Source organism: Taudactylus pleione, unplaced genomic scaffold, assembly GCF_031769625.1.
Source record: "Taudactylus pleione unplaced genomic scaffold, aTauple2 ptg000120l, whole genome shotgun sequence".
Classification (NCBI taxonomy): Eukaryota; Metazoa; Chordata; class Amphibia; order Anura; family Myobatrachidae; genus Taudactylus; species Taudactylus pleione.
Genome location: NW_028284522.1, coordinates 6913194 through 6985282, shown reverse-complemented (window position 1 = coordinate 6985282; position 72089 = coordinate 6913194). Strand labels below are relative to the sequence as shown.

The window sequence follows — 72089 nt, the reverse complement described above, 5'->3', positions numbered from 1 at the left end:
ATGTTCAGGGATGATTGATGTGCCTACATTGAACGATCACTGTGGAGCTCATTCAGAGTCGGTTGTGAGAGCCGAGTGCTCACAACCAACTCGTTGTTGCCCCACAGCGCATGCGCACGACAGAGCCGTCTCTGTCATGCGCATGCACGAGACCTGGCTAATGACGGCCGCTCCGTCATTAGGGGTCTCGTAGCAGACGGGGCGAGCTGTCGATGTTGAGTGACAGCTTGCCCCGTTTGCTGGGTGGGCTGGGGGAGTGCCCTGCCAAACAGAGGCGTTCCAGTCAAACAGAGCAGGAAGCTCCCTGGGGCTTACGAGTGCCCATACCCTACCCTAGGGTCTGGTCCTAAGCCCCGAGGGTCGCAATGGTCTTGACCATCGTGACCATCACCCATGTCGGTCGTTAGAGCTGTGGGTGTTAACCCACAGCTTAACGATCGACAAGGAGGCAGCCATTCAGGATGCAAGCGGCCGCCCTGATTCAGAGCGACCGCTTGCATCTAACGACCGCCTCTGAATGAGGCCTTGTATACCTAGGGAGACGATGGCATGATTGCGATGTGGTAATCCTTTGCAGTGCCTCGTTTTTTGATTACCTGACTTCCATAGTCAATTAGATTAACAGACTACAGGTGAGCTCTGTTAGACCAAGGGTTTATCTTGTGCAGGAGTATTTTTGACATGACATTTCATTTGGCACCTGTGTCAATCTATACTTTGATGATGATGATGATGATGATACACTCACCTTTGAGGGTAATGAATATTTTACCCTTCTCTTTTCTCAGATCAAGCATTTCACAATCAAAGGTTCTGGCAGGTTCAGGTGCTATCCCAGTCTCCAGTTGATTAACCCTGTGTAGTTGTCTCATTCATTGCGACTCGTGTAATGGTTTAGAAACGCTCATAAGCTTGGATCTACAGACTTTAGTGAAATGGTTCCATTGCCACAAGTATTGCATCACCTATTTTTAACGGTCAGTAGGCTGGTAAGTACAGTCATTGTATTGGTTATTGCATACTCCAGCATCACTTTTGAATTCTTGTATACGGTTATCTGATTGTTGGCGCAACAAACATGTTAATGACTCTTTCTTACATAAGACCTATTTCTCACAACTGCAAGACATCTGACACTATGTAAATTACTGTACACTGCAAGGGGTATGCAGTCATTATGTTGCCAACACAATGTCGACTGTCATAATGTTGACATGGTTAAAATGTCAATAACCAAAATGTAGACAATCAGAATGTTGATACCACCAACATGTAAGCACATTCAAAATATAAACATTAGAAATTAATGTTAGTGTTTAGGGTTAGGTTGACAATTGGATGCAGTGGCGTAACTACAGTAGGTGCAGGGGGTGCGGCTGCTATGGGTCTTGGACCGACCTGGGGCCTGGCCCTCCGCCTGCACCTATGCAAGGCCTTGGTCTGCAGGTTTACCTGTTCTCTTTGTAGCGACCCCCCCTCCCCTCCTTAGTCACTTCCTCCTGCTCGGCTCCGCCTCTGGCTTCCCTTCATTGACTGAAACTGGGAGGAGGCACCATGACCACATGGAGCAGGTAAGTCGAGAAGAGTGGAGTGAGCAGGGGGAGGGGGTGGCGGGGACCTAGGGGCCTTGTGAAAATTTTGCTATAGAGCCCCCCTAGGTCTAGTAACGCCCCTGATTGGGTGTCAATATTATGTACCTTTTGTCCATATTTATGTTGACTTTTGAACATATTGACATTTTGTCTGTTGACATTGTGGTGTCTAGATAATGAATGTCAGCATTATGATTGTCAACAAAACATACTCATTCCCTGCAAGGAACTTTTATCACCACTGGAGCAATAAGAAACACATTTTATGCAGCCATCTACAACTGCCCAACTGCCACTTCCCATGTCAGTTGGATGGCAAAACATAATTCCTGCCAACTAATAGAACATATATTTACCACCTGGGGTCTGCGTTGTACAGAATGCCCCCCCCCCCGAGATTATGTTGCCTAATGTGGCGATTTTTCAGTGGTTTAGATTTTAGTAAATCCGACGCTTTAAACCCCACCAAGAAAATTGTTGAAACACTGATGGTTTCTCAAAACCACACTTTATTCATTTATACTGTGGCCTATATGAAAAAGCGGTGTAGTCTAGTGGATTTAATTCATCCCTATTTTTTAACCATAGAAAATTGGCAGGTCTGGTTATGGTATGCATTCTGCATGTCTCAATAAACCTAAGGTACTGTACTTGTGAGAAGACACAAAAATGCAAATTGTAATATTGACAAAGCTTTAGAAATTGCATGAAGTCTCTCCAGTGAGCGATGTACAAGCAATTGTCTGCTGTAACCCTCCATCCATAGGGTCTTTGGGCCCGATTCAGACCCGCTCGCTAAGCTGCATTCGCTCGCAGCTAGACGATTTTCACTGTCTGCGCATGCGTATTATTGTCGGAAACCTTACCCCGATGGACAGCAGCCTTTCCTTACAATAAACTTATATCCCATTTAACCCTAAACTGACTGAGATATGCACAATGCTATGTGTTTTAAAGGTATACAGTGAATGTTACATGTTAAATAGCAGTTATATGATATCTGGGATTAGGAATAAGATAAATGGGTCATGAGTAGTATCTACCGATTTCCCTCTGTCTCAACAGGAATATGAAACCAACAGAATGAATATGGAAGGGATCACTATCGAGTTATGAAGACCTGCCAAGAATTATACTCTATACTGTATAAATCACTGTACACCTCCCCTGTAGATTTGCATGCCAAATGTTAGTACAAAGGGATTTTTTTAACAAGTTCAACCTCCAGTGACGTCAACCATTTACTAACAAATGAATAGCAACAACCATTGTGACTCAGTAATAAAGGGCCAATAGGGAACCCCTCTGAGTATTCAGCTTATGTTCAAAGGTAATTGTACACCTATAAATTGCCATGCAGTCTGGATCCCTTCCCTTTTTCCTTTGCTACCTTTCTCCCTGCCTGACCCTAAAGAAACACACAGCAATCCTGATGGACAGCTGATTAGTCTAGGATCCAGACCGCATAGCGAAGTGTTGGTAATTGTATCTTTGTCTTTATCCTGTATATAGCTGCATTGTATAGATTAAGGCTGATTATACCCTTTTTACAATATAGTACCTTTGTGTGTGTTGTAACCGCAAACTGTTTCTGTGTGACAAAGTTATTTTATATTGAAATGGGAGGTATGGGCAATCTGGTCTGTGCAGTCAAATCTCTCTAATATCGATGCTGTTCAAACGGTATCAATATCGCGCATCAACCCGGGATTTTAGTCAGTGTAAACGGATCCACCCGGATCCAGGGACACGGGGATCCAACTCGGGTAGCTTGCAGGGTTGGCCACAGGTTGCTCCGGTGTCACCCTAAAGTGTAAAAAGCGCGATCCAGGTCACGATGACCTTGCTGCCTGATTGGCCGGCTTCAGGACGCTTGGAGATTACATCATCTCCAAGTGTCCACTGCAATGCCGGAAGAGCTGGGTCACTGCAGAGTCGGCTCCGGTGTGAACGGTGCAGACCTGGTTCATAGCCCGCGGTGTAAGAGGGGTCTGTCCCAACTCTGAACCGGGTTGGAAACGTGTTTCAGACCCGGGACTTTGGTGTAAAAGCGGTATTAATATTAATCTCTCTTAAAGGTTTGATACATCTCCCCCACAGTGAGGACGAATAATGGTTTGACTTTGAACTCAATTCTGTGGAACTTATGAAGTGGGGCACGTACATTCTAAAGGTGCGCATCCACTATGTGACCTTACCGAGCGATTGCACGATTTCAACATCGTAATCGTGCAATTGCTCAGTAATTGGCTGCAAATCGGGCATTTAAATGTCAAAAGCGACCAGCAATGCACGCGTGCGCCCGCTGGTTGTTTTTGACATATATCATAGCCCGAACATGCTGGTCAACCTGACGACGTCGTCAGGTTGCCCATGTTCAGGGACGATTGATGTGCCTACATTGAACGATCACTGTGGAGCTCATTCAGAGTCGGTTGTGAGAGCCGAGCGCTCACAACCAACTCGTTGTTGCCCCACAGCGCATGCGCACGACAGAGCCGTCTCTGTCATGCGCATGCACGAGACCTGGCTAATGACGGCCGCTCCGTCATTAGGGGTCTCGTAGCAGACGGGGCGAGCTGTCGATGTTGAGTTACAGCTTGCCCCGTTTGCTGGGTGGGCTGGGGGAGTGCCCTGCCAAACAGAGGCGTTCCAGTCAAACAGAGCAGGAAGCTCCCTGGGGCTTACGAGTGCCCAGACCCTACCCTAGGGTCTGGTCCTAAGCCCCGAGGGTCGCGATGGTCTTGACCATCGTGACCATCACCCATGTCGGTCGTTAGAGCTGTGGGTGTTAACCCACAGCTTAACGATCGACAAGGAGGCGGCCGTTCAGGATGCAAGCGGCCGCCCTGATTCAGAGCGACCGCTTGCATCTAACGACCGCCTCTGAATGAGGCCTTGTATACCTAGGGAGACGATGGCATGATTGCGATGTGGTAATCCTTTGCAGTGCCTCGTTTTTTGATTACCTGACTTCCATAGTCAATTAGATTAACAGACTACAGGTGAGCTCTGTTTGACCAAGGGTTTATCTTGTGCAGGAGTATTTTTGACATGACATTTCATTTGGCACCTGTGTCAATCTATACTTTGATGATGATGATGATGATGATGATACACTCACCTTTGAGGGTAATGAATATTTTACCCTTCTCTTTTCTCAGATCAAGCATTTCACAATCAAAGGTTCTGGCAGGTTCAGGTGCTATCCCAGTCTCCAGTTGATTAACCCTGTGTAGTTGTCTCATTCATTGCGACTCGTGTAATGGTTTAGAAACGCTCATAAGCTTGGATCTACAGACTTTAGTGAAATGGTTCCATTGCCACAAGTATTGCATCACCTATTTTTAACGGTCAGTAGGCTGGTAAGTACAGTCATTGTATTGGTTATTGCATACTCCAGCATCACTTTTGAATTCTTGTATACGGTTATCTGATTGTTGGCGCAACAAACATGTTAATGACTCTTTCTTACATAAGACCTATTTCTCACAACTGCAAGACATCTGACACTATGTAAATTACTGTACACTGCAAGGGGTATGCAGTCATTATGTTGCCAACACAATGTCGACTGTCATAATGTTGACATGGTTAAAATGTCAATAACCAAAATGTAGACAATCAGAATGTTGATACCACCAACATGTAAGCACATTCAAAATATAAACATTAGAAATTAATGTTAGTGTTTAGGGTTAGGTTGACAATTGGATGCAGTGGCGTAACTACAGTAGGTGCAGGGGGTGCGGCTGCTATGGGTCTTGGACCGACCTGGGGCCTGGCCCTCCGCCTGCACCTATGCAAGGCCTTGGTCTGCAGGTTTACCTGTTCTCTTTGTAGCGACCCCCCCTCCCCTCCTTAGTCACTTCCTCCTGCTCGGCTCCGCCTCTGGCTTCCCTTCATTGACTGAAACTGGGAGGAGGCACCATGACCACATGGAGCAGGTAAGTCGAGAAGAGTGGAGTGAGCAGGGGGAGGGGGTGGCGGGGACCTAGGGGCCTTGTGAAAATTTTGCTATAGAGCCCCCCTAGGTCTAGTAACGCCCCTGATTGGGTGTCAATATTATGTACCTTTTGTCCATATTTATGTTGACTTTTGAACATATTGACATTTTGTCTGTTGACATTGTGGTGTCTAGATAATGAATGTCAGCATTATGATTGTCAACAAAACATACTCATTCCCTGCAAGGAACTTTTATCACCACTGGAGCAATAAGAAACACATTTTATGCAGCCATCTACAACTGCCCAACTGCCACTTCCCATGTCAGTTGGATGGCAAAACATAATTCCTGCCAACTAATAGAACATATATTTACCACCTGGGGTCTGCGTTGTACAGAATCCCCCCCCCCCCCGAGATTATGTTGCCTAATGTGGCGATTTTTCAGTGGTTTAGATTTTAGTAAATCCGACGCTTTAAACCCCACCAAGAAAATTGTTGAAACACTGATGGTTTCTCAAAACCACACTTTATTCATTTATACTGTGGCCTATATGAAAAAGCGGTGTAGTCTAGTGGATTTAATTCATCCCTATTTTTTAACCATAGAAAATTGGCAGGTCTGGTTATGGTATGCATTCTGCATGTCTCAATAAACCTAAGGTACTGTACTTGTGAGAAGACACAAAAATGCAAATTGTAATATTGACAAAGCTTTAGAAATTGCATGAAGTCTCTCCAGTGAGCGATGTACAAGCAATTGTCTGCTGTAACCCTCCATCCATAGGGTCTATGGGCCCGATTCAGACCCGCTCGCTAAGCTGCATTCGCTCGCAGCTGGACGATTTTCACTGTCTGCGCATGCGTATAAGACGCAGTGCGCATGTGCGAATCAGTCATTGTGATCAGGAAGCGGTCGCACGTTAAGCTCAGATGACTCGCAAGATTGAGTGACAGGACGAGCCGTTTGTGGGTGGTGACAGGGGATGGGAGATGTAAACGGGGGTGTGGTGGTGTTAACGCAGGCGTGCCTGTGCATTCCATAAGCGTTTCATGGGCGTGCATAATTAACATGGAGCGTCATTGTACACGTCACCTGGCTGTGTTTCGCACTGCAGCGACTGCAGTGTTTGCGGCAGGGTATGGTCAACCACAAGTGCTGCGTGCGAGTCCGATGGTACTCGATGTCACTGATATTGCATACACTTCCTGGAGATGACGTGTGCTACTAAGGGAAAGTGGGCGGCATATGACTGGCTAGGGGCGTCTTACATCCAGCCCGCGATCGCACGCTAAGACATAGTGGGCGTACTAATGTCTTACTATGCGATCAAAGCTTTTGCATATATTAGCAGATGACAGCTGTGTGCGAATGCATCTTGCCAGCGTGTCTGAATCGAGTCCTATGTACCAAGCCATGGAGAAAGATAAAGTGGATGGAGATAAAGTACCAACCAATCAGCACCTAATTGTCATTTTTCAAACATAGGGGTCTATGTACTAAGCGTTACAGAGAGATAAAGTGGACAGAGATAAAGTACCAACCAATTAGCTCCTAACTGTCACTTTAAAGGTTCTGTTTGAAAAAGATATGAGCTGATTGGTTGGTACTTTATCTCAGTTCACTTTATCCCTCTCCAAGGCTTAGTACATAGATCCTGATTCAGCTTCAGACGGAATAGCTAAGCTGCTTGCAAACATCTTAGCTATTCCGTCTGTGCTGATATAGTAATGCAGCTAGAGGCATCATGCCTCCTGCTGCATTACGTATCCGAACTGCGTTGTCTGATGCAGCATCGGATATTCTGCAAGCCATCGGCCGGCTAAGGTGACCCATGGGGTCACACAGCCGGCCGCCGCAGATGAGAGGAAGAGGCCAGGAAATCTTTGTCAGCTGACGGAGATCCTGGCCTCTTCCACACCCCCCCAACGGTGGCCAAATGGCAGCAGGACTGTCAATTACTGACAGTCTGCTGCCAGTTTATGTGCGGGCACATGCGCAGATCAGGTCTGGTGCCTGCACAGATTCCCGAGCACTAACGTGCACTGCTGAATTAGGCGCATAGACCCCATAGAATTCCTCTCTTACAGAACAGTAAGCCTTGTTTGAACTATAAATCTGGTTTCTTCCAATCGTTTTTGATTGATTTAAGCTTTTAGATCTATCCAATCTATAACATGTTGCCTGTACATAGAAAGAAAATCACTGTATATTTTATTAGTTCTATTGTGAGTGCAATTTTAAATACAATTTCATTTCAAAAGGTATGCTAAATAAGAATTAGATAAGCACATAAACAGAATGCAGTATAATATTTTGTATTTGCTGCTGTGATGCCCTCTCATCTTGTAACAGCTTATTTTATTTTTAACTGGAGTTAATTAATGAGTGTCTACACCCTAGGTTTCAAACAAACATAATATACCATTGCGTGCATTACTGCTCATAATATTGTAGTCAACTGGTGACTTTAATCCTTTGATAACTGGAGAGATCATCTCTTATTACAAAGCTACCAGACAGCTGTCGACTAACTACGACCTTTGCATCATACAGTAAAGGGACAAGGAACTGAGGGTAAACATAGGATAGCTTCTTGGTATCATTATGCAATGATTAAACACTGACAAGATACCCTAACAACAGAAGCAGGTCAGTAGCAGTGGCAGTAGCAGCTGTTGTAGCAATAACAATTAACTTTTCTGAAGCTAATTGTCCCCTGAGACAGATGTGCACCATTTTTGTGTGCCTGCACCTTATGTAATATATTATATTCTGTATTTTCACTTCCATATAGGTTCCTTTCTATCTTTAATAAAGATTTGTCTACATTACAGCGATCCCCAACCCGTTGCTCGTGAGCGACTGGTCTCTCGCAGCCGCAATTTGGGTAGCTCGCCTTGTGGCGATGGCGGTAGCACGGCGTGGTAGCTCACCTCACGGCGCACAAGCCACTCACAGGACGCGCATGTCACGCGGCGCGGCTGCTGTCACCAGGGCCGAAACTAGGATATCTGCCACTCGGTGCAAGGCAGCAATTTTACATCCTCTCCCTTCCCGTAGCTGGATTTTGTCCTTGTTCCTCCATAAGGCAGTGCACTAGTCAAACTTCCCTGGTATAGTGACTTACATCATTCCACACACCATAATGCCCATTACACATTATGCCACACACTGTAATGCCTATTACCAAAGTGCCACTTACATACTTGCCCGACCATTTCATGCCCCACAGTAAGGCTTCTAATTATTTTAAAATTACCTGCTCGTTGTCAGGGGTTTTATGCTCATTACCAGGGGTTACATGCTCGTTGCCAGGTGTTACATGCTCGTTGCCAGGGGGTTTCATGCTCATTGCTAGGGGGTTTCTGCTCGTTGCTAGGGGGTTTCTGCTCGTTGCCAGGGGTTACATGCTCATTGCCATAGGGTTTTGCTCTTTGCCAGGGGGTTTCACTTCTGGGAATGCTGTGTGCATTGCGCTGGCCTAACAGACACTAGAGGTCCAGTTGGACCTCTAGTATCTGTCTCCTCCTTGGCGGCGGCCATTTTTGGATGGGCGTTTTCAGCAGAGTACATGCGGACGTCTAGTCCACATGGAATTTGCTGAAAACGGCCATCCAAAAATGGCCGCCGCCAAGGAGGAGACAGACTCTAGAGGTCCAGTAAGGACCTCTAGCATCTGTCTCCTCCTTGGCGGTGGCCATTTTTGGATGCCCATTTTATGAATCTGCAGACCCCAAGCCACCGTGAGTCAGTCAGTCAGCCTTTTTTCATCCCCTGCATTCCGGCACCCGGTGCAAGTGCACCTCTAGCCCCCCCCTAGTTGCGGCCCTGCTGTCACTGCATGAGAGACACAGCCAGCAGGCTCGCTGCTGACCGCGTTAAGAGAAGTGCAGTTAGGAGCTGATTGGCTGGCACTTTATCTCCGTTCACTATATCTCCATCTAAAGCTTAGTAGCTTTATAACTGTATTAATAAATGCATTGTTGTTTTTCTATGACAATATTGGTTATTAGCCTGCTTTTAGCTTTCAAAAACAAAATGTGGCTCTTCAAGACGTCTAATTTTTCTCAAGTAGCTCCCACCCCAATGAAGGTTGGAGATGACTGGTCTACAATGACTGCCTGTGGGCCTGATTCAGAGCCGGACGCTATTTGCGCTCGCTCGTTCAGAAAAAGGGGCCGGATATTTAAATAGAGCGCTCGTTCTTTGCGGTCTGTTGACGCCTCTATGTCTAAACGAGCGAACGAAACATGCGCTCGCTATTTTAAAAAAAACGCCCCCTGGCCACTCGCATCCTACATCATCTCCGCTATTTATTAGATTAATCGAGTACATCGAAAGACGTATGAATTGCTCGCAGTGCTTGTGGTAGGACTTTCCTACCGCAATCATGTGAGCAGTTCGGGCTAAAAGACAACCAAGTGACATGGTCGATGACGCTGCTTTGTTAATTATGCACACCCTTAAAACGCCTGTTTTGATCGTTTGGCACGCCTGCGTTCGGATCTCCACTCCCCGTTTTCAAGCACCTTCCCCTGTTACCACCCACAAACGCCTCATCCTGTCACTCAAAATAGCAGGCATTCGCTATTTTGCGAGCACACAATTTCCGACCGCAATGACTGGTTCTCGCATGCGTATTACAACCCATACGCATGCGCAGTTGTGCGAACATCGCTCGGAGCGAACGAGCGGCCGCTTACGAGCGGCTCTGAATCAGGCCCTGTGTGTTAAAAATAAGGACAATTTATATTCTCCCTAGATAAAATGTTAATCCATAGAATAACTTCCAGCTTCATCAAATATAACATTATTTAAGATGTAAATAGACCAGACTCACTGTAGTTTCATTACAGATCATACTCCCCTAATGTAGAGTTCGTTGTTACAATGAAGTTCATTAAAACTCCACGTGGGGTCTAGCTCTATCTAGCCAATCAGAGTGGATTAATCATGGTCTGACCAAGTAGAATGAAGCTGCTGTATTGGTTGACACTCTGCTGACACTCCTCATGGCCATCCATTTGCATCAGGGCTCTGTATTTTTTTTACAGGACCCATCAGCAATGTTTAAACTGGTATTTCTGCTGTACAAGTGTCAGTGTACCCAAGCATTGTATGGCTGCCAGTGTGTGACGCATATAAAATTGCCATTGTTTAACATAAAAATTATATTAAGCTAACACTCACTGGCTAGAGATGACACAGGGCCTGATTCAGACCCGGTCTCAAGCGCTGAGTGCTCACAACCGGGTCGATGGTGGCCCAGAGCGCATGCGCATGATGGAGCCAGCTCCGTCGTGCGCATGTGCGAGACCCGGATAGCGACGGGCAATCCGTCGCTCCGGGTCTCGCACCAAAGGGGGCGTGCTGTCGATGTTGAGTGACTGCACGCCCCCTTTGGAGGGCGGGCTGGGGGGGTGGCAGCCCAGACGGAGGCATTCCCATGAGAACGCCTACTGTCTGGGGGCGGCCCCACTGACATCACAAGTGATAATGTCTTCCTATTGCGGCCAAACCCAGGTTTTGCTAGACCTGCCCAGAGGCGAGGAGTCTAACCCACTTGACGGTCTTCACCAGTGACCCCTCCTATTGGGATATGGGTTTCGCGCAGAAAACAGAGATATAATACTTGAGATTAAATAGCACTGAGAATTATTGGAAATTTAAGAACACCGGAAATTACTAAAAATGTTGAATCACTGGAGATTACTAGCAATGAGACAGTACTGGGAATAGCTAGAAATAGGATGGCATTGAGAAACACTGGAAATGGAGTGGCCCTGGAAATACTGTAAATGAATGGACGCAGGCTTGCTCTGGGAAACACGGGAGATCCTGAGACTGACTTGCTGTAATGATAAATGTATAGTAAGTCCAAAAACTGAATGCTGTAATAAACACTGGGGATCCAGACGCAGCCTTGCTCTGAGTAACTCTGGATATCCAGATTTGGAAGTACTTTAAATAGCACCGGAGATCCAGACACGGATTAGCTCTGGGAAACACTAGGAATCCAGATGCAGACTTGCTCTAAGAAATACTAGAGAACAATGTGAGAGCTGAACATGTAACTCAGGGAAATCAGCATGATAGGCAAAATTTGGAACACTGGTAAACAGCTAACAGCTAAAACATGTAACACAGGGAGTTAGCATGAAAGGTGAAACTTTGAACACTGATAATCAGCTAACAGCTGAAACATGTACTTCAGGGAGTCAGCATGAGAGCTGAACTGCACACCAGAATTCAGCATGAGAGCTGATACATATAACACAGGGAATCAGCTTGGGAGCTGAACTGCACACTGCAGAGAGAATTGCTAGAAGTCACTGGAAGTGGAAGACAACAGGGAGCCTGAAGAAATAGTAGTCACTCACTGGAACACTGAAGACATGAAGTAAATAAAGAAATGAAGTTGATCAGGCAACACCTGGTCATTGGATCAGGAGATCAGCTGAGTGACCGCAGGACTGCCATTGGGAAAGACTAGTCAGGTGACATGGACCAACATGGCTGCACCAATGCCTGCCACCACGGGAACCAGGACACACGCACGAAAGTCCTGGCAGACCCCGGGGAGTATACTCAACCCACCACTCACCTCCACGAACACCTAAGCTCAAGGACGCCGATGCAGTGGTGAGTAGTGGCTGATCCTAGGCCGCATCCTGACAGCTGGTTTGGATGTCTACTCATGGGTAGGATCCATATGGTATATGGCCTAGTGTTGTTTAAGACATCAGCGATTACTGGAAGGCTCCCAGTCTGTCTCTGGAACCAAGTGACTGGAACTTAACCCCTAATCCTGAAGGCAGGAGTCAGGGGCTGGAACCAGTGTTTGAGAACTCAGGGAGCATTACAGTGAGTAATACAGTTAACAGGTAACCCTCCTGGAATCCACTATAGATTGCACAAAATCTACTATATATTGTATCCTTAAAGGGGGATATAGATCCAGTACCCAGTCCACTGCACCCATAGTGACTACTCCAGCAGAAACGCAGCATGAACCCAAACACTCAGAGGCCTATTCATCATCACTTAATTTTCACAAAAGCAGGCGAAAATGCACATTTTCACCTGCAATTATAAAAAGTAAGTTATCGGTCCATTCATCAAGTAGGTAAAGCAGGAGATATCACAGATATCTCCTACTTACCTTCCTTTTGAGGAATGGCCCGCTGTCCCCATACACTAGTATGGGACAGAATTCATCACGCTCCGAAAATATAACATTTTCGGAACTGGACTGTGGGAGCATTCACCATCTTCAGATTTACCTTTAATTTACCTGGCCATTCATCAACAGGGGTCCGACAGGACCCCCCTGGTATTCAGCAAACTCCGAAAACTGAAAGGGAGTTGGCTGCCAAGAACAAGCTCCATCTTCAGATGGCGCCTGTTCTCGGATCCCCGCTCCTTCCTATGGGAAGGAGTTCCGGGGATGCAAAGAGGGATCCGAGCGGATCCCTCCACCGCCTACTCACTACCTCCCCAGTGGCTTTGCACATGCGTGACCCAAGGTCAGGCATGCATAGACGGGATGACGGGGAGCAGGTAAGTAATGCAGCTACAGAAGTAGCTGCAATACTAACCACGGGGACAACTGCTTTTTGGAGCAGTTGTCCCCTCATCAGAGCAATGATGAACTGCTCCTGTATCACTTTTCCCCCGCTGCGAGTTGGATACTTAAGTATCCCTTGCAGCGAGTTCAAAACTTCAACATCGGAGGCCATATGGCCTTTGATGATGAATAGGCCCCTGTCCCAGATTTATGACACTTGGCCTAAAGTTGGCTTACTGTCAAACCCTTCCTATTCGTAAGTCTAAGATGCGGCCAAGATAGCATACTAATATATTCATATGTGGATTTATGCAAATAAGGACTTATAGGCCCATGATGCCGATAGCTGAGTAATACCCCTTTTACAACAAAATCCTGGGTATGACCCATGATTTGGAACAAGGTTCCAACACGGGTCAGACCCAGTACAGACCCCTTCCAGACCGCGGATCCAACCTGGGTTATTCCCGGGTCAGCGCCATTCACATTGCACATGGGTGCAGTGTAGGGTGGTCAATCCAGGGATCGGATCAGCGGAATCCCAGGATTTTAGGCCAAAAATGCCAGAATTTTAATTTCTGGATTGGCACTTCCAATCCTGGGATTTACAGGATTGAACTGCGCATGCAGATTACCCGGGCAACGCTGAGCACTTGGCTCAGAGTGCACTGCCCTAACCTGATGAGCAAGCAGTGCGACAGGCAGGCTATGCGGCTGAGCAGCCTTGACATCATAGGTAACACTGTTTAGCTCCATGACATACCGCCCCCTCAAAACAGCCCGCGGTAAGTGGACTATCATTTGTTTTTTTGGTAAAGTAAAGTTCTGCAGGAATTGTGGTTCTTGTTGGTTTCACATGCTTGCCAGCTGGGGTCACCGGTAGATGATGGGAGGTAATAAATAAATACCTTGTCATTGAATAGTGTAATTAATTTCATTCCATCTGTAAATGGTAAATATCTCCTTTCATTTGTTGTTAATTATTAACAAAGAATAAAATTGCATTGCACCTTCCCTCCTGACTGGTCATTGTGTCTGCAAAAGGGGAATTCAGGCTTGCCTCTCTGTCATGGTGTGACCTATCTGAACACGGGGAAATCGGCCACCGAAGCAATCCGAACACACCTGAACCTGGTGCTAGTGGTGCAGCACTGTACAAACCAGTCAGTACATCACATATATCTGTTGTACTGTTTATCTCATATCATTAAACCCCTGAAGTCCTATCAGATGCACTCAATGTGTATCCTCTGCACAGATTAGATTAGATGTCATGGGAGATAAAGTACAAATACTGAGCTCCATATAGCTTTATATAGGCTCTGGAACGTTTATAACTGCAGATGTTATCTAAAATATTGTACAAACTGTCATGATTGATTTAACTTCCTGCTGGACATGTGACATGTAGGTGTAGGAACTTAACAGTAGAGTGTTTACAATACATGGAGTCACTTAGGAGCTAATGATGAGTTGCACAGAATTTGCGTCTGAATCAAATCATAAAATGCCTTCAGAGAGAGACACTTTTTGATCAGCTTGCAGCACTGACTGCATATGCAAAATGTGCTTATCTTAACAATTGTTGTGTATGAACATGCTTTACTCCTGGGGAGAACGGTAATAGATGCACCTGGTTTATGCCGCACAGAACAGTAGTAGTAGTAGTAGTCCTCTGGATGCAGGGGCTGGCTGGCAACTTTTAGCCTGGGGGGCAAATGTATGCAGGCGGCCCTGGCAGAGGAGTAGCGTGTAGCCAGGGTGCCCGAAGAACATGCGTGCTATGGCGCCCCCCTCAAGTGCTCCAGGGAGGAGACGGGTCCATCCATATGGGATTAATGTAAAGTAAAAATAAAGTTTAGGGACAGCCCCGTCGTGGTGCCCATATGCAGTGCCCCCCTGTGCCCCAGGAGAGGACCCCCTTATGCAGGCTTCCAGTAGTGCCCCCAGTAGTGATCCCTCCTATGCAGTGACCCTTATACAGTAGCCCCAGTAGTGGTCCCCCCTGTGCAGTGCCCCTTGTGCCCCCAGTAGTAAGCTCCTTATATAGTGCCCCCAGTAGCAGTCCACACCCCATGCAGTGCCCCCAATAGTGGTAACCCTTATGCAGTGCCCTTTAAATAGTGGCCCCAGTTATAGTCTCCCCCCTATGCAGTACCCCCAGTATTGCCCTTTTTATAGAGCCCCCAGCAGTGGTCCCTCGATGCAGTGCCCCCCGTGGTAGTCCCCTCCCCCCTATGTAGTGCCCCTAGTAGTCTCCTCCCCCTATGCAGTGCTCCTAGTAGTTGTCTCCTCCCCTTGTAGTGCCCATAGTAGTAGTAGTCCCCCCCTTGTAGTGCCCCCAGTAGTAGTCCCCCCAGTTGTAGTCCCCCCCCTTGAAGTGCCCCCAGTTATATTCCCCAGTAGTGGTCCCCCCTTGTAGTGCCCCCCTGTAGTGCCCCCAGTAGTGATCTCCCCCTTGTAGTACCCCCAGTAGTGGTCTCTCTCTTGTAGTGCCCCCAGTAGTAGTCCCTCCCTCTTGTAGTGCCCCCAGTAGTGGTTCCCCCTTTGTAGTGCCCCCAGTAGTAGTCCCTCCCTCTTGTAGTGCCCCCAGTAGTGGTTCCCCCTTTGTAGTGCCCCCAGTAGTAGTAGTCCCCCCTTGTATTGCCCCCATTAGTAGTAGTCCCCCCCTTGTAGTGCCCCCAGTTATAATCCCAAGTAGTAGTGCCCCCAGTAGTGATCTCCCCGTTGTAGTACCCCCAGTAGTGGTCTCCCTCTTGTAGTGCCCCAAGTAGTAGTCCCTCCCTCTTGTAGTGCCCCCAGTAGTAGTCCCTCCCTCTTGTAGTGCCCCCAGGAGTGGTTCCCCCTTTGTAGTGCCCCCAGTAGAAGTCCTTCCCTCTTGTAGTGCCCCCAGTAGTGGTTCCCCCTTTGTAGTGCCCCCAGTAGTAGTAGTCCCCCCCTTGCAGTGCCTCCAGTAGTGGTCTCCCCCTGGTAGTGCCAGCCCCTCCCCAGTAGACACACGTAGTAAAAAAAACACAAAAAAACACACTTACCTGAATCCCCGCTCTCGCCGTCGCCATCCGCTCCTCCGTCAGTCCTTCCCGGGCCGGGCCGCTCTGCATTATGGGAGAGACGTCATATGACGTTATGACGCCTGTCCCATTGCCCACTGCGGGAGCCGGAAGATGGAGCGGCTCCTGCAATTGGCGCAGCAGCAGCTAATGAGAGTCTGACAGACTCTCATTGGCTGCTGATCAAAACAAACACACAGCTGCCGGAGCCGGCGGCTGTGTGTTTGTCACTTGTGTAGTGTTGACCGAACTCCGTCTGGTCAGCGGTACACACGCGGTGCAGTCTGTGTCACAGTGACACAGACTGCCCGCGGCCCGCGGCCCGCATGACGCTGCGGCCCGGGGGGCACATGGCACCCTGCCCCCCGGCCCAGCCCGCCACTGGCCGCAGGCTACACAGCCCCCAGAAACATCCTGAGGATGCTCCGTGCACTATTGTTCTTCCTCAGCCTGACTTCAGGGCGCCATAACACAGTTACAGAGCTGCATTCAGCTAATCAGAAGCTGTCACCAATCATCATCATCATCAATACCATTCATTATCATCACTTTGCATATTGCACAAGGGTTCAAGCCCCTGCATGTGATCCATCTCTAAACTGTCACATATGCGTCTGTCTCGTGGTCAGCATGGGATACAATATTAACAAACATGCCCACACTGTACCTTGGCCACGCTTATATGTCACCTCCAACGCCCATCCTATGCCCCTTAGCGTAAGGCGCTGTAAGCACAAGTTGCATCTCAGTCAGCATGGCTATGGCTGTGTAAGAAGTTTTGATGCCTATGTGCAGAAAATTTTTATTTGTATCCAGCATGAGCCCCATAATGTGCATGTAGTGCATTAATCACCCTGCGTGTAGACATGCTCACCTACCAGACAAGAATTGTATCTAATAGTGAAGAATGACAGATAAAGGGGCTGATCTGAGTCTCATGCAAAGTGGCTGTAGCTGCGGGCAGCCGCAGAAGCCTGTTTTACTATTTTATGCTAATGTGAGTATCCATTCAACTAATGCAGGGATCATGCATGTGTAAGCGGAAACCAGTGCCGCCCATTGGTCTTATGCCAGCTGCTGCAACCATCATCATTGGCATCTGAGCTTGCATCAGTCCTTCGTGCACATGACTCAGAATCACACAAAGCTTGTGATTCATGCCCATGACACTCAGAGGTCAGAGTGGATCTATGTGATCGCTTTGCCAATGCCCTCTGTGGATCACAAGCAAATACTATTTTTTTCTCTTTTTGAAAAAAAGAAGGTGCTGCCCTGCTGCCTTAGATTAGACCATGCCCAGGAATTACCTGGGCCCGGCACAGCTCTTTACGGCTCTGCCCCAGTATAAGGGTGAGAGTTAGGGGTAATTGTTGAGCTAAAGAGACATCTGAGGCTGCAGGAGGGTGGAGCATGAGACTAGGAAACGTATCACTACAGGAACAAAATGAATTACCACAGGAGGGGGGAAAACAGAAGGAAGATGTCTCTAAAGTCATTAATGTAAAAAAACCCATACACTTTATGCTCAAAATATGAGTTTAGTTTGCTTTAGGGAATATATATACAATTGCCTATCTATAATATAATGTATACAATTTACCTATCTATAATATCATTCTGTAATTTGACCTGTCTCCAGGGCGGACTTACCCACAGGGATACTGGGGAAGTCCCTAGTGGGCCCCACTGCCTGACGGCCCCACTACCTCCTCCTAATGTTAGGTTTCAGACCGTGCATTCGAATTAAACATTGTTACTCTATTACAGGGTCAGTTACCTGGTAGAGCAGAAACATGGATGAACAGACCATGCAATGTAGTATCAATTTTGTCTGCAGGCTCTATCCTCTATAATGGTTAGGCAAGCACCTCTTAAGCATGGGCCCCTACCCCTGCCTTCCCCTGGTGTGCCCTCTATATCCCAGTCTGACACTGCCTTTCTCCATCATGCAACAATGGCCAACATATCGGGCAAAATGCCCAATCCTCACAGATGCTGCCGTCTACACAAGAGGGTGGCTAATGGTAGACAACTCAGCATGCCATTGAGTCTGGAAATCAGGGATCATCTAATAGATGACTGTGAAACTGCAGGGAGCTGGGTATACACAGAAAACAGAAGAAGGCAGAGGACTGGTGATATATAAAGAGGCAGGGAGAATAAATAGGTCACACTCATATGTGGACAAAGAAAAATTAAAAAGAGGAAATAGGGGAGGAAATGGAGAAAAAGGAAAAAAGGGCGGTGGCAGGAAAAGAGGTGAATAATGGAGAAAGACGTGGGAAATATATATAAAGGGGAAAGGAACATGCATTAAAATATTATGTGAAAAGCAGAAAAACACTGTTGACTGATTACTGAAAGAGAAACCGGGTAGTGGGGGGAAGGTGTGACTGGTAAAATGGGGGATAAATAATTGAGAAGTCTAGGGGGGGTGACAAAGGAAGAAGAATGAATATGAGGGAGAGGAGTAAAGGAAGAGAAAGGGAAAGAGAGAGAGAATAGCTGGCGACCCGATAAATGATGGGTCCAACATACTTATGTCATAAACGTTCTGTTCAGTTACTTTACATCTAATTTTTCTGCTGCTGACAATAGTACAAAAAGGGGTATATTTACTGTAGTGTGGGTTTTTAGAAGTGGAGATGTTGCCCATAGCAACCAATCAGATTCTAGTTATTATCTTCTATAAGGTGTTAGATAAATGTGAAGTAGAATCTGATTGGTTGCTATGGGGAACATCTCCACTTCTAAAAACCCGCACTACACTAAATTTACCCCCAATAGTTAATTTTGATCCCATAAAGTAGATTTCAGATTTGAAATGCTGTTCAAACAGTTTTTAGTGAAATGACAAGATAAATGGGACTAAGATAAGGACTGAGATAAGGAATACAAGGCAACTATCTTCTCCTAGTGAGTTATAGGGCCCATACATCTGCAACTAATTTCGGCACTCCAGATCCCCCGTTGCCTAGGTCGGGGGGATTGGAGAAATCCAACATATAGAAAGGCTAATTAGGCTGCACAATCTGCTAAGTACATGTATGGATAACTTATAAGACTAAAAAACTGATGTATTTGGTATATAAAAAACACAAACTTGTAATAACACATATTAATCAAATAAAGACTTTGTTAGTGGTAAGCAGAGACTGTCACAAATACATTAATTTAAGTTTCATCTGCATATCATCTCGTAGAATCATTGTATAAACATTGTAAAATTCTTGTTACTAATCAACACCCTAACATACAGCTGAAAACCTATGTGAGGTGGTTTTCACAAAAAACCAAAGGAAATAAATCCTGCTTTTAATAAAAGTCCCAAAATTTTGTATCTGGTTGGTAATAGAGGGAAGAAAAGGGCAACGAAAGCTCTGTAACCAGGTAAATATATATATATATAGCTATATGATGTTCTTGGAGCGGAAAAACTGCAGTGCAAATAGTTACTCCGTTGAGAGGTTACAGTATATATTTAGTTGTAACAGTACCTTTGGGAGTAAATTCCTCAATTAGTAGCTGATGTCTCCGGAATGTGTAAGGTATTGCTGCTGTCTCTTGTGTATGTATGAGAGTCGTTATTGCCTCTAGTGCTGTATGAATGGAGCTCACACACTGTGCACCGTGTGTTTGCTCAAAGCGCTAGCTGTCAGAACCGTCCTCCTGGGAGGAAGGAGGTAGCGGACGGGTGTAGCGATGGTAAGATCCCCACGTTACTGGCATGCCCTGATCGCATTGCAAAAGCGATCATTGACAAATGGGCCCCTAGTTAACAGAGCAAATGTTCATATAAAGGATCTGCAGACTCTCATTCACAGGTTGCAGTACTGCTCCTGATAATATGTCAACTTTAATCAGCAGACTCAGCCGGGGAAAGAAATATCCAAGCAGTCTGTTAGTCCTATAGCAGGTCTCCAGAGGTAAGGTGGAATATAGGTATGTCAGTCGTGGTGAGAGGGGAGCTCAGCTCAACATGTTGGATTTCCCTGACTTGTGGAGAGGGGCCCTAGACTATATATATACAATATGAAATACGTCAGAGTCCGGCACTCTCCGAAAGGTAAATATAATGCTCCGGTGCCACGACAAACCAGAGGGTAGAATATGCAGGAGAAAACACTGAAGGGCACTCAGCAGGACTTAAGCATCCTGAACAACTTCAATCAATAAACCAGGCAAAGCCAGGATATATGCCAACGTTTCAGCAGATGTCTTGATAAAAGCACTAATCTGCTGAAACGTTGGCATATATCCTGGCTTTGCCTGGTTTATTGATTGAAGTTGTTTAGGATGCTTAAGTCCTGCTGAGTGCCCTTCAGTGCAGCGCAGGACACCCAAAAATCAGCCCAACTGAGCCACCCCAGGGCATCACTCTGATGAGGAAAGGTGAAGTGTGAAAAAAGGTGTAGGATAGATAAGAGCAGCTGCTGCTGCATATAGCAAGGTGAAAAATAAAGATGTGAAAATAATACATATATATTAAAGAAATGCCTAACCCTAACCCCCACTAAATGCCTAAATCTAACCCCACTTTCCCCGCAGCCTAACCCTAAGTACCCCAGGGGGGCCTAACCCTAACCTCCCCCCGGGGATGCCTAACCCTAACCCCTCCTTCCTCTAGCCTAACCCTAATCTCCCGGGGGTCTGCCTAACCCTAAGTCCCCCCTGGGAGCCCCTAACCTACCCATCCCCCCCACGGCTGTCCGCGCAGGGGCCCGGCTTACCTTCGATCGATAAACCGGGTGTTGGGCTCCCGGGCGTCTACTGACAGGAATTTCGACGCCTGTCATTAGTGCCTTGCCGGGATTAGACAGTCGGGAAACTGGCAGACGTGATTACGTCCGTCGGCTTCCCGACTGCTTCCCTGTTAGGGACCTACCCTCAGAGGTTACTTGGGCGTGGTGGGTAGGCCCATAGCCATGGCCATGATTATGCCAAAACCTCTATTTTATTATTTGCAAACTTCTATTGCAATATGTTTTACTATATATAATGAGTAGTGTTGCAGTTGTGCATCTGTTATTCTTCTTTTTGTATTCTCCTGATTTGCCCTTCACATCCAAAACATTATCGGGATCGGCTAGTGGGGATTTTTAACATGTAAACTTTCCCTGATCATCGTTGTCAGCGGATCGGCAGTTTTGTCACTGATCTGCGGATTGGATCAGCATTGGGCGATTGGGGAATTGCGGCGCTGATGTATGGGCCACTTAAAATGCTCATTAGTGTTAGGTTCACTTTTTTTTCAAACATCATCCCAATTCTGACACTACTATTTGATAATAATGCGATTGACACAAACTTGTCTTCAACAAGCTAACCAGATGCAACAAATAAATTACACACAACAAACAAATAGCAGGTTTGGCATTTATTTTCCGCACTATATAGACAATGGGTCTTACTCAGAGTCAGACTTAAACACAATTTGATACATTATTCTGCCTGAAATTGCAATTCTTTTCACTAAACATGAAAAACTTTTCTGAATCTGCATGTATTTTTGTCTCAAGTCTTACTTGAATCTCTGTGTAAATAGGGGGCTGAGACCAGGGCTGGAATGGGCGCGGAACCGTCAGAAGTTGGCGTGAATGCAGGCAGACTCTGAATGAGGCCCAATATAAATAAAACCATATCAATGTTATCTCTCCAGTTAAAAAGCAGTGACTACTGTCTACTGTATATTGATAAGCATTTTTATACTACTTGGGGTTGAAACATAATGAGAGCATTATGGCCTATAATTTCCAGTGATGAGGTGACACAGTAAGGACATGATACACTTGATGTGGGCTTTCCTAGGAGGGATGTGCGAGAACATAGTTGGCGATATATTTTATGGCCAGTGCAGTTTCTCTGCAGGTTGGTTTGATCTGAGACTCAGGGAGAAGGAAACCATGTTTGCCTTTGTCCCGTAGCTCAAAGGTGAAGGCGTACTTTATACCCTGTGTGTAGGCCCAGTCATCAGAGGAACCAGCTGTGGGATCTGAAATGTATGGGGGTAATTAGTTATACTGTATGTTAAAATAAACATAATTTCATCATAACAATAAACACCATTGCCTTCCCTCAAACATTTCATGATAACTTAATAATTCTCTCTCACTAAAGAGGCCAGTGTTGAGGAAAGGTCCAGTCAGGGCCGCCGTGATGCGGTAAGCTGGCCCTGTGTAAGGGGCACTACCACTGTGGTATTATGTGTTAAATGGGCACCTACTTTGCCACTATGTGAATAAGGAGCTCTACTACTGTGCAGCGTAAGTTGAATAAGGGTTACTACTTTGAGACTTAGGGCTTTTATTTATTAACATTATTTTGACTAAAATAAAGTGAAAAAGGGTGTTTTCACACCCTTTTCACATTATTTTAGTATCACCTATAGTCATTACAGGGCAATTGGAGTAGAATTCGTAAAATTCTACTCCAACCCCTAAGTATCACTTACTTTTAGTAAGCAGATCGCATTTCACATAATTGTAATGGGAAATGTGATCCGACCAAAGTTACTAAATATAAATTGTAAAAAAATACCATGGAAAGCCCTGTGATAATAACGCCACCTGGAGGTGGTGTTATCCAGGGTCTCCCCTGGTTACCGGACCCCTACTCTGCTCTAATAGGCAGAGCAGATCTGGGAGCCGGCCCCAGTGATCAACCATGTGGTCTAAACAGAAAACAAGCTGATACACTGCAAAAAAAAAATTGTAAAAAAAAAATTCACTTACCAGACTCCAGGGACCGGTGGTCGGGGCTCCGGTGATGTCTCCCCTTCGGTCAGCTGGTCTCCCATGCTGCACTGTGCAGTATGGGATATCAGCTGAACGGAGGCATGGAAGACATCACCGGAGCACCGATGACTGCAGGTAAATGCTATTAAGGGAGGGGGGGCCGCGATCGTGGGGGGTGGGGCTTAGTGTCAGGGGCGGAGCTTAGCGACGGGGGGGGTAGCAGCGGTGGTCGGTTGGCGCATGCGCGGGGCACTAGTCACTGTATTTTTTTGAGAAAATATCGTGACTAGAGTGCGGAGGGGATTCGCAGGGACAGAGCTTTCTCGCAAGCTCTGTCCCTGCAAGGGATTTGCAGTAAATCCCTGTGATATTGCCTGAATTTGCAATGTGAATTCAGTCAATAAAATCACACTACAATCTGCATTACAAATGCGGATTGTAATAAATAGAGCCCTTAATGTGAATAAACAGTACTATATGGTGTAATATGAATCAGGCCCTATGTGCGGTGTAATGTGAAAAAGATTATGCTACTGTGTGGCGTAATTTGAATTGGGATTACTATTGTGAGACCACACCCCCTTTTACAGCACACGCTGTCCCTTTATAATAAATGGCAGAGAGGGCACAAGTTTATAGTTTGCAGAGGGGCGCCAAACTCCCTAGCACAGGCCCTGGGTCCAATAATCCTTTTCTCTACTATGACAGCCCCTTTTCTGCTCTACAGTGCATCTAGAAGAGTGGTGGCACATGGAGGGGATGTAGAAGCATTCCTGTGCCATCCAAATATCTTGTAATGAGTCGCGGCAATTGTGAGTTACACTCCATATAACTAGTCTTAATTCTGCTCTACATATGTCTTATAATAAAAATCTGTAATTTGCCCATATATCATTAGGTGATTGAATCCCATTCACAGTATGCACATGTATAAGCCATATATAAGTAATAATGTACTTACAAATTGTGGAGGCTGAGGGCCCATAAACGTATTTAGTTCCGTAAAGGCTGTGTAACTCAGATACTGCACCTTTGGAAATTTCATCCTGATTGAAAAAATATTATTTTTACAATTTGATGTACTTTGTATTCTAATAACAATGAAATCCCATAAGTAAATGCAGGATAGCAGCTAATGTCAGCATGGTTTAGATCTCTCTTTAAGCTTCAACCTACCAATAATGTGTCTACAATACACAATATGTAAATGATAATTTTATGTTTCATGATGTTGAATTAAAAGGAAATATTCAGTTATTAACATTATTGTATCAAGGAACCCTCCTATCAGAAAGTGACAGAACTGTGGGGTCCATGGACCTTGTTCAGAGTCAGTCTCGAGCGCCGATACGCTCGTAACCGACTCGATGGCTAGGGCTGCGCACGCAGAGAAACTCTGTCGCTTTGGAGCTCGCTACCAAAGGGGCGGCTGTCGATGTTGATTGACAGCTGCCCCCGTTTGGTAGGCGGGCCGGGGGGGTGGTTTCCAAAACGGAGGCGTTCCTTTACGAACGATTACCATTTTGTGGGCGGCCGCACTGACATCATCAGTGATGTCAGTGGGGAACTTCCTGCTCCATCAGAGCAGAAAGCTCCCTGGGGCTTACGAGTGCCCAGACCCAACCTTAGGGTCTGGTCGTAAGCCCCGATGGTCGCCATGGTGATCACCATCGCTACCATCAACCTGGTCGGTCGTTAAGCTGTGGGTGGTAACCCACAGCTTAATGATCGACAAGTAGGCGGCCGTTAAGGATGCAAGCGGCCGCCCTGATTCAGTGCGACCGCTTGCAACTAACGACCGCCTCTGAATGAGGTCCCATGTGTGTAACTACAATAAGTGCAAGAGGTGCATGTGCTATGGGGCCCAGAGCTGAGAGTCACCCATCTTCCTTGTCAAAGTTACATGTGTTATATACAGTTTTCATCATTGGGTGGTATAAGGGCTCTTACAAACTTTTGCTATGGGTTTTTCAAATATATAGTTATGCCTTTGGTGGGGTCCCATGTTATAAAGTAACTATTCCCTGCCGGCACTTGCAGAGGTTTTTGAAATTTAACAACAATGCTTAATATTAATGTTTTTTGGTAACCTAGGGGTAGATTTACTAAATCTTCTAAAAATGTGGTTGGTGGGGTCATTATAGCATTAACCGTTTTATTTGGAGTCCATATTTACAGTAACTCTTGTTCTTTCCTAAACTGCATTTTTTGCAAACAAAAATGGAGGATCACACAAGATTTCTCACGGAACATACATTCTGGATTCCTTAATATTTGTGGGTTTCCCAGAAAACGGGTGTTTTTGGGGAATATCCTGCAAATATTTTTTTATAAATATGTCCCTATAGGTCAGGGATGGGGAACCTCAGGCCTGGGGACCGTATAATGCCTGCAAAATAATTTGGTCTGGCCCTCAGAGTTTTTTTTCGGTTAGCCTCATCTGGCTAGCAGGGTGCCTGGAATGGCACCCTGCACTCAAAATCTATGCAGCAGTGCCGCCTGGAGCGTCCTTAGGATGCTTCAGACGGTCACATCGCTGCTCTTACAGCTCCCCAGAGCATCCTCAGGATGCTCCAGGCATTGCTGAAATCACTGGCAATTGTGGCCCCGTCCCTGTGTGACGGCACACAGAGGGGGCGTGGCCAGCACCAGCCGCGAATAATGTTATATATATCAAAATGGCCCTCGGAAGAAAAAAGGTTCCCGCCCCTGCTATAGATTGTAGCAGATGATCATACCAATACTAATACAATGTTACATACCAGCTCTTCTGAATTAGGTGCAGGGTCATATGTGTAGGAGTAAGGGTACAGTAACATCTGTGAGTAGGAATGAATACTGATGTAGGCTTTAATTGAATCTAAGTTACGCCGGATGAACGTGGCAACATTCTTGGTTTCCTTCTCGGATTCTGCTGAATGTCCACAGTAGATTTCTGTGCATGGATCATCCGATGATCCGATTTCTGCAAGAAACAATCAAACTTTTGGTTACATTATCAAATCTACACAACACAGACAAAGCACAACACAGGTAGTGTATTTTGAATAACCTGTCTTACTATCAAAGCCAAGGAAATCCTGTTATTTAAATAAAAGTAATCTTTTAATAAATTTTTTTTTATTGTAGAATCTAGTAGTATAGATTGTACAGTATATGTGTATTATTTGCAACCCTTGCCCAATGCCATTTCTAGGTTTCTGCAGTCCACATGCAGGTGACGACTCTGGCAGGGGTGGATTATTTATCACAGAGGTGGATTTAAGGATAAAGCTGCAACCTTTATGCAGTGAAACGCACTACTATTTTCTTTGTTATCTGTTTATGTTATAGGGACTGATTATCCCTTTTTATAGTAGCAGCTTGGTGAAACAATCCCTATAAACTCTTGTCTAATACATATAGGTATTTATCTGTGGCAAAGAGTAATCCAGGTCACACTGACACTCCAGCTCGGTGGCCTCCCCTGGTCATCCATCCTATGTAGTACAGATGTTTTTAATGTTAATTCTTGTGTGAATGCTTTTTTGCTATATCTTTGATATCTGATATATAGAGTGAAGTCATTATTAATAAACTTCTGAAACATTGTTTAGAGTGTGTTTATATTATTTATATACTCTTGAAATGTGTATTTAAGAGTGTTCATAATGAGATATATTCAGCATGAAGTGATTTTAGATTGCATTTTAGATTGGATGTATGCCTAATAAGGAGCTATATATATATATATATATATATATATATATATATATATATATATTGACATTTCTGAGTTTTTTTGTGATGTTGTTTGATTTATCATATGTCTAAAGCCATTATTGATGTACTATATGCAGTCACTTTGATGCTCAATGTTCTGTATAGCAGACACTGAGATGCTATATGTATTGTATGGCGGTCACTGGCATGCTCTTTGTATTGAATGGTGGTTAGTGGAATGCTCAATGTACTGTATGATGGTTAAAGGGAATTACAATGTATTGTAACATTGTTTGGGCTATGGTTTGCTAACCTCACCCACATATGTGTTGGCCCCCATCCCAGGCGCTCTTGTGTGAGGCATTTTTTTGGTCTCTAAACTGATAGGTTCTATCTTGCTGCAGTCTTTATGCAGTGCTGCTACTGGTGCTGTAAACTAAAGTGAAATCCTAGCAAAAATAATACAGAGACACTTTACAATTGCATTTGCTTTTAAACTAAGATGCATTTTCTTTGGCAGATAATTGTTATATGTTTGAAGGACGAAAATTAATGCAAAGATTGTTGTTAGTATTATTGAAAACAATGCATTGAGATTGCTTGAATGTACATGCAAGTCCTGCAGTAAAATCAGGACAGGGAGCCTCTTGCACATTATGAGTTGGCCGCAAGTCCAAATGCAGATGGATTGTGCGATATCTGCAAACTGCAAAATGGATACACACATGGACGGAGACTGAATGTGCAGAAGGATTGATCTGTCCATTGACAGAGCACTCTTTCTATGAAAAAGGCGTTTCTAGATGGCACTTAGGCGGCGACAAGGCGGATGCACGGAACTGATCCATCTTGTGGGAGTGTCGTATTTGGCACAGACGGGGGGGGGGGGATAATCATATTGGCATAAGGTAGCAAGTGGTTGCAGAATCAGACCCAATGGATGTAACTTCAATTCTATATGAATGTACCAAATATGAACATGGCAATACTTCTTATTCTAATTAATTAAATGGATAGTTCCAGAGAGATTCCATTGCATATTATGACACAGTCTAGAGATATCCAGATATTGTTTGTAGTAATAGGAATATCTTGACTCATTTACAGTTGTAGAATAAACATGTTGAGAATTTGTGGTTTGTTTTCCTTAACAGTGCCGATCCCCACCCAGCCACAATGTAAGGCTAGTAGTACACAGCACCTGTAGGAGAGGCCTCAACTGGTGACAGGGGTGTTAATAAATCTTCTAATATTAATTCCACACTATCAAAATCTCTAAAGCTCCTGGAGAACTAGACGGCCACCAAACACCCTGACCATTCACTTCAATCAGGAGTCAGGAAACATGACCTGATAATACATATGAGACTGGAAATCTTTGATACCTAACTAATGGTCATGAAACAGAAAGGCAAACTGTCAAGGTACTACTGTACAAGTTCTGGAGAAGGTTTGGAACTAGCAACACTCATTACCAAACTGTGGCAACCACACTAGGTGCTCCAGTCAAGCGCTCACTCAGAAGAGATTCCTGCTTTACAAGTCTGAGAACTGAGTCTGCAACCGCATCTGAGCCCACCCCCCAAATTCAGCCACGAGTTCCAGCGATAGTTTTCCACCCCTGCACTTTGATTCACATGACTTTATTTATATATATATATATATATATATGCAAATTAGCTGACAGTGTATAAATGTATTTTTATTGGATAACTTCACCTAGATTTAGCAAAAGTGTTATTAACTCTACTGTAGGTATGAAATGTTTTTTTCTCTGACTCAAAATATATTTATGGTCTCCCCAAAGCTCTGCTGTCAATCTTAGCTGAGTGTACTAATCCTCCGAAAATACACAATTGAGTGTGAGGTGGCAAATAGGCCAAAGATTTAACTTCACAACTTGACTTACAGCAGATAAGTTTATGTATAGTAGTAATTAAACTTTTATTTTTTCCTTCCTTGGTGATGTTGCTTCCTTGGTGATGTTGTGTAAGTAATAAAAACACTTTATTGCTGACTTGTCAATTCACGATACCTGACTTTGGGCCTGATTCAGAGCCGCTCGTAAGCGGGCCGCTCGTTTGCTCCGAGCGATGTTTGCCCAACTGCGCATGCGTACGGATCGTAATACACATGCGCGAACCAGTCAGTGCGGCCGAAAATCGTTTGTTCGCTAAATAGCGAATGCCTGCTATTTTGAGTGACAGGAGGAGGTGTATGTGGGTGGTAACAGGGGAAGGTGCTTGAAAACGGGGAGTGGAGATCCGAACGCAGGCGTGCTTAAAGGTCAAAACGGGCGTTTTAAGGGTGTGCATAATTAATACAGCAGCGTCATTGACCACGTCACTGGGTTATTTTATAGCCAGAACTGCTCGCAAGATTGTGGTAGCAAAAACCAACCACAAGAATAGCGAGCAGTTCATACGCTGGTCGATGTACTCGATTAATCTAATAAATAGCGCACATGACGTAGGATGCAGCGGCCAGGGGGTGTATTTTTTCAAAAAACGACCGCAAGTTTTGTTCGCTCGTTCAGACATAGAGGCGTGAACAGACCGCAAAGAGCGAACGGTTCATTTGAATAGCCACCCCTATTTTCTGGACGAACGACCGCAAATAGCATCCGGCTCTGAATCAGGCCCTTTATTCATACTGGCTGTTAGTGAATTGATAGTCTACATTCCCATGGTATTAGTTTAGCCAAAAAACAGATAAATGGTAAAATAGGGCCTGATTCAGAGATGGTTGGTAAAGCAGACGCTCTATCAACAGTGGTTGGAGGAATATGCAAATGTTACTCTCAGCCTTCCCCTGTGCTGGACAGTGCGATGGAGTGCACAAGCGGTGAGACGCACACTTTCAAGCTGTGCGGTCTGCACATAAATATTTAACACGAGCAACATTGATACTTATGGTAGCCTGGGGTCTACTCTCGCTACTCTTCTCAAAACCAACGAAACATGGCCTATGAAGCACTGTATTTGTGATTGGGAATGGGATTGGGAATGCAGCAGCGTTCCCAGACACGCACGTGACGCTCCCATGAAACAGCCCCTTTTTGCAATCACTTTAGGCCACATCCCAGTCTCCATCCTGATATGCCCAGGGATCGCAAAATGCTTCTCAAGTGTTAGCGATTCCATACGAAATTGCAAACAGTATAGGACACTTGGGTTACGCGTGTGCAGTAAGGGATTTCTGATTGTAAGGGATTTCTGGGCCTGATTCAGACCCACTCGCGAGCGGCTGTCCGCTCGCAAGTGGGTCGATGTTATGGACTGAGCATGCGCACGACGGAGGGAGCTCCGTTGTGCGCATGCGCCAGACGCGGCGAGCGAAGAAAAGTCCTTCGCTCGTTGTGTCCGATCAAAGGGGGCGTGCTGTCAATGTTGATTGACAGCACGCCCCCTTTGGTGGGCGTGCCGGGGGCGTGCCTCCCTGACGGGGGCGCTCCCAGGGGAACGCCTCCCGTCAGAAGCCGGCCCACTGACATCACTAGTGATGTCAGTGGGAGTGATTTTGGCTCTGATAGAGCCAAAATTACTCCGGAGCTTGCGGTTGAAAACCTCAACCGCAGGCTCCGGCTCGCAAATTCGATGGTCGCGATGGTCTCGACCATCGCGACCATCACAATGCACGCTCGTATAGCCTGTGGGCGGTAACCCACAGCTATACGAGCGTCCAGGAGGACGCTCCATGAAAATGGAGCCCGGCCCTCATTCAGAGCGTGCGCTCTGCTCAGAGTGTACGGCTCTGAATGAGGGCCATGGTTAGCAAATGGAACATTTTGTTATCTGTCTCATTGTAACCTATAACTCTTTGCCTGTCCATTACTGCCCATGTCATATCATTATCATCATCATCACATCTTGGTTATCCTGCCTGACTCCAACGCTCATATACATAACTAATATCTTCTTTTGCTATCTCACTATAAATTTCTAACAATAGCTTTAATATCTATAAGTTTACCAACATAACCAAATATGGGCCTAATTAAGAGGTGGACACTGCTGCGATAATATGCAAATGCTAGTATCAGCCCTCCAATGGTGTAGCAGCCTGCATCTGATTGATCAAGCACTGTAACGCCCACTGTCAGCATCTCTTCACGCTATAACACCGCAGGCTATTCTTGACATGCTGCCATCATCACACCATAGCGTGCACCATAGACTCTTGCACCATCCTTATGGCAGGTGTAATTTCTCCATCTGAACATGGCCTCTATGTCTATGGCTCTGTGTATGAGAATGCAGCCGCTTTCACTGACAAACTCACGACACTCCCATAACACGCCTATTGTCACGTTCCAGTCCTTCAAAACCACTTTCTTACCTATCCAGTGTCTGTCCAGACTAGCACAGAGATCCGCTCACACTGTGCATCGCTCCTGGCTGGTGCTGAGATCTGTCTGTGCTGCTCCTGCCCGGTCAGCTCAGTGTCCTGTTACTGAGCATGGAGATGGCTCTCCACAGCCCCTTGCTCACAGCGTGTCTTCCCAGCATGATGGCACACAAGCTGCATGCCAGAGTTCCCTCCTATACCACAGTACTGGAGCAGTCATGTTGGACGCTGTCACCTGATGCTCTTCCCACTCAGAGCGCTGCTCCCAGACCAGCTGATCGCAGCACGCCCACTTCCCCTTACACACATCCGTATACATGGGCAACATAGGTAAATAATCGGTAACATCGAGTAACATCGGACCCATATGCACAGTTAAGGCAGGTCAGACCTCACTCAGGAACTGCTAACTTCAGGTCACGCTATGAGGCCTCAGGCTGCGTATGGATTTGCAATGGATAATTTATGCATGCCCCCGCAACTCCATCCCAGCACTGGCATGTCTGTGTTTGCCCAACCACCCCCCCGTCACCACCCACAAACGGCACTTCCTGTCAATCACTGTGCTCGGGGTCTGCGAAGCCTCTGCAAACGCATCTCCCATCGCAATTGCTAGTTTGTAAACATTGGCTGAGTGCGTGCATTCTCTCCTTTGCGTTCCTTGCTGAATCAGGCCCCCAGTCCGTTATATTCCGGTTCCAAGTCTGGATATCCATCTCTTATTCCATATAGCATTCCAGTCTGGTTTTACCACAAATACTTATTTATTTATTAACAGTTTATAATATAGTGCAACATATTCCATTGTGCTTCACAATTGGAAATATTAATAGAACAAAATTGGGTAATAACAAACAGACATAGAGGTAGGAAGGCCCTGCTCACAAGCTTACAATCTACAGGGAAATAGTTCATTGATACACAAGGATAGGTGCTATATACTGCATTTTGGTCCAGCCAGATTGCAGAGTTTCTTGGTGGGCTGTATGATCCAGTCACACAGGAATGTTGGCCAAAGGTAAGGAGAATGTGAAAGAAAAACTATGTGTAAGGTTATGTATGGACTGTGAGAGGGGATGTAATTAGATATGGAAGCTATGAAGATTATGTGGACGGTTTTAGAATCTGTCTGAAAAGATGAGTTTTCAGGGAATGCTTGAAGGTTTGGAGACTAGAGGAAAGTCTTATTGTGCATGGAAGGGCATTCCGCAGAGTGGGTGCAGCCTAAAAAAGTCCTGTAACCGTGAATGGGAGCAAGTAATGCGTGGGGATGAGAGATGCATATCTTGTATTGAGCGGAGAGGTCAGGTTGTTAACATTAACCTCTATCGGTTCCAGCCGATAGCTCCAACCATCTGTCCCAAACCGATCCAGTACTGCAATTCATCATCATTGATCCCAAAGATCCAGTACTGCAATTTATCATCATCGGGTCCAAACCAACCCGGTACTGAAATTCATCATCATCGATCCCAAACTGATCCATTACTGCAATTCATCATCATCGGTTCCAAACCGATCAAGTAGTTCAATTCATCAACATTGGTCTCAAACCGATCAAGTTCTTCAATTCATCAACATCGGTCTCCAGCTGATCAAGTTCTTCAACTAATCAACATCGGTCTCAAACCAATGAAGTTCTTCAATTCATCAACATCGGTCTCAAACATATCAAGTTTTACTAATCATCAATATTGGTCTCAAACCGATCCAGCTCTCAGTATTATATATCCAGTTCCCTTTCCCACCTGCTGCTCAATAAAGACATTTACTTTACTGTCCTTGACTTCAGTCCCATCATCCTCTACAGTTCATATAACTCCTCACATCATACAGTACATGAGGAAGTTCTGGCTCAAGCCACCCAGTTTTATCCACATCTCCCAAGTCTCCTCTTAAGCCTCCCACGCCTGTTCCGACCAAATCCTAACCTTAGATGTGAGACCCATGAGACAGATTTGCAGCCCCATATATGATACAGTCTATCCCAATCATAACAGCATCTTTGAGCACCTGTGTAATGTGTCCGCCTTAGGGGTTTTCAGGACTTTTTGCAAATGCACAGTGGCAAATAATCGCTCAACCACTGGAACATCAGGATTCCATTCGAATTGCATGCACCTCTGAATCAGGCCCAATATGTTTTACTCTGGGAGAGAAAAATTATCTTTCAATTAGTACATTTCACTTAGAAGAGATTATGGTCCTGATTCAGAGGTGCTCGCTATTTGCGAGCGCTCGCACTGAATCAGGGCGGATTTTAAAAAAAAAAATCCGCCTCCAGACCGCTCGCACAGCTGTGGATGACCACCCACAGCTTGCGCAGGCGGCCTGGCGATGGTCACAATTATCGCTGCCATCGGGCTTGCAACGTGACCCTTGTGGTAGGGTCTCATCCACCGCAAGCCCCAGTGAACTTCCTGCTCTAATAGAGCAGGAAGTTCACTACTGACATAATGTGTGATGTCAGTAGGGCCGCCCACAAACGGCAGGTGTTCCTTCGGGAACGCCTCCATTTGTGCAGCCACCGACCCGCCTACAAAACGGGGTGAGCTGTCGATCAACATCAATGAAGTTCTCAATCGCTCCGGGGCTCGTGCACACGCAGTGCGACGCCGCACGTGTGCACTGCCCGACCATCGACCTGCTTGCAAGCGCTATGCACTCGCGAGCGGGTCTGAATCAGGTCCTATGTTCCTGGGGTTTGATGTGAGAGATACACAAATGGAGATCCTTTCCTTTCTGATAGTCAAAACGTGTTGTACTTGTACAGTGTCTCAGTTACTCAGTAGTAAGTAAATTCTTTTCTTACCACACCATGAAATGTTGAAGTTCCTGTTAAGGTCTGTGCCGCAACATTCGCCACCTGGTGCTGGTGAGCGATTCTTTCTCCACATACGATCCTGTTAAAATATTTGCTCAATGATTGGCTGTGTGTTTGCTATTGACTTTACCAATTATGTTACAGTAATATAGAATGTCACCTAATCTCATTTCTGTATTATCATATATAATGCTGTAGGTTGCACAAATTGCTGCAAGTTTACAAAAGACCAAATTCAACACAAATGCAATAAGAACATAATAATGGAATTAATTCAATATATTATACACAAGTGACATTAATGTAATGTATAATAATAATAATAATAATAATAATAATAATAATATACAATGTATAATAATAACATCTTAGAATATCTAATAAAATAATCAAGTATGTATAAACCCATATACAGATAGAGCAGCTTTTATTTAGACAAGAGGTGCAATTAGTGTAAGTCGATGTGAGTAGCAGAGCCGTAACTAGACTTTTCGGTGCCCTGTGCCAGAAAGAGCACTGGTCCCCCCTTTATTTTTAAAATAAGGATATAAGATGCCTGCTGAAAAAGGGGCATGGCCTCATGAGGAAGGGGCATAACAAATCTGAATTGTCCTGTACAATGATGAAGTGGTACCAATCCCTTGGTACCACTGTTATCCAGGTGTCACTGCCAAATACAGTGTGAACCCAATGGCTGCAATGATGATACACAATAATTTTGCAGTATAACACAACAGCTCTAGAGGTAGGAGAGCACTGGAGAAGCTGCACCTGCACATGATTTCTCCATAAGAACAGCTGTGCACAAGCCTAGAGCCGGCAGCATAGCTTACCGACTGAAGGTATAGAAAGAGTGTCGCTTATTGTGTATATGCAACAAATATTAGCAGCGGGGAGGTCTGTGTCTGTACTCAGGGCCTGATTCAGAGCCGGACGCTCTGACCAGAGCGCTCGCTCTGAATCAGGGCCGGGTTACCTAAAATTGGAGCGGCCTCTTGGACGCTCGCATAGCTGTGGGTTACCACCCACAGCTTATGCGAGCGTCCATGATGATGGTTGCGATGGTCAAGACCATCGCGACCATCGGGCTTGCGACGAGACCCTGCGGTAGGGTCTCGTTGCCGCAAGCCCTGGAGTGATTTTGGCTCTATCAGAGCCAAAATCAATCCCACTGACATCACTAGTGATGTCAGTGGGGCCGGACCCAGACGGTAGGCGTTCCCATGGGAACGCCTCTGTCTGGCAGCCACGCCCCCGGCACGCCCACCAAAGGGGGCGTACTGTCACTCACCATCGACAGCACACCCCCTTTGCTGCGAGACCCCTTTGCTGCCGGGTCTCGTGCATTCGCACGACGGAGCTCCCTCCGTCGTGCTCATGCGCACTTGGGCACCATCGACCCGCTTGCGAGCGTACAGCACTCGTGAGCGGGTCTGAATGAGACCTTCTGTTCCAGCAGCTGAACTCGCCAGCAAGGGTACTCGAAGTGTGCTGGTAACACCTCCGTCAGAAATCGGTGGCTGTGTTCAGGGCTGCCATCAGAAATTGTGGGGCAGATAGCTCCATGAGTAAAGTGTGTGACTGCCATGTATGACACTTATTTTGAAATGTGTGTGTTAAATAAAAGAGGATGTGACTGAAAGTGTATGGGGAAGTGGCCAGATGGGGTGGAGGAGTCGGTCAGGAGGAGATAGGGGCAGATTGGAGATGCCGGGGGATAATAGAAGAGGAAGCTACAAGTGAGAATGATTATAAAGAGAAAATTGACAGGCCCGAACAGCGCCCCCTGCCCTGCAGTGCCCTGTGCCATGGCACATGTCGCACCACCACCACCCTAGTTACAGCCCTGGTGAGTAGGTAGTTGTAATACCGACATCACTTGCATGTGAGGTTGTGGAACAGGTCCTTAATAAATGCAAGGTAATTTGGTAATTTACCATAGCACTTACTCATAATGGTTACACCCACATTCGTTACAAAAAACAGGAAAAACTGTATTACAGTGGATGGAATATTTATTCAAATTATATATGGATATATTTATTTTTATCAATTATTTATGTAAGTAAGTCACTGAAATTAAAAAAATATATAATTATTTGGTACTTGGACAGTGGGAACAAAAGGAGAAAGTGGGTTATATAATATAAAAAATAAATGGAAAAAAGCTAAATAAAATAATTCTATTTATTTAAATATTTTTTTCTCCATTTACTACAAAGAAAAAAGAACATTTTGTAATTATGATGGTTACACAAACTAATTCTGTAGTAATTCACACCTATTGTGTGATCTTTCTTAGTTATTAAAGACACAATTATTACCTTTGTCCACGTATAAGTGTAACCATCTATGTTAAATACAGGGAGAATGTAGAAGGTCAAGTCTCTCAATAGTTCCTTTATGCTTTCGTCATTTGAATATCCGGTAACAAGCTGAAGAGAAATGTTATACAATAATAATAATAATAATAATAATAATAACAACAACAACACCACAGTGAGCTTTATGTAGTTTCACAACATTTTGACACTGATATATATATATATATATATAGCAATGTGGATCGGCGGGCAATCAGCAGCACAAAGAAAACTGGTCGCCACAACAGTTTAAATCAACGTTTCAGAATTTAATCTTTTGACAAACAGTTTTCTTTATGCTGCTGATTGCAAGTCCACTGAGTGCCGCCGATCCTCATTGCTATACTCATCATCACGAAGGGCACCGTGGCACATCACCTTAATTGGAAATAGCATGAGTGCCAGATAAGAATCGTTATATATATATATATATTATATATATATATACAGGTTGAGTCTCCCATATCCAAAATGCTTGGGACCAGGGGTATTTTGGATATCGGAATATTCCGTATTTTGGAATATTTGCATATTATAATGAAATGTCTTGGGAATGGAACCAAAATATACACACAGAATGCATTTATGTGTTATATACACCTTATACACACAGCCTGCAGGTCATTTTATACAATATTTTTTATAATTTTGTGCATCAAAAAAAGTTTGTGTACAGACATGAAATTCATTTATGTTTCATATACACCTTATACACACAGCCTTAAGGTTTTTTATACAATATTTTTAATAATTTGTGCCTTAGACAAAGTTTATGTACATTAAACCATCAAAAATCAAAGTTTTATTATCTCAGTCATGCTGAAAATATTCCGTATTTCGGAATATTCCGTATTTCGGAATATTTGGATATGGGAGACTCAACCTGTATATATAAAACAAAAAGTGGAGAAGGAGCGCCTCCTAGTGCAATAACATATAACCTTTTTTTGGACCCTTCACCAATTTCAATCACCTATGTGGTGGAGGTGTACCTTTGACAGTGGAATAATCCACAATTATATCAGCATAAGAGAATCACTGTTCATTCAGTGTTCTTCCTTCCTCATCCAAATAAGGAGACCCAGTCTTATACAATCCAGTCTCAGCAATGTATGCAATTAGGATAAAGAGAAAAGGACCATAGTGTAGTATTTTACACAAACAGTTTTATCACACATAAACAGAAATAAAGTAAAATGCCCGTACAATATGAAAGGTAAAACAAGCTTATCTGCAGATGATCACATCACAGGTGCCCCGGGCAGTAATTCGCAACTGAAACCTCAACACGTTTCGTCCATCAATAATTCATAGGACTTCATCAGGAGGATAAAAAAGATCATAACAAACACCCTTATATACCCTAAGTAATAATTTAATACATGGGCGTGTGTACCGCCAATTCCGCAATTAGGATTGCGTTCCAAAGACCGGAAGTGAACCGGAAGTGCGTTCCACTTAACCGGAAATAGATACTCCATAATCCACTCTTAGGTTCCAAAAATAGTTTTAATGGCCCTTCTTAGAAGCGGATAACCCTCTCAGAGCTTACCGGCGTGCCAGATAAGCAGATAGGGTCACAATGCCCCCCGCACCAGCAGCCGCGTGTATCTCCGGCGGGCTCGGCTTATATCACAGCGGTCGGCCATTTTCTAGTAGCGCATCCTCTAGTAACCCCTCTAGTGGAGGCTTACGCCATTTTGTCTTAGTCTCTATACACTTATAGGTCAGTGATTAGTCATGGTGGTCGCAAACATCACATATCAAATGGATAAGTAATTAGCATATAAATATGACAATAAAACCAATATCGGATCATCATAAATCTATATAAAAAATATATAATGGAATGGATACTTAAGAACCTCTAAAAAACATAAAATCAATCATAAAAACATGGACTAAAAGGATAAGTGAAATAAATACATTAAAAATATTGTGATTATAATACCTAAAGGCTCAGTCTAAAAATGGGGCAATTTCATAATTATCATTCAAACCATTGGGAGCCATAGTATTAAGACAATAAATCCAAAACATCTCACGTCTAGATAATTTATTATCCAAATTGCCACCTCGTTCTCCCATCTTGACGTGTTCTATGGCTTTAAATCTAAAGCCATTCAATTCAGAATTGTGAAACTGCTTAAAGTGAAACTAATTGTGAAACTGCTCACAATATTTTTAATGTATTTATTATAATTGTGGATTATTCCACTGTCAAAGGTACACCTCCACCACATAGGTGATTAAAATTGGTGAAGGGTCCAAAAAAAGGTTATATGTTATTGAGCTGGGAGGCGCTCCTTCTCCACTTTTTGTTTTATAGATTTTAACTGTTTGAACGACAGCATTTGGGAGACGGAGCTGCCACCCTGAAGATCTGGGGAGTGCTGCATCTCTTGTTTTCTTATAAGACTCTAAGTGACATAATCAAGGACTAGCGCCATATACCACTACTTCTCTGCTTAATATATATATATATATATATATATGCACAACAGAGGAACCTGTTGTGTGTGTGTATATATATATAAATATATATACTGTAAAATTATATATTGTAATTATAAACTTACAAAGCAGTAATTAATATATTGCAACTTAATTTAAAATATAACAAAAGTAAATCTAGTATAGAATACAGGTTCGTTGGGCTGCAGTTGATAAAGGAAAAAATGTAGTTTTGAAGCACAATTAAGGCATTTAGGGCCTGATTCAGCAAGATTCGCTATTCTGCTTATACGCACGCAATGCAGTTGCTAATATCAGCGGGGATATGTAAATGTCTGCATTCGCAATGTGATCTCAGCCTAATATACAGACGCCACCTTCCCCTTACTCACATCCGTACACTTGGGCAACATAGCAAAATAATCAGTAACATCGAGTAACATCGGACCCATACGCACAGTTAAGGCAGGTCAGACCTCACTCAGGACTTGCTAACTTCAGTGTACGCTATGAGGCCTCAGGCTGCGTATGGTATTGCAGTGACTAATATATGCACGCCCCTGCAACGCCGTCCCAACGCACTGGCACGCTTGTGTTTGCCAGACCACCCCCCCATCACCACCCCTAAACGGTACTTCCTGTCAATCACTCTGCAATGGGTCTGCGTACACAGAGCCTGATTCAGCAAAGAACGCATGTCACACCCACAAACGGCACTTCCTGTTAATTAATATCGGAAGGGTCTGCGAGTGCACTGCGTGAAGTCTGCGCACCACAACCCGATCGCACTGGCTAGTTCGCGCACGCGCAGTGCGATGCATACACATACGCAGATCAAAAACATTGGCCAAGTGCGTGCGTTCTCGCCTTTGCGTTCCTTGCTGAATCAGGCCCTCACTGTGCTCTCATTCCCGATCGCAGTGGCTAGATGGCGCACACGCACTGCAATGCATATGCATGCGCAGATCACGGAAATTGACCATCTGCGTGTGTCTTAGCACTTGCGATCCTTGCTGAATCAGGCTCTTAGTCTTGGTGTAACCAGGTCTCTGACTGGACCATCAGTTTATGCGCTTTCTAATTGTAATTATAAATCAAGTGTGGTATTTTGTAAAGCAAGTGTGTATTCTGATTATGCTTTAATAGCCGTTATGTGAATAAGGGCTGGTTTGTCATGTAATCCATATAATATTGTTGATTCCTTAGTCAGTGTGCACTTGACCCTTTGAATTCCCATACATTCATTTTATTTATTAGCCTCTGAATCTCTAGGCAAAATAAGTTATTGTTAAATGAATTCTTAGCTATGTGCTTCTTTTTCCCATTTACATTTGATTTTGAAAGCATTAAAGTTTCTTGGTTATAGAAATGAAAGTAACAAAATGTAAAACAGTAATATCAAATAGTACAGTTCAACCTATAAAATATATATTTTTACATTTTACTAAGCTATGTATAGTACTGCTTACCTTGTTTCCAGATATTTTACTATGGTATAGCACACTTGCCTACTTTTGACAAAGCATTGCAGGGAGATTGAGAAAGCAACACCTATGCACTTAGCACTCAAGAGGACTCATGTCTCCTAGATGCTCCATCTAAGAGACATGTTATAAAACTGACTTATGTTTAACTGTAAATGAGGCCCAAAACAAAAATATGGTGATCTTAAATGACTCCCTCAAACCCTCTCCCTTCCACCAGGTTCATGCAAATCATCAAACATCCATTGTAATTCATCATACATCCATTGTAATTCATCACACATCCTTGGGCACACATCCACACATGTAGCCATTAGTGTGCTGGAGAGAGGTGGCCATTTTCTTGTAGCAAACATCCTCCTTATTCGTCTCACCAGAGTTTCCATCATGGTGGGTGGAGAGTGATGATATCACAGCTATTACAGGGAGATTCCCTGACATTCATGGAGAGTCGACATAAGATATAGTTACACTGCCAAACTATTTTTTTTGTCTGTTTCTATATTTTTACTCACTTACTATTACTTGCTGTCATGGATCCGGATCCAAGATGCTCCAATCTCTAACCACTGTCCGTAACCTTATCAATATCAGTACTCATTTGAGCCTGCATGACGTGGGTCTGATACAGCGTTAATAAAAATACAACCAGCAGGTCTGTCTACAGAAATGATTACACTCCCCAGTATATCTCCCACTCACTAATAATTTCCAGATACTACCACCACAGAAGTTGCTCCAGGTAGGAATTTTCCAATCATCCTATGCAATAACAATTAAGTCCCAGTTATCATTACCAATATAATAACCCAAAGCAAGATGGATTAGAAAAGAGGTGCAACGGCCAAAACAATTAATAAGAATACATACAAAAATATGACATATCAAATAGTTATAGCCAAATACATTTCTTTTTAAATAAAAAGGAAAAAATAACAGAACTGCTTCAGTTCCATCAGGCGCAACAGGGGAAAGCCTCCACTCCGGGGACTCTATTCCCTCCCAGTGCCCGGGTTGTCTCTAGAGGTCCTCGCTGGGCAGGCTTTGGTTGGGGCTGTCAAATACACTGCTGGGGATGTCCGGATCCACATGTCTTTTCCTCAGTGGTAGGCTGGCTTCTCCACAAGACAGAGTCCCATCGTCATCGACAGGTCCTCAGCGATGTCTTTGGAATTCCCCCTCTCTGGTTGGTCAGCTCCTCTTCCTGAGTTTTCTACAGTGTCCTCCTCTTGGGCAGGCAACTCTCCAGTCCTCTGTCCAGCGGCCACGCTAGGCAGCATTGGGTCCTCAGCAGCGGCTGGTCCTAAGGGGGGTCTTCTCCCTTCAGCAGACGCACCTGAATCTTACACTTTGTCTATCAGGCTGCGGGTAAGGGTACTCAGGGACTTTCACAACACCTTTCTTTCTGGCAGTGGATCCATCATTGATCTGACCGTACTCCGGTCTCCCTTCTTCACAGCGGGGTAGCAGCAGCCTCTTGCTCCTCTGGGTGCCGGCTTCCCCATTCCTCCTCTGCAAAAAAAAATGCTGGGCAGCCTCTTTAGGCAACCGGCCGCTGGAAACCCTGGTGACAGCTCTGCGGCACCCCATGATGCCGCAGAGCTGTCACCAGGGTTTCCAGGGTGCACAGTTTTGGGAACCACTGCTATAATGTATAAGAACCCGTAATTTTACAATTATTTGTCTGTTGGATCACTTGCTGGCAGTCCTAATTGGCTAGACATAAATCTGCAAGTCTTCCCCTCAGATGGCATCTTCTCAGACAAATAATTACCCCCGCAGCTGGATATACACATAAAGGTTAATTCACAGGTCACCATGCTGGTCATTAAAATAAACTCGAAGTATTATACCAGTATTTAGCATACAGGGTTCCATGTTGCCTAATAACTTGTGATCCATAACAGAATCATGAGACTTGCAAAGATAAGAATGTATTATTCCTTTGACTATATTTTTAAATGCCACCAAATAATTTAGATAATTTAGTACTTTTCTAATTTGTTTATTAGAAATTCCTAATAATGCCTTTAGTGAATTTCAAATGATTGTTTTAACACAGATTACTGACCTCTCTGACGAACCATTGGCAGAAGGCTGGTGAAATCCATTCTCTGGCATGGACACCACATTCTAAAAAGATGGCTGTCTTTGCAGATCTTTGCTTCCCAACCTTTCCAGTGTAGTAAAAACAGTGTTATGACATGGTACAAATTTTAAGAAGATTGCTATTATACCAGGAGACTACAGATGATCACCCTCACAGGTGGGCCTAGCCTGAGACAAAAGTACAATGGCATCAAATATATTGCAAATACTAATTTATTATTATTATTATTATTATTATTATTATTATTATTATTATTATTACAATCACCAAAACAAGATCAATAATTTTAACAACGGGAGTAGATTTACACATCATTTGACATTTTCCTACACTCAAACAACAAGTTTGTATAATTCTAATTCTTTCTGGAACCCAAAAAGTTTACTGAATACAGTATCTGTTAGACATATCTTGCCCTATTGAAGAATGTTATTTTTTTTTGTATTTATAATCTGTGAATGAAAAAGATTTTCACTTAAATAAATGTATCACAGAGGTTTGCTCAATATTAAAAAAAAAGTTGCATCTAATTTTAAATAGTGTAAACATGGCATATTTTGTGCTGGAACTCACAGGAATACAGTTCTGGCACTTTGTTTGGACTATAATTTTTAATGTTTACAAAACATGTTTAATGGCTTCCTTACATATGTTATAATGTTTTAGAATTTACATTCTTTTTTATCTCAGTTCCACAAAAAACTTTTTTGGAATCTCTATATATAAAATCAAATGTCCTGACTGACTGACTGACTCACTGACTCATCAACGCCCAGCCCAAACCCCTGGACCTAGTCACATAAAAATTGGGGAGAATATTCCTTCTATGAATGTAGGTAACCACCAAGAAAGGAGTTTGTCCTGCCTGACTGTCTCATTCTGGCTGCAGCACAATTCATATTCAAACACCAACTGTCATCCCAAGTGCTGGGAAAAATAACTATGTCCATCAAATTTGGGTACATGAAAATAAGTGCAAGCATAATTTTAAGTCCCTAAAGTGATTTTTTAAAACCATTCGAAAATCTGCCTTCCGCAACCACCCACATTCTAGAAAACACCTGCCGCATACTTGTGACCCCTCAGGAATCATTTTCGCTAGTTTAGAGTTTGTCCCCCATTTTTTTTATCACCCCCAAAATCCCCCATTCCATAACATGCAGTAACCTGACGACATCGTCAGGTTGGCCTGCATGTTAACCCGATGAACGATGATGACGAACGACCCGCGGGAACGCGCATCGTCGATATCGTTCATCGTTTTCGTGTTAAAAATGGACGATAAAGTGGACGACTGAACGATAATGATGTCGTTATCGTTCAGTCGTCCACTTTAATCGGCCATACGTTTGCTTGCAAAGCTCACCTTTTAGTACAGTTCCATTGTTTGTTTTATCTTTATTCTCCAGAATCTCTTTCTCCTTCTAAGGTCTACTGTGTCATTCACAGAATGTATAATTTTGAAGTGTCATAATCCTTTTGCCATACAGTTTTATCATACAGTTTATTATGGTCATGGAGTTCATTCCCCATTATTATGATAGTAATGTTAAATTATTACATGATACAGTAAAGGATGCTTTTTCAAATCTTCTTGTATGTTAGGTTTAGTGAATCTTTAACAAGAACAAGCTTAGTGATCTCCACCTCACCTTAAGAACATACATAGGACGGCCTTCAAAAGTGTTGCCAATTTCAAGGCGATTGACAAGATCTGGGTGGTTAGAAGCTACTTTGCAGGTCCAGTCCGCAATCTGAAAACAAACATTTTAAGATCATCATATAGCACTATTATATCATTATAGTAGACATTGGGTTCTATTTATAAACATTATGTTTACTAAAATAAAGTGAAAAAGGGTGTTTTCACACCCTTTTCACATTATTTTAGTATAACCTATAGTTATTACAGGGCAATTCGTAAAATTCTACTCCAACCCCTAATGCTGGACCCACATACAGTGATTTTAATCCAGATTTGTGCAAAACCACTGAGTGTGCCATCCAAACTATCACTGTGACAAAAATAAATAATGAAATAAGTAAAACTGATTGCTTGTGCTCATATTTCTGGTCAACCAATGACAGTTGCACTGAGAAGGAGACACAGAGACAGCATGGCTGTGAGAGATCAGAGAGAACTTCAATGCCAATGAATCTGTAGAGATTGGCCAAAACTGTGTATTTGCTTAATGGGCTTATATTCAGGTGAACTTTAGTGACAGAAGTTGCTTTCATATGGTTCTCAATTGTTAGTACATTGACCATGGTCATGAGTGGTGGTACAGTACATCTATGCATACTTTTCGGTATAATTCACAATACAGGATCAACACATGAAAGAAGACCTCCCCCTGCAATGTCATGAACTAAACCGCGCCAGGCAATATACTAATCATTGCCTGGTTTGCTCAACTGGTTTGCTCAACTGAGTAGTCTATCTCCTGGAGGGGGAGAGTAGTCCATTACCCAGTGAGGGGGAGGTCCCATTGCGGCACTCCCTGTGCTGTCTCCTGCACACGGCAGTGGCTTGATTAGTTTTTATTTATGTATGAAATATTTACTTAAAAAGATTGTACATGTCACCAGAGACCCCAGGGCAATGTGAAGCCATAGACACACAGATTATCTGCTTTTACATAGGATAACGAACTGCCTTGTATTATGAATATTGTTCGCATATAATAGGGGGCACATTTATAAATTTTTTTGGAATTTGTCCCGATAATTCTAATTTCTTAACGCTGTTTATTGTGACAATAAGACACGAAGGATCACCTGTATTTACTATTAATTACATCCAGGGACAGGGGCTCCATCCCTGCGATGTGTTAGAACTAAAGTGATCACTACTGCGATCACTTTTTCTCTGGGATCAGACCATGGGTACGCTACTGCACATGCCTGGTCAACAGACTATGTTTGTGTGAGTGAACTACAGTAGGCTACAATGGCTATCGCCATCTAAATATTTGAGGGTAGCCCCTTAAAACTAGTATTTTTGTTGGATATCCTGTCAATTTTGTTTTAAAAATATGCCTCTAATGGTGCGTACACACGGTATGATATCTATGAACGATATGAATGATAACGATATTGTTCAATGAATTATCGTTCATATCGTTCATTTTTATGCAGTGAACGGCCAACGATGCGCGTTCCCACATGAACGATAATGATATCTATGATCGTCCATACATGCAGGCCAACTTGCACAATATAGTCAACTTTGCCTGTGCATAGATGTGGCAGGATGACTTCACTGAAAGATCTCTTTCAAGTAGTTGGTGGTACAGATCGTACCGTGTGTATGCAGCTTTAAGGGCGCACATCCACTACCCGAGTAAACAGAGCAATTGAATGATAATGACATTGTTATCGTTCAATCGCTCATTAATTGGGCACAATTCAGGCATGCAAATGTTAGAAACGACCAGCAATGCGCGCTAACGCTGGACGATTCCGACATCAATCATTGGCCGATAACGACAGACTGGCCATGTTCGGGGATGATGGGGGGTGCCTACACTGAATGACTGGTCATTCCGTTGTAGGCACTGCAGGGGATGGGGAACAACGGTACGATTACGATGTCGTAATCATACTGTCCCTAGTTGGCGTGTGGATGTGCGCCATAAGAGTTTATTATTGTAATACAGAGTATGTTCCTGATTCAAAGCTGCGCACAAAGTAGAAGCATCTGCGGACACATTTCATGATTGAAAATAACCGCAGAATTCTGTCCGTTGGCAACATCTATGTGTTCACAGCTCCTCAATACATCTAGTTGTGAGAACAGATCATAACTATAGGCACAGATCTGCTCCAGCTTTATCCTGGGTGCAAAATATGTATCACAAATTGCAGCTTCATTGCATACGATCGCCCCTGAATAGCCCGTAATTCTGTCTACATGCACATGACTTGCCCACAGCAAGCTTATGCTAATTGCGAGCTCGGTGTTGCAGTTACACCCATTTAGCCACAACTGGCTAACGTTCAACACTGACTAACAGATCTGCAAAGATGTGAAAGTTTGTGCGGGGGTTGGGTATGGGCTGCCCCCTCTCGTGATCCCGGCGGTCAAAATCGAGATACCGGCATTCAGACATGTTTAGAATACCAACACCTGTCTGTCGGTATTCTAATCCCCCTCCTCTACTTACCACTAACCCTACCCCTCCCTCCCCGGTGCCTAAACCTAACCTCCCTTACCTGCACCCTAAACCTAACCCTCCCCCCTAGTGCCTAACCCCTAACCCTCCCCCTAACCCCACTACTTACAGGTGTGGGACTCCAGCATCCCCTTTGTCGGTATCTTGACCAGATCCCATTCACGGTGACAGCCTTGTATACATGCACAGTACTGTGGCCACGAATTAGGCCCTATATAACCTATATTTTGTATAAATACTGTAGTAGTCATATGTGTATTATAAAAGTATCTTTCTTACCATCTTCCAATCATTGTACTTAGAATAACTGTACTTCTTAGAATTCCGAACCTTTCTATTGTCCAACTGTGCTTCAATCCCTTCCTGAAGATCGTGGAACAAAACTCTAACCAGAAAGAAGACAGGTAACGTATGTTATTTTGTCTCATGCTCTTATACTAAATAGAAAGCACATAAAGCCAGCACTTGTTTGCCATCTGCAAAATACTTTAACTTTGCGCTAGTATTTTTTTTAGTATATGTGAAATTGTAGCATTCCCAAGTAGCCCTGTTTTTAAGTTATGGATATATAGTATATATTAACTTTCACCCTCATTTTGTTTTGTATAAAGTTACATCCATCATGTACAAATTTGAGTCTCTCTCTAGTTATAGCTTTATAAACATCTTCAGTCAGGGAGATGCTTACAGTACAGTGACATTGGGAAGATTGGCTTATATTTTAAGGGGCCTATCCATTACGTGACCTGAAAAATTGAACGTCTACCGTTCAGTCCTTCAGGTCGCCGGGTGCGGTGCCCGCACTGAATGGCATTCAATGAACACCATTCAGTGCAGGAGACCGACCTCCCTATCTCCGAACATGTGGAACCTGATGAGCGTCGTGAGGTTGACCAGCATGTTCGGCTGATAGTCGGGGTCGGCAAGAACTCAGCATGCATGCGCATCACTGGTCCTTGCCGGCTATCCATTAGACGACTTTCTGAACGATCTGTCCAAAACCTCTTATCGTAATGGGTAGGGCCCCTTATACTGGAGCTCAGGCGCCACCAGCCATACCTCTGTTACATGTGTTTCTAAGTCTATACTTAATATCAGAAATTAAGTTACATTGCAAACATAATAGGCTTTTATTTTACTTTTTTCTTGATATTACAGGGTCCAACAACCATTGGTGGACAATATATCATGAAAGGAACCTCTGGACCCTGAGATTCCAATTCATGATATTTTCAGAACAGTTTTCTTCTAGTTTAGTCTAGGCATATCTCTGTGCCCTCTGTACAGCTGGAGGCATGTTCAACGGACATAGGAGAGAGTTATCAAGCAGTGAAAATAGTGGAGTAGTGTAGACGTGGCCTATAGCAACCAATCAGCTTCTACCCATCATATTATAAAATGTTCTTGATTAATGCTACCTCAAAGTTAATTGGTTACTATGGGCAACTTCTCCACTGCTCCACTTCCTCATGCTTTTCACTGCTTGTCCTCACCCTCCCACCCCATTTCTTGAAAACACTGTTCTCTAATAAATAATTATTTTCAGCTTCAGTGTTAATGATATTTCACGCAGTTTGTTTATGTGAAACTGAAGATCTTTCTATTGCTAGGAGTTGGACCCTATGCTTTTTTAGATTGCTTATTTAAGTAGATTTGTAAATATTAATATAATATAGAATATTTAAGTCAAAAGTCAAACAAGAGGAAACTTGTCATTTGTATGTGGATACTGGGTAGCAGAACAACTAATTTATATGGTAGCAGGAATTAATGTTCCTCTTGACATCTGCTGTCAGTCTCAAATTGCAAAGTATTTTGCTAAATCAATTTGCTTTGTAAATAATATCTGTACACCACACTATCAGGGCATGTTGCAAACAGGTGACTACATTTGTTGCACAAAAGTTGAATACAAAACCTGTTACATTTTACTATATGCTAAATGAAACAATGACACATACTGAAATGGTACAGTGCTGTGTTTCAGCTGTTGTAGAACTGATTCTGACTGATTGGCATGAATGTGAATATCCACAGTCATCATCGGTACAATTCTTGTTGATGAGTCCGGATGCCAAAAATCCAGCTAAAAAGGGAAACGAGATTCATGGTTGCTATAATAACACAAATGTTCTGCACATGTGGGAGCAGGTTCAATTAGCAGAGAGTTGGCTGAAAATTGCTTAGTTCTGTTTAAAAAGCCGCGCCCACAAGTTTTTGCTATTCCATTAGATATCTGCATTAATGCACGTCTGAAAGGAAATGAAAGTGCATTGAAAGTCAGTCCAAGCACAGTGTGGATGACGCGCAGATACGCCTGTCATCCATTCACTGTAGCATGTGACAGATTGCCTCCCAAACCTCCCACCTTTGCAGAACACAGCGGCTTGTGTGTGGGACAGTAGGACAGTGCCTGAAAAGCGGGACTGTCCCACTGAAATCGGGATGGTTGGGAGGTATCACTTAGCCACTGGTATTTATAAACTTTCCTCAACTATACCCATTACCTCTGCAACGCACACAGGAGTAAAGTGTATGACCGAGGTGTGGTATGTGTATGAAAACCCACACAACTAATTGATGTGTAATATAAATTTGCTCTTGTGTTTAAAGTTTTATTTGTTTAATAATTGTTTTTAATTGTAGAGCACTAGTTTTCCCTAGATTGTTTTAATTAAATGTATTAATTGGCTAATGTTCTAACTATTAGCTTAACATGTTCGGGGTATATTTACTAAAGTCAGAATTTTTAGAAGTGGAGATGTTGTCCATAGCAACCAATCAGATTCTACTTAACATTTAACTAGCACTATCTAAAAGATAATTGCTAGAATCTGATTGGTTGCTATGGGCAATATCTCCACTTCTAAAAACTCTCACTTTAGTAAATTTACCCCTTTATGTTTGCAGCATTACTCCCAGAACACTGCCTTATAATTTAAAGCACTACTGTATATTCAAGTTCATTTTAAAGCATGGTAGAGTAAATTTAAAAGCATTTAACAAAATCTGAGACTTCATGAAATCAAGTTATTAATCAGTAAATATCCAGTTTTACTACATAACAAACTAAACACACATCTGAAAAATCCAGATTGAAAACTTCCAATGCTCTTTAGCCATGTTTGCCTAGTTGTCAGAAACTCACCCCTTTCAGGACTGTAACAAGTTCTCATCCAGTAACTATACCGGCCCCACGTCTGGATTCCAGCATCGGGATTATGATAGTCGTCGGTATCTCGATGCCTATCATACATCCCTATCCGGCATTCTGCCATCGGGATTGTGAGGCTGCCGGTCACTTAACTACATCCCACTATACCACATTGCCACATCTTGGTGCACAAAGAAGTTTTGTAAGATACATAAAAAACTTACATTAAATTTCTTGTCCATGCTTTGAATGAGGGTGACATGTTCTTTTGTTTTCAGCTGAACTCGTAAAACCTTGTGCCTAGAATATGTTATACTTTAGAATGTGAAATGTTACATATAACCCAAGCAATCATGAACATACTCTCATACAGAACAGGAAAAAGATGTTTACCCATGGAATGTTAAATATGATGACACCAAACAGATATCCAAGACGCAAATCCAGATCCACAGGGATTTCATTCTTTCTTCTTCTTCACATTGGTCTTTTAATCAACAAAGTGTTTAATAAGTACTGTGGTCTCCTTTTTGTAGGCAGGGTTATCTGATGTATAATTTCCCCTCCCCAGTAGTGATACTTTTTTTCTGCTGGTAATACCTCCCAACCAGAGGTGGATTATACCTAGGGGATGCAGGTCTGCAGGACTACAGCCCCCCTTGTAAAATCCGCCAGCCCAAGGACAGCCTAGCAGTGGCTTCCCATTGGATGCGCGCTCTGCTAATCACATGATGGAAGGGATGTCCCATGGGGGAGGTGTTTCTTCCTGGGACTGCTAGTCGGGACTGCAATTAGCAGATAGATTGATAAGTTCCCATGGGAAACCACTCGCCTGCTATAGCGGAAGCCCTATCTGGCTTCTAGGAGCTGCAGCCGATGCAGTCCCTAGAATCCTGCTTGTAGATTTGTTTGCTTGTGCGGGATTATGATTCTGCGCATGAGAACATTTTAGACAGACAGATTCCCTGTGAAATAGAGTTATGAGTTGCCGCTGCTCCCAATGTATACTAGGGAAAAATGGGAGGACAAATGAAGCCCCATGCCGAAATCTGTACAGTCAAAGATCCCAATTCATACAAACCTCACCCGTTTTGCCCAGTTATGCCAGCTTTAAGACCAATCTTGTACACCTTCAGGCAAAGCTTCACCATTTGTAATACAACCCCATCCCCTTCCATGGATTGCATATCTGTACTGTGTGCCTGATTCAGCAGAGATCGCAAATGCAACTATGTACGTAGATGGAGTGATTGTTAGCCATTGCCCATGTGTATAAGTAGAGGAATCCATTGCACAGTGAGTGACAGGTTGTGAGCGTTTGGGGGTGGTGACGGGGGAGTGATCGGGAAAATGCAGTCGTGTCTGTCCGTTTGACCCTTGTTACTTGGGTGTGCATAAATTAACCAATCAGATTGCATACCTAGCTTGAGGGCCCACTGCGTACAAAGAGACTTTCAGTTTCTGCGGCAAGTCAGACCTGGTGTAAAAGCTACGAGACTGGCTGATGTGCATTGATGGTACCGATGTTTATGCAGGTAAGCTATGTCGTACACACGTGAGAAGGCAGCAGTGGGCGTCATTATGCTGACTGAGCTTTGACAGGCATTAGCATATGCTCGCAGGTACGTTCCGTGCAAAATCGCAGCTGTGATCACATTAGCAATCTCTGCTAAATTAGGATAGTGGAGATGTAAATGATATTTTGTGTTACTTTTTAAACCTTTCATTAGCTCAAGTATAATACCCCTTTTACACCAGAGCAAAAACCTGTGTTTTTGCTGGGTCTACCTGGGTCGCAGCTCAGTGTAAAAGGGTCCCTGAAAAATAACCTGGGTCAAGTGACCCTGCAATCCAACCCAGGTAGCTACCAGGGTTGGACCCAGGATGGACCCAGGTAATGGTGCAGTGTAAACGGTGCAACCCAGGTTATCTGACCTGGATCATGCCTAAAATGAGCGGATTGGCGGTTGTCGAGCATTCACCTCCCACTTTTTATGACCTCACAGGTTTAGCAGGGCAGACCTGAGTTCAGTGTGAACAGGGCTGACCTGGGAGTAACGCAGATCAAAGGTGCAGTGTAAATGGGTCTGACCTGGATCTGACCAGGGTTGGAACCATGTCCAAAAACCCAGGTCGGACCTGGGTTTTTGGTGGAAAAGAGGTATTATATAGTTGTCAACTATTCTATTTTTTTTTTTTTTTTTTTTAACTTTAATCTGAAAGTATATATTTGATGTATTATTATTATCATAGAATGGGAGTAACTCTCCTCTATAAACAGTACCATGCACAATATTGTTGGGCACTGAATGTAGGGAAGGGGCATTTTCCTGTAAACAAAGTGTAATTAGGACCATGGTAAGATTTAGTGTTAGGCGCTCAGCTTGTCCTGAGAATGGCTTAGGTGCTGGATGCACCAACCTTCTTTCATAAGCAAAGAAAAATGAAAGACTGAAAAAATATAAATGTTGGGTAACTAAAGTAGTAAAGTGTTCAATTAATTAGTAGGTCCGTGCTATATAAGCTTTGATATCGTCTACAATAGCTCCTCCAATATTACTGTACATAATGTTTGGTGGGGTGTTGTCAATGGCTGAGATAAATGCTGGCGTTGTGTTGGCGGCAAAACAATGCAAGTGCAAATGTATTTGCCCATGTGCTTTATATGTGGTTTACATGTTTGAGATGCAGCAGCTGAGAGATCTTCCCATTCTTTTCAAAATCCATTTATTTGAATGGGTTTCCAGAGTGTAGATTCCCCACTGAGGTTAATGGGCCACACAAATGAACGGGAGAAGGTGTTCTAGGGCCTGATTCAGCAGGAACGCAGTTGCTTATACGCATGCAATCGGCCAATTGTTGCTTCTGCACATGCATATACATTGCAGTGTGCGTGTGCAAACCAGTCATTACGATCGGGACTGCGATCGCAGAGGCTATACAGACCCATGGCAGAATGATTGACATGAAGTGCTGTTTGCGGGTGGTGATGGGACGGTCGGGCGAACGTAGGCGTACTAGTGCTTTGGAACAGTGTTGCAGGGGCGTGCATAAATTATCCACAGCGATACCATACGCAGGGTGAGGCCTCATAGCGTGCACTGAAGTTAAGGTCTGACCTGCATTAACTGTGCATATGGGTCCAATGTTACTCAATGTTACCGATTGTTTAGCTATGTTGCAAAAGTATACTGATGTGCAGGGGCGTCTTAAGAGAGGAGGGGGCCCGTGGGCCCATGTGCATTCCCTGTGCATTACCCTCCTCTCTCTCCGGCGGCCAGCAGCTGACTGACGCGGCTGGCCGGCCATCGCAGAAGCAGTAGACTCTGGGCACTAGAGTGTGCCCAGAGTCTACTGTGCATGCACAGAACGCAGCCATTTTCCAGTGTCCTGTGCAGTGCTGACTCCCGACGCAAGACCATGGACCGATGAGTTTTTTTTAAATAATATGGGTGCAGGGTATGCGGTGCGGGGCCCGCTGGACCCGGGGGCCCGTGTGCCCCGCACACCCTGCACCCATTATAGATACGCCCCTGCTGATGTGAGTAAGGGGAAGTGGGTGTCCTTATGTTACTCTGCGATCGCAATATGAATGCAAACATTTACATATCACCGCTGATATTAGCAACTGCATTGCGTGCGTATAAGCAGAATAGCGATCTTTGCTGAATCAGGCCCCTAGTAAATAAATACATAAATAATAGTGTTACCAGTGCAAATCTGAATATAGAAATATGAGGTATTAGTTCATATTTAAGCTCATGACCTATTAAACACATACAGCATATATAGGAGTATATATATATATTTCCATGCATCTGATCCTCTTAAAAATGCAGGAGATGCTAACAGGGGGCATGTTTATTTCCTAGTTTGCTTACTAATGCTGTTCTGACTGCTGTGTGGCCAGCTTACAAATGGTTATTTAGGTGTGGATTAACAAACTACCTCTCATAACATTTTAGCCTACTAAGTAGTGCAGTGATTTCAATTACATTTCAGTGATGAACCAAAATCATAGATGCCATTGTAGGGACAAAATGAGGACCCCTGATGTTGAGTTGTGAGCTTAAAGGTTTGATTAAAATATGAACCAATACTCGTATTTCTAATGTCCTTAATATTTAGGACATGATTTTAAATCATACGCAAGTGGAAATACGGACGGATCTCCTGGATTATGGCATACTGCGCATGTGTGAAATGTAAGAAATGGGTGACTGAGCATTCACCGGATGGGGCATATGCACACTGATGGAGATGGACCACACTTTCTGTGAAATGTGCGTTACTGGGCGGAACTGTTGCATCTCACGGGAGTGTCGCAGGTCTAGGTCAACGGTTGACTGCATTGACCACTTTAACAGACTTGTCTATGAAATTAGGTCAGATTGTGTCTACCAGATGTCACCAAATCAGCCAACTGTACCTGCAGTACACTTGAGTGGCCTATCCATAAAAGAAAAAAACTACGATTTGCTATTTAGGAACTAGAAGGGTCATCATCAGGGGGGGACTGCTGGGACTGGAGTCCCAGGCCCAGACAGAGAGGGTGCCTGCCCGCTGCTGCCGCCTGCAATAACGCTGCCTGCCTGCCTCCGGCTCCTACCGCCAGCACTGTGCTGCAAAGCCTGCAACCCTGCTTTAAAGTTATTTATTTATCCTTTGGAGACCGGCATGCATGACGTCATGACATCGAGCAGCGCCGCTGATAGAGAGAAGAGCCGCGGCGTGTGAGGAGCTACAAGAAGTAGCAGGTAAGTGTGGGGCTGTCTGTCTGTCTGGGGCAGGCTGGCTGGGGCTGCGGCTGACTGGGGCTGTGGCTGTGGCTGGCTGGCTGTGGCTGGCTGGCTGGGGCTGGACTGGAGACGAGTCGGATAGCAGGGCTTGGCTGAAGAGACAGAAGGGGGCTAGAGGTGTTAAACATTTTGCTAACTTTTTTTGTGTAGGGGGCTTTGAGGGTTGGCGGCCTATTTTGTCAGTCCCTGGCCCCATAATTTCTGATGGCAGCCCTGCAGACTAGTACTGGTACTGTTAATGGTTTTTTTTTTTTTTTTACAATACACATTATATTTAACGGTTTAGCTATCTCAAACGGCTAATCACAAAAACTGTCAAAGAAGAAAAGTACATCTAAGGAATCAGAGATAAAATAAAACAGAAGATTATATTTTAAAATATTATCCATTAATCTGTTATAAATCATACAACAATAACATAACAGCATTTTGTTATAGAATTGTGATGTAAATGCTTATGGGGCACCTTTTAGTTATACAATAGGGTATACAATATTTTGAATCATATTTTTAATAATGTTTTACCTATATATTATCAGATGGAGTTTTGAAAAAACAAAATTAAAAACAAATGACATTTATAAACATCTGTATCATATTCAAAATTGTTTTCTGCATAGGTTTAGTGCAGGCTTGCCTACCCTCCCGATTTGGTCGGGAGCCTCCCGAATATCGGGTGCCTCTCCCGACCCCCCGGAAAGGCAGGCAGGCCTCCCGGCTGCCACCTGACCCCCCCCAACTACTACACGAAACCCCCTCAGCGGGAGGCCCAATGACGCGATTCGCGCTGAATCACGTCATCATAGCTCCGCCCCCTGCTGCACAATGCCAATATTTTCGGCATTGTGAAGAGGGAGCGGAGTCACGATGACACGATCGTGTGGCTCTGCCCCTAAAACCGCATCATCGCCCGGCCACGCCCCCCGCTGTGCACAGGCATTCAGCTCCCTCCCGGAAGGAGGGAACTGAATGTCGGCATGTATGGTTTAGTGTATGGTTCTACAGTTAAAAGTGTAAATATGTTTTGATTGCTACTATTCTAAACTACGGGACTGATTCTGAGTTGGACTTATTCCAGTATATGAAGTGTAAAATACGCAATTTGGTTCTGAGCATGCCCAGAAAACAGACCACACATATATGCCTGTATGCAGATTTGCTAATACCTGACACTTGTAATTGGAGAAGGGGGAAGGTGGAGGGAATCAGATGTACTCCAACATGATGTCCTGGTGACTTCTGTATACAGGGAAGTTTCACTGATATCAGCACCCCTCACTCCTGTTTATGTATGTCTGCATGTGTGACAGCTTTGCACAGCTGGGAAGTTTCTTGTGACCTATACATGGAGCTGTACAGTCGTCTGGCATGTGTGACTGCTATATGTACATCTGTCATCTTGTCTGCTGTATCCTGAATAAACCTGTGATTCTGGTTAAAGACTATCCAAGTGGACTAACATCCATTATCCACCTGCACATCTCTGATCTCAATAGGTTATGAACCCAGTGCACTGACTATGGAGGGAAGCTTAAACCGAACACAGTGAAAAGAAAGGAACCTGTGAGTACAGGAAAATTTTTATTCACATACTGAAAATATATAGCACAAGCATGCGATTTGCATAACTGGCAGGCACAGAAAACTAGGCCACATGGAAGTTTGCTATGGAGACGCTATGAAAACGCTATGGAAAGTTACTAATGATTCTGATGACAACTCAAATGCAGAAGATGTGGATAGAGCTATGGCAAAGATTGGTTTGACTGTACAGCAGCATGTATTGTTACAAGTCCAGTCCAGGACTTGTCTCCTGCCAGTATTCCTCCTGCTCCTGACCATGCTTCTAGGTTGCCGGTTGCTAGGAGAGCCAGACATCAGAGGATTTCACATGTTTCCTCCTAGTGTTGCCTGATTGGCAGCTGATCCTATTTGAACTTCCTGGACTGTCGCCGCCCTGTCGGCTATAGAGTTTTCATGTGGAACTTTTGGTTATGCAAGCTGCTCTCTGTGCATCCAGACTTCCAGCGATATTTTCTACATGCTGCGTGTATTCTGCTCACCGGCTTTTAAGTGACCCAAGTACCCTGGGTCCAAGCAACGCTGTCTCCAGGGCCCTCCAGGCCATACAGCTATCCTGCTTCTATACCATGTTTCAAGTAACGCTGTCTGCAGGCCCCTTCAGGCCATACAGCTATCCTGCTTCTATACCACGGTTCAAGCATCGCTGTCTACAGAGCCTCCAGGCCATACAGCTATCCTGCTTCTATACCACGGTTCAAGCATCGCTGTCTACAGAGCCTCCAGGCCATACAGCTATCCTGCTTCTATACCACGGTTCAAGCATCGCTGTCTACAGAGCCCTGCAGGCTATACAGCTATCCTGCTTCTATACTACGGTTCAAGCATCGCTGTATACAGAGCCTCCAGGCCATAAAGCTATCCTGCTTCTATACCACGGTTCAAGCATCGCTGTCTACAGAGCCTTCCAGGCCATACAGCTATCCTGCTTCTATACCACGTTCAAGCATCGCTGTCTACAGAGCCCTGCAGGCTATACAGCTATCCTGCTTCTATACCACAGTTCAAGCATCGCTGTCTACAGAGCCTCCAGGCCACACAGCTATTCTGCTTCTATACCACGGTTCAAGCATCGCTGTCTGCTGAGCCCTCCAGGCCATACAGCTATCCTGCTTCTAAACCACGTTTCTAGCTACGCTGTCTACTAGGCCCTTCAGGCCATACAGCAATCCTGCTTCAACACCACGTTTCAAGCACCGCTGTCTACTAGGCCTTTCAGGCCAAACAGCAATCCTGCTTCAACACCACGTTTCAAGCACCGCTGTCTACTAGGCCTTTCAGGCCAAACAGCAATCCTGCTTCAACACCACGTTTCAAGCATTGCTATCTACTAGGCCTCCTGGCCATTTAACAACTTTAGTTTGGATTATAAACCTACAGTATATTCTATTGACTGTCCTATGGTTTCAGCTCCTTATTGCACCATTGACATGTTGTATTTTCACTGGTCCATCATATCATTTATTTAGTAAACTGCCATGATTTAACTATACTTCTTGTGTTTTTTCTTCGATGTGCCACGTATCTCCAACACCTCCATCTCGGTCCTAGCAATTGCTAGAGGATCGTAACATGTATACTCTATAATGCATGCAAAGTCATCAGCACCTGAAATGTGGATAGCTTTGCAAATGTCTTATGAGGTCTAAAGAAAAGGATCAACTTGATGCACACTTTGTATGGAACAAAATTAAGTGAATTTAAAAACATTAATTAATATATATACAAAATATTGACAATATTAAAGCAATTTACTTCAATAGGAGGTCGAGTGGATGACAAGAAGGTTGCAATGGCAATACTACAGAATCTTACATCAAAATTTGACTTTGTGGTAGTTGAATTGGAGTCTTTTATTACCAAGCTCACAACAGAAATTGTCCAGCCCAAGCTGCTGCAGCTCCAGGAGCAAGTACCTGTTGAGACAACTTCTAGAAGTACTGCCTTAATCACCAAAGTAAGTAAGACACAAAGGGCCAAATGTAATAGGGTCCGAGTTTTTGTGAGAGTTTAAACTCAATTGTTCAGCAACTCTCAAGTGTAATTGAGTCCGAGTTTTCAGTCCCAAACGTAACTCTCCTCATGCGACTTTTTGTGAGATTTCACACCAGGAAACATCCGAATTTTAGACTAACCGGAATGCAAGTTTCATTATTAGAGTTGCACAGTATGTTAAAAAGTCACCTACTGTAGTAACACCCAAAAGTCCCCTGATTTAAGCATCACATACCCTATATAAACACTGATCCTCCATTTTGTCCTTTGAGGTAGTAGGTGATTTTGAGAGGAGGAGGTGTTTGTGAGAGATAGAGAAGTAGTTTCAGTGTTTTGGGGCAGCCATGACTTCCTGAAGAGTTGACAAAGAGAGGAGGACAGGAGGATACCATCACCCAAGAAGCCTATGCTACCCATGCCACCACCAGAGCAACCACAGCCACCACTGCCCACCCCACAGGCCAGTGTTCCCTGTGTGGAGGAGCTCTCCATGTCACTCCACAATTTTAGAAACCACCAGCTGCGCTTCATGGACTAGCAGACCCAACAGATGGATTCCATTGGGCTGCAGCTGTGGAGGCTCAATAGGACAACAGTGGTGGCACAGGGCACTAACACCCAGCTGGCCTGCAAAATCAACAGTCGCCTGATGGAATTAACACAGACTACCCATGACCGATCCCAGGCAACATGGGAGCACTCAAAAGTGGCACGGAGCACTTGCAGGTGATGCAGGAACAGATGCAGGCCATCCAGGAACAGACACAGGCATTTGTGGCCCTGCAGAGGGAGCTGGCGGCCCAAACAACAGTCCGGAAGGGCCATTGACATTAACCGCCAGCTCCCTCCAGACCACCAAAAGGGGCAGGGAGAGGACAAGACCCTTTATTTTATTTGGATTTGTTAGTATATTTTTGTTGTTTAAGTAAAGTGTTTAAATAAACATTTGTGTTTGTGTTTCTTTTAACATAGCTTAATTTCTAAGTATTATTTTTATGGCTAACGTGTGTTTTAATTGTATATATAAGTAGGTACAATACTTAGGGTGTACATTAAGGTAGATAGGATTTAAAACACTTACATGGAGGAACACTATTTAGGGGGTACATTTTAGCTGATATGGGTTAGTGTAATATTGTTTTACACAAACATGTATGTACTGTAGACTATTTTTAGGGGTAAACATATTATTGTGTTTTTTAAGTCAGAAATATTTTTTTACATTTTTATTTATTGTAAATGTGCTTTAAATGTCTATTTATACTTGTTTTCCCAAAATGACACTTACAACTTGCCTATTAAAACCACTTTTTTGAGAGTGTCAAACTCTCACTCTATTACATTGGGCAAGTTGTATGTTCAAATGGGAAAACATCTGGTGAGAGTTTACATCATGAGAGTCAGCCCTAAATGTAGGCGACAGTCACAGCAAATACTGCTGGTACATGGACTCAGTAGCAACAAGACACTTCAGCTGCAACAAAAGCTGGTTCGAATTTTTAAGGATGTATGATACTATGAATGTCAGAAAAATTTGTGTTACAGAAGCAGTGTTAATAACTGTCCATTTTAAAATTCAAGGTGAGACAGTAATCACCGATATTGAAGATGTGTTACATGTGCTAGATCAGGGAACCATCTGATAATCATAAATGTGTTAAGAAAAAAAGGTTTCAAAGATAAGTTTGAAAAAGGGCAATGTGTTGTGCAAAATGAAAGAGGGATGCCAATAGTTTTATGCACTTAACACCAAAGTGTTATGCAATGGTGAATGCTGACCTCAACCAATAAATGGAGCTAAGGCATAGAACATAATATCACCTGGGATATGATAATGTCCAAAAGTTAGTGGATGGCATAGTGACAGGATAATCTATAGAAAATCCTGAGAGGCTCACAGTGAAAATTGTATAATGGGAAAGCAAGTATGCTGCTGATTCCACAAGTCAGTGACCAGAGCTGAACAGCCACGACATTACATACAGATGTGTTTGGGCCAATGGAGGTGGAGTCAGTCAGTGAATTCAAGTACTTTATGACACTTATTAATGACATGACCTGAATGACAGATGCATACTCACAAAATAGTGAAGTAACAGCCAAGGTAGCTAAACATGTTTAATTTTTTCCAACTGCCCCCCAGCTGAACAATAAGTAGGCGGACACTGGGTGGCAGTATCATCTGGGCAGCAGGCCATCACTGTCAGGGCTGCCCCTATCAGTCCAGAATCCCTGGGTGCGGAGCAACCACTGCTAAAAAACTCAACATATAGGCCCAGATATATCAGTGAGTGATATTCTTGTTATCACTCGTTACTAATCTTAAATGGTGCTCCAACCAGCTCCTGCCATGTGTATGAAAAATGACAGGAGCTTATTGGTTAGAGCACCATTTAAGATTAGTAACTCTGACATTTTTCTCCCCTGTATCTGGAGAGGAAGTCATGGCCTTCATCCGATCCTTCACCCCTTCCACCTCCCTCATTGACCCTATCCATTCCTTCCTCCTCCCCTGCCTTTCTCCCCTTGCCTGTTCCCATCTTGCCCACCTTCTCAATTTCTCTTGTTCATCTGGCACTGTCCCTCCTGCATGCCCTTGTCTTCCCAAGTCTTATAAACCTACCCTTGATCCTAACACTCTCTCCAAATACCAACCCATCTCCCTCCTCCCTTTTGTCTACAAACTCCTTGAGCATGTTGTACCACCTTTCTTTCCTCCCACTCCCTGCTTAACCCATTTCAGTCAAGCTTTCATTCTCTCCACTCCACGGAAACTGCCCTTACAAAAGTCAGCAAAGACCTCCTTGCTGCTAAATCTAAGGGCCACTACTCTGCTCATTCCCCTTGACCTCTCTGCTGCTTTTGACACTGTGGACCACCCTCTCCTCATGCAGATCCTTCACTCCCTTGGTTTATGTGACACTGCCCTCTCCTGGCTGTCCTCCTACCTCTCTGACTGTTCCTTTTATGTCTCCTCTCATGTCTTCTCTCCCCCCATTTCCACTAATGGTAGGTGTTCCCCAAGGTTCTGTTCTTGGACCTCTCCTATTCTCCCTCTATACATCTTCTTTAGGTGAACACATCAGCTCGTTTGGCCTACAATATCATCTCTATGCTGATGATAAACAGATCTAGCTTTCCTCACCTGGCCTCTACCCCTCTCTCCTCACTCATATCTCCAACTTCCTCTCTGCTATCTCTTCCTGGATGTCCCAGCGCTTACTTAAACTTAATATGTCTATCTTCCCACCCTCTTGCATAACCTCACTGCTCACAATTTCATTATCTATTAATGGCACAACTAAGTGCGCTGTTTTGGAGTTATACTTGACTCCTCCCTTTCCTTCAAACCACACATTCAGTATCTCTCACAGTTCTGCCACTTCCATCTCAAAAATATTTCCAGGATCAAGCCATTTCTCACGCTGGAGGCAACTAAGACCCTCATCCACTCACTGGTCATCTCCAGATTGGACTATTGCAACAACCTCTTATCTGGCCCCCTTGACTCCCTCCTCTTTCCACTCCAATCTGTCCTCAATGCTGCTGCTTGGCTCATCCTCCTCCTCAAATGTTTTACATCTGCCTCCCCTCTCCAATAAGCCCTACACTGGCTCCCCTTCCCCTTTAGTACCCAATTTAGTACCCAATTTAGTACCCAATTCAAGGTTTTTACACTCACTTACAAAGCACTCACCCAATCCTCTCCCATTTACATCTCTAATCTCATCTCACTTCACACTCCTTCCTGCCCACTTTGCTCAACAAATGCATGTTACCTATCCTGCCAACTGATTACTTCTTCCCACTCCTGTGCTGCTCCCTACCTATGAAACTCTCTCCCTCTCCTTATCAGACTCTCCACCTCTCTCTCACAAGTCTTAAAATGAGCTTTCAAGACCTACTACTTCATCAAAGCCTTACAGCTCTCACCCTAACCTACTGCTCCATGCATCTTCCTCACTGTCTACCCCATATGTGTCACCCCTGTCTGTCTGCCCCTCCCCTTTAGAATGTAAGCTCTCACGAGCAGGGCCCTCTTCCCTCATGTGCTTCTCCTTCCCTTACTCATACGATCATCTACTCCAAACTCCCCACAAGGGCACCTAACACTTGGTAGCAGATGCCCTGCTGCTTTTGAGTGTTATGACTCAGCAATGTTTACAAACTATGTCCTTGTCCTGCATTGTTTTGTGCTGTAAGTTGCTATTTTCTTTTTTGCTCATTTGTTTATGCTCTTTGTGAGGCGCTGCGGAACCCTTGTGGTGCCATTTAAATAAAGGATAATAATAACAATAACAAAAATATCATTCATTGCTAAATCTGAGCCATGGTGCCTTGTAGGGATAACACCGTCCTCAGGGCAGCCATAAGTGGGGTATGGTGTTTGCTAAATGACCATTCTGCACCATTGATCCCAGCCACAAACTGCTTCTCCTTTCCCCTGAATCAAAAGAAGCAGTTTAGTTTGTGGCCAGAATCAGTGTGAATGGTGGACCCAGTGACAGGTGGAATGGAATCATAAGCCCCAGCAGGAGGGTAAGGAGAGTCTTACCCCGCACCATGTTTTCGTTACTGTCCTGCTGCAGTTACACAAGAAAACCACTGTTGATAGGTTACATGATTTAAATATATTTAACACTTTAATATAACTCCTGCTAGCTAAGACATATTTTGTGGGGGACTGTGCTGTGTTGCTGCAAATCACTGTCATCACTGACATGAGAAGAGATAGCAGTCAGAGCTGTCAGCGAGAGTTGAGTCAGGGATGGTCGGGAATCTGCGCAGGCGGCGGACCCTTACTGCGCATGTGCAGTACAGGTCCTTCGTGATCACACGCAGAGCGGCAGCAGACTGTCAGTGATTGACAGTCTGTTGCCATTTGTGGACAGGGTGGGGGCAAAGACAGTGTGTCGCTGCCATAGTGGGGGAGGGAAGAGGCCAGGATCTCCTATGGCTGATGGAGATTTCTTGGCCTCTTTGTTGAATCTGCGGCTGCTGGCTTGCATGACCCCATGGATCACTTAGCCAGCCGATGTTATAGCAGATTATCTGATGCTGCATCCTTGGACGCATCTCGGATATGTAATGCATGACGCCTCCTGCTGCATTAGCATAATTGCAAGGACTGAATCGCGTCCTGTGCTGAATCAGGCCCTCAGACCACTATTCAGTATTTCCATTCTGGATCTATTTCAAATACTTTTTATAGCAGTGGCTGACAGCTCCATGCTCTCCCAGCTGTCAGGCTGCAGGAACTGCAGTAATAAAGAGTCTGAATAGGCTACAGGGAAACAACAATTACACTTCCTACTTTTGATCAAGATATCTCACATTTAGTTAACTGATCTAGCTTATGCTTCACTGTTGTCTCTATGCTGAGTGCCAGCCATAGTCCTTCTTCCTAGTGTGATCTGCACATTCCCCAACATCATTGCTCTGAAGCATATCAGGTGGAAGTTGGTCCATGTCTCTGACATAGTGAATGACTGTGATGATAACCCTGGAATAATTTTGTCAGACGTGATGATGCGGAGTTCCACTATTTTGACAAAGATGTCAAAGGCATTAAACCCTTCTACAAGCCATTAACTGTCCTTTACTCCCACCAGGTGTTTCTGTTGTTTGGGACAGTTCCTTCTGTACCCAAATATAGCTGGCAATGGCAGTGGCGTAAGTTCATCCCAGACGCCCAGAGGCAAGTTATAATTTGGTGCCCCCCCGTCACAGCCGCTGTCACTGTAATGTAGAAATGCGCATGCAGACAGGCTATAGATAGATGAAGGCAGCAGCTGACATGTAGCTCTCCACTAGTGTATGGTGGTTTCTCAGGTGCTGGGAAGAGGTGCCATGTATTGGGTGGCCGTGACGGTACACTCCAGGTACATACAGCCCAAAGTGAGGTGAATGTGTTGACAATGAAGAGGGTGCCCCTTCAGAGCTGGAGCCCGGTGGCAGGCGCCTCCATTGTCTCCCATAGTTCTGCCCCTGGACGATGGAGAAGAGAAAGAGAGAGTGCAGCAGCCTCACTGAGGGTTAACTGAGGGCTGCTCCAGTGAGGGGTAATTGCTGATAGGACAGGGAGATAACTCTTAATTAGTGAGAGCCTGTGATGTATTAACAAAGGGAACCTGCACTCTCTAGCTCTCTATACTTCTCTAGCTCCCTCTTCTGTCTCTTGTTCTCCACTTTTCTGTCTCTATCTATCTCTTGCTCGCACTCTCTTTCTCTCTCACATCACTGTCACTTTGTTTAAATAAATTCTTCTGTCACTTATGTAGCATCACTGCTCCCATCTGCAACCCCATCTCAGTGATGGGGAAAGAGTATCATCACCAGCCCTAGTATATACTGTGTATAAACTGTATGGTCTGTCACTGTGCTCCACCTGTGTTGCTCAGAATGTTTGTCGGAAGTAAGCTGCTGGAGCCTTTACAACTGCGTAGAAATTCACAATCACATGCTGAGACACATCCCCAAAATGGCTCGACATGCCAATTGCATCCCATATTTCATGTTTGGGTAAGAGGGTTTTTGACCACTTATATCTTAAGTGATGATATTACTGTATCTTTAACAGTCCTATATTCTAGGCTCCCATTTATGGATAGTAAGGGACTAGTTTTGCATAGTGGATGTGTCACAATGAAGTTTTGATCTACTGAATAAAGTACCCTTCTCAGAGCCGGAGATACTCTCCTGTTTTCAATTCTTTTCCCTTTGCGTTAAGTTGGAAAACCTACTAGTTATCCTGGGGTTGCAGAGATTGGCACTGCCCCCACATTAATCTTTACAAAACACCACCATAACACTACTATACAATGTACACCCCAATGTACGTTGTACGTTGCATAGCAGTGTCATGGTGGTGTATGTTGCATAGCAGTGTAATGGTGGTGTACATTGCAGAGTAGTATCATGGTGGTGTTTGTTGCATAGCAATGTCATGGTGGTGTACGTTGCATAGAAATGTTATGCTGGTGTAGGTTGCATAGCAATGTCATGGTGGTATATCTTTGGTAGCAGTATCATGGCGATGTATGCTGGATAGCAGTGTCATGGTGTTGTACGCTGGATAGCAGTATCATGGCATGGTGGTGTATGTTGGATAGCAGTATCATGGTGGTGTATGTTGGAGACCAGAGTCATGGTGCTGTACACTGGATAGCAGTGTCATGGTGCTGTACACTGGATAGTAGTCTCATGGTGGTATACGCTGGATAGCACTATCATAGTGATGCACGTTGGATAGCAGTATCATGGTGGTGTAGGTTGGATAACAGTGTCATGGCTGGTGTTTGTTGGATAGCAGTATCATGGTGGTGTACTTTGGATAGCAGTGTCATGGTTGGTGTTTGTTGGAGAGCAGTATTATGGTGGTGTAGGTTGGATAGTAGTGTCATGGTGGTTTACTGTAGATACTGTAGCAGTTTCATGGTTGGTGTTTGTTGGATAGCAGAGTCATGGTGGTGTTCTTTATATAGCAGTGTCATGGTGGTGTACTTTGGATAGCAGTGTCATGGTGGTGTACTTGGACAGCAGTGTCATGGTGGTGTACGTTGGATAGCAGTATCATGGTGGTGTACTTTGGATAGCAGTGTCATGGTTGGTGTTTGTTGGATAGCAGTATCATGGTGGTGTTTGTTGGATAGCAGTGTCATGGTGGTGTTTGTTGGATAGCAGTGTCATGGTGGTGTAGGTTGGATAGCAGTTTCATGGTGGTTTACTGTAGATACTGTAGCAGTATCATGGTTGGTGTTTGTTGGATAGCAGTGTCATGGTGGTGTTCTTTGGATAGCAGTGTCATGGTGGTGTACTTTGGATAGCAGTATCATGGTGGTGTACGTTGGATAGCAGTATCATGGTGTTGTACTTTGGATAGCAGTGTCATGGTTGGTGTTTGTTGGATAGCAGTATCATGGTGGTGTTTGTTGGATAGCAGTGTCATGGTGGTGTTCTTTGGATAGCAGTGTCATGGTTGGTTTTTGTTGGATAGCAGTGTCATGGTGGTGTACTTTCGATAGCAGTGTCATGGTGGTGTATGATGGATAGCAGTATCATGGTAGTGTACGTTGGATAGCAGTATCATGGTGGTGTACTTTGGATAGCAGTGTCATGGTTGGTGTTTGTTGGATAGCAGTATCATGGTGGTGTAGGTTGGATAGCAGTGTAATGGTGGTTTACTGTAGATACTTTAGCCGTGTCATGGTGGTGTTTGTTGGATAGCAGTGCCATGGTGGTGTTCTTTGGATAGCAGTGTCATGGTGGTGTACTTTGGATAGCAGTGTCATGGTGGTGTACTTGGATAGCAGTGTCATGGTGGTGTACGATGGATAGCAGTATCATGGTGATGTACGTTGGATAGCAGTGTCATGGTGGTGTACTTTGGATAGCAGTGTCATGGTGGTGTACGATGGATAGCAGTATCATGGTGATGTACGTTGGATAGCAGTGTCATGGTGGTGTACTTGGATAGCAGTGTCATGGTGGTGTTTGCTGGATAGCAGTGCCATGGTGGTGTTTGTTGGATAGCAGTATCATGGTGGTGTTTGTTGGATAGCAGTGTCATGTTGGTGTATGTTGGTTAGCATTGTCATGGTGGAGTACGTTGGTTAGCAGTGTCATGGTGTTGTACATTGGATAGCAGTATCATGGTGATGTACGTTGGATAGCAGTGTCATGGTGGTGTACTTTGGATAGCAGTGTCATGGTGGTGTACGATGGATAGCAGTATCATGGTGATGTACGTTGGATAGCAGTGTCATGGTGGTGTACTTGGATAGCAGTGTCATGGTGGTGTTTGCTGGATAGCAGTGCCATGGTGGTGTTTGTTGGATAGCAGTATCATGGTGGTGTTTGTTGGATAGCAGTGTCATGTTGGTGTATGTTGGTTAGCATTGTCATGGTGGAGTACGTTGGTTAGCAGTGTCATGGTGTTGTACATTGGATAGCAGTGTCATGGTGGTGTACTTGGATAGCAGTGTCATGGTGGTGTATGTTGGATAGCAGTGTCACGGTGTGCACATTAGTTGGTAGTATCATGACAGTGTACATTTAATACTACTATCATTTTAATGTACATCACATATAAGTATTATGGTGGCCTAGACTGGATATTAGTTTGATGCTGTGGTTGACTAGATACTAGTTTTATGATTGGATGGCAAAGTCATGGTGGTTTTAATTCGATAATATCTCGAATGAGAAAATGTCTAGTGTGAATTTAATTAGTAAATAAAGAAAACTCAGTCACAGGTTTTATTTACTGTCTGTAAATACAGCTGGAATTTAGACATTCATGACATTTATTTAAGTATCGAGATCAATAAGATTGTTGGCAATTTGTTTGATAGCCAGCATAGTCTCCCTGCAGGTTGGTTCTATGTCATGCTCAGGAAGCAGAAAACCATATTGACCTTCATCACGCAATTCAAAGGCAAATGAGTATTTAATTCCTTCATCATAGGTCCAGTCAATAGAAGTGCCAGAAGCGGGGTCTAGAAATAGAAATCATACATTAATAACTTGAAGGAATAATTTTATTCCTGCTGAATAGAACTGAAAATAGCATATAAGTTTGAACAGACAATGCATAGACATTTTGGGCTGCATTCTGGAGCAAGGCTTAAGGAACCTGTGCAACCAGGTTAGGATCTTTTCCTCAGCTGACACACAGCAACTGAAGGAGATTCCATCTGAGTAAGAGCACAGAGATAAAGAAGATGTAGGACCAAATGGTAGATATTAAAGGATCAGCAAGCCCTGCAAATATATATTTTTCTAAGCCCCCTCTACTCCATTAATATGGTCCGCCAGGCTTCAGTGAGAAATGTTTCTGGGTTACATTGTTACCATACAGCAACATCGGTTCCAATTTAAGTTGGGACGATGATTGTGTGAGTGTACCAAGGCTGACCAGGTTGGAAAGCCAACGGCTCTTCCAGTCTTTACAACAGAACAAGGTGCGTGGAATCTCTATACTGCTGGACTCCTCTGCAGGGTGCTAAACACAGTAAGACTCATTTATTCAGATTGCACATGGCCACAAAACCAATCAGGCACTAATTATGTTTGTCTAACTAGTCCCAGACTGATAAAAAACTAATTGCTGATGATTTGCTGGGGGAGGTTCTAGCTATACAATATTTCAGTTCTGCATTTATTCTGCACTGTATTTGTACTAGGGGTGAGCGGGTTCGGATTTCTGAAATCCGAACCCCCACGAGCCCCCCCGATCCGAGGCCGATCCGAGTTAGGCTCGACTTTTCCCGCCTGACTCGGATCTGAAATCGAGGCAAAACGTCATCATCCCACCTTCCGGGTCGCGCGGGTTTTGGATCCTATATAAGGTACCCGCGTTGGCGCCATTTTCTCACTCGGCTGTGGACAGTGAAGAGGGAGGGTGGGAGTTAGGGCTGGCTGGGCTGTGTAGTGTAGTGTAGTGCAGTGTAGTGTTGTGCTGTGCTGTGCTGTGCTGCGCTGTGCTGCTGTTGTCCATAAGGGCTGTGTCCACTCCTCCAAAGTCCATAGGGGCTGGCTGTGTTGTGCTGTGCTGCTGTTGTCCATAGGGGCTGTGTCCACTCCTCCAAAGTCCATAGGGGCTGGCTTTACTGTGTTGTGCAATCAGTTGTCCATAGGGGCTGTGTCCACTCCAAAGTCCTGTGCAGAGTCCCAGTCCTAAAGGGGTGCTGTAGTGTTGTCCAGGGGGTGCTCTGTCCATCAGGGGTGCTCCCCCCAAGTGCAAATAAAAAAAAAATATATTTTCTGTTTTTGTGAATTGTGTGCGCAGTAGCCGCACGTGCATCAACAAAGTAGTGCCAAGTGTGCGCCTGTGTCATAAGTAAAGGGCCGGCTGGCTTGTCCGTTAAAGGGTGCTGTAACCCCCAAAGTACACTCCAAACCAAATAAAAAAATATTTTCTGTGTTTGTGAATTGTGTGCGCAGTAGCCGCACGTGCATCAACAAAGTAGTGCCAAGTGTGCGCCTGTGTCATAAGTAAAGGGCCAGCTGGCTTGACCGTTAAAGGGTGTTGTAACCCCAAAAGTACACTCCAAACAAAATAAAAAAATATTTTCTGTGTTTGTGAATTGTGTGCGCAGTAGCCGCACATGCATCAACAAAGTAGTGCCAAGCGTGCGCCTGTGTCATAAGTAAAGGGCCAGCTGGCTTGACCGTTAAAGGGTGCTGTAACCCCCAAAGTACACTCCAAACAAAATAAAAAAATATTTTCTGCGTTTGTGAATTGTGTGCGCAGTAGACGCACGTGCATCAACAAAGTAGTGCCAAGTGTGCGCCTGTGTCATAAGTAAAGGGCCGGCTGGCTTGACCGTTAAAGGGTGCTGTAACCCCCAAAGTACACTCCAAACCAAATAAAAAAATATTTTCTGTGTTTGTGAATTGTGTGCGCAGTAGCCGCACGTGCATCAACAAAGTAGTGCCAAGTGTGCGCCTGTGTCATAAGTAAAGGGCCGGCTGGCTTGTCCGTTAAAGGGTGCTGTAACCCCCAAAGTACACTCCAAACAAAATAAAAAAATATTTTCTGTGTTTGTGAATTGTGTGCACAGTAGCCGCACGTGCATCAACAAAGTAGTGCCAAGCGTGCACCTGTGTCCCATAAATAAAGGGCCGGCTGGATTGACCGCTAAAGGGTGCTGTAACCCCCAAAGGGCACTCCAAACAAAATATTTTTTTTTCTGTGTTTGTGAATTGTGTGCTCTGTGGCTGCACGTGCATCAACAAAGGAGCAGCGCCAAGCGTGCGCCTGTGTCCCATAAGTAAAGAGCTGGCTGGCTCATTTCTTAAAGGGTGGTGTAACCCACAAAGTGCACTACTCTCCAGCAAAAATAAAAAAATATTTTCTGTGTTTGTGTACGCCTTAGCCGCACGTATATATCAATATAACATAAATGGAGGACCAAACTTTCTCCAATAAAAATAAAATAGGGAAAGATCAAGAACCACTTCCTCCTAGTGCTGTTGCTGCTGCTGGGAGTTGTTCATCATCCCAGAGAGGAAGTAGGAACACCACTACTTTTACTAAACAATTGACCCTCCAACAGTCCCTAGTGATGAGGATGAAATACGACAGCAGTCATCCTGAAGCAAAACGTATAACTGAGGCCTTGACTGCTTTGTTGGTGTTAGACGTGCACCCGGTATCCGCCATTAGTGCAGTGGGATTTAGACAATTGATGGAGGTAGTGTGTCCCCGGTTCCAAATCCTGTCTAGATTTCACCTGCATCCTTAAAGCAGCAACGACAAGCGTGCGTCTGTCTGTTAAAGGGTGGTGTAACCCTCAAAGTACGCTCCACAAACAATAATTTTTTTTTTCTCTATGTGAAATGTGTGGGCTGTATAAGCACCTGCATCCTTAAAGCAGCAGCGACAAGCGTGCGTCTGTCTGTTAAAGGGTGGTGTAACCCTCAAAGTGCTTCAAAAAATAAAAAACTATTTTTTTTATGTTTGTGACTTGTGTGCGATGTAGCCACACGTGCATCAACACAGTAGCAGCGCCAAGCATGCCCCTGTGTCATAAGTCAAGGGCCGGTTTGGATATCTGGTCCGGACTGAAGGATGTGCCAACAATTTCTGACAAGTCTACTGTCACTGCATATGATACTGTCCTCAAAGCAGCAGCGACAAGCGTACGTCTCTCTGTTAAAGGGTGGTGTAACCCTCAAAGTGCGCTCCACAAACAATAAAAATATTCTTTTTTTTTTTCTGTCTTTGTGAAATGTGTGGGCTGTAGCCGCACCTGCATCCTTAAAGCAGCAGCGACAAGCGTGCGTCTGTCTGTTAAAGGGTGGTGACGCCCTCAAATTGTGCTCCACAAACAATAAAAAAATTCTTTTTTTTCTGTCTTTGTGAAATGTGTGGGCTGTAGCCGCACCTGCATCCTTAAAGCAGCAGCGACAAGTGTGCATCTGTCTGTTAAAGGGTGGTGTAACCCTCAAAGTGCGCTCCACAAACAATAAAAAAATTCTTCTTTTTTTTCTGTCTTTGTGAATTGTGTGGGCTGTAGCCGCACTTGCATCCTCAAAGCAGCAGCGTCAAGCGTGCGTCTGTGTGTTAACGGGTGGTGTAACCCTCAAAGTGCGCTCCACAAACAATAAAAAAATTATTAATTTTTTTTCTGTCTTTGTGAAATGTGTGGGCTGTAGCCACACCTGCATCCTTAAAGCAGCAGCGACAAGTGTGCGTCTGTCTGTTAAAGGATTACGTCGGTGACAGCATCCAAGTAGGCATGTCAGACAGTCCGTACCTGTACTGGCAGGAAAAAGAAGCAATTTGGAGGTCCCTGTACAAACTGGCTCTATTTTACCTGAGTTGCCCCCCCTCCAGCGTGTACTCCGAAAGAGTGTTTAGTGCAGCCGGGAACCTTGTCAGCGAAAGCCGTAGGAGGTTGCTTCCACAAAATGTGGAGAAGATGATGTTCATAAAATGAATTATCAACTCTTCCAGGGAGACCAGCCTCCAGAACGTACAGAGGAACCTGTGGTTGTGGATTCCAGCGGGGACGAATTAATACTCTGTGAGGATGAGGATGTACACAACACTGAAGAGGGTGAGGAATCGGTGGATGAGGAGGATGAGGACGACATCTTGCCTCCGTGGAGCCAGTTTGTGCAGGGACAGATTAATTGCCAGCTTGTTTTGTGGGGGCCAATCATTTCAGCCACAGTCGTGTGGCAGACCCTGGTGCTGAAATGTTTGGTTTGTTAAAGTGTGCATGTCCTGTTTATACAACATAAGGGTGGGTGGGAGGGCCCAAGGACAATTCCATCTTGCACCTCTTTTTTTCTTTGAATTATGTACTGTTTGGGGCCTAGTTTTTCAAACTGCCATCCTGTCTGCCACTGCAGTGTCACTCCTAGATGGACCACGTGTTTGTGCCGCCCACTCGTATCTCTTAGCATAGTCATCCAGCTACCTCGGTGCAACCTTTTGGATATAAAAACACTATTGTGAGGTGTGAGGTGTTCAGAATAGACTGGAAAAGAGTGGAAATTAAGGTTATTGAGGTTAATAATAGCATAGGAGCAGAAAAACACACAAATTCTGTGATTTTAGCTGTTTTTATGCTTTTTAAAAAAAAAATACAGATCCAAAACACAAAACCCAGAACCCAAAACACGGAAGGGTGGTTTTGGCAAAACCAATCCAGATCCAAAACACGAAGAAAGATCCAGATCCAAAACCAAAACA

General features: G+C 44.1%; 2 protein-coding genes across 2 annotated transcripts in view; both read right to left on the bottom strand.

The window, feature by feature from the left end:
* Nucleotides 1-21531: 21531 nt before the first annotated feature.
* On the bottom strand, nucleotides 21532-49990 carry LOC148524206 (carboxypeptidase B-like). Its single transcript, XM_088472091.1, has 11 exons — nucleotides 49902-49990; nucleotides 49733-49808; nucleotides 48316-48440; nucleotides 46634-46739; nucleotides 43832-43933; nucleotides 42141-42242; nucleotides 36093-36203; nucleotides 33757-33847; nucleotides 25658-25860; nucleotides 23857-23941; nucleotides 21532-22153 (listed from the first exon to the last, which is right to left on the bottom strand). Exons 1-11 carry the CDS (start codon nucleotides 49970-49972, stop codon nucleotides 21966-21968), a joined length of 1260 nt encoding a protein of 419 aa, XP_088328217.1. The 5' UTR covers nucleotides 49973-49990; the 3' UTR covers nucleotides 21532-21965.
* A 17150-nt stretch (nucleotides 49991-67140) lies between these two features.
* The window catches only part of LOC148524205 (mast cell carboxypeptidase A-like), a 22131-nt gene continuing 17182 nt past the window's right edge, over nucleotides 67141-72089 (bottom strand). Inside the window, exon 11 of the mRNA XM_088472093.1 lies at nucleotides 67141-67380. Within this exon, the coding sequence (XP_088328219.1) occupies nucleotides 67193-67380 (188 nt within the window). The 3' untranslated portion in view covers nucleotides 67141-67192. The remainder of the gene's footprint in view (nucleotides 67381-72089) is intronic.

Excerpts from the sequence above, each read along its gene's own strand:
- LOC148524206 (XM_088472091.1), bottom strand. The coding sequence starts at position 49,972 with ATGAAATCCCTGTGGATCTGGATTTGCGTCTTGGATATCTGTTTGGTG. Across the intron at positions 46,740-48,315 it reads CACAGCACTGTACCATTTCA|AGTTTTGTTCCACGATCTTC; the intron begins GTATGTGTCATT and ends CTTTCTGGTTAG. Across the intron at positions 23,942-25,657 it reads CACCTAATTCAGAAGAGCTG|GATGAAATTTCCAAAGGTGC; the intron begins GTATGTAACATT and ends TTTTTCAATCAG.